Here is a 72,089-nt window from a genome sequence, read left to right as displayed (position 1 = left end):
GGGTCTTCAGAACAAGATGACAGTTTCACTGGAACTCATGGTGAAAGCTGCTGCAGTTTGCAAAAGGGATCGGGAAACTGAGACTTTGAACAATTAGCATCAAGGTATAAATTCATTGTCAGCCATGTGTGAAGTTCTGAAATCTCTGCCAGAAGCATCTTGCAATCCATCCAGCCTCATTCTGGGATTATTGCAAACATCCAAATGTAAAACAGCCTTTGCTTAGAGCTTTCCTAAGCAGATTTCTGGTTTTGGAGTAATCTGGTAATAAGGTGGTAACGAATCTGGATTGATTGGTTTAGGTGTAAAATTCTGCTTTGATTGCTAATCTTCACTTATGGTGCCAATACTGGCTTTAAGGCATGTGGTGAAGTTTGCTTTGCGGGATGGCTGCAGCCTTTGCGACTTGATGCATTGACTTAATTCGGTTCTGCCTGAGTTCTCTTTCTTGGTTGACCACACAATGACTTTTATAGCGTACTCAATCTGCCCTGCCGTTCCAATTACTATACTTAATTGCCATTTAAGCTAAAGCTACTGCAAATGACCTGGCATGTTAATGTTCTCTCTTGGAGAGTAATTACTGCTGGAGAGCAAAAGTGTACCTGCTCATGGATCAGTGATAGAAAAAGTATGTTTTGGTATAGCAACACAAACTCCCAAACTTCTGCATGGATTTTTTTTTTCAAGACATGGTCCTAATAATGAGAAAGAAAGAAAGAAAGAAAGAAAGAAAGAAAGAAAGAAAGAAAGAAAGAAAGAAAGAAAGAAAGAAAGAAAAGTCAGAGGAAGAAAGAAAGTAAGGGAGGAAGAAAGGAAAGAAGATAAATGGAAGGAAGGATAGATGAATGGAAAGAAGGAAGGAAGGAAGGAAGGAAGGAAGGAAGGAAGGAAAGGAAGGGAAATGGAAGGAAGGAAGGGAAATGGAAAGAAGGAAGGAAGGAATAAAGGGGAAGGAAGGAACATAAACGGAAGGAAGGAAGAATAGATGGATGGAAAGAAGGAAGGAAGGAAGGAAGGAAGGAAGGAAGGAAGGAAGGAAGGAAGGAAGGAAAGAAAGGGAAATGGGAGGAAGGAAGGAAAAAAGGAAAGAAAATGGAAAGAAGGAAGGGAAATGGAAGAAAGGAAGGAAGAAGGAAAGAAAGGAAGGAAGGAAGATAAATGAAAGGAAGGAAGGATGGATGGATGGAAAGAAGGAAAGAAGGAAGGAATAAAAGGAAGGGAAATGGAAGGAAGGAAAGAAAGGAAGGAAGGAAGAATAGATGGATGAAAAGAAGGAAGGAAGGAAAGGAAGGGAAATGGAAGGAAGGAAGGAAAGAAGGGAGGAAAGAAGGAAGGAAAGAAGGAAGGAAGGAAGGAAAATGGAAGGAAGGAAGAAAGAAAGATAGAAGGAAAAAAAAACCTTAGTTTAGCAGAGAATTTTATTGGAAACTGGCTTTACAAAAACTGGAAACAGGGCAGTAGAGTGTGGAAGAGATTTTCCTGAAAAATGTATTGCTGGAGGGTTTTTTAGCCCATGCTTTAATATGATACTTAAAAAGAGCTGTTAAAACAATTGGAAAGCAAATATGCTTATAACACTTTGATGGGATTCTGACTCATGATGCTGAGATTTCAGGAGCCTATATTTCATATCTATTATTAAAAGTTATGAATGGGATCTTCAAAACATGGTTGCAGTTTGTTCTCATCTGCTAAGAAAAGTTGCTCCATTTCAGCACTGAAGAGAGCTGGGGACAAGAAGTTGTAGGGCTATTCAATACTGAAGTCTCTTAATAGAGGGTGGGGGAAATGAGCTTCAGGATAGCAAATGTAATTTGAAAAGCAGGAATGAGCAGTTGATAAAAGATTCCATCCATTCAGTTTTGCAGCCTAATATATTGCAGGTTTAAAGTCTGACCATTTGAGGGAGTTTATTAAGGGAAGGGATGTCAAAGAAATCAAGATGGCAACCTTGGTAGAAGTCTTGTTCCTTCTTAAACACATTTGCTCTCTCCCTCCATGGGTCCATAAGTACCAGGCAGTAGCCAATACAGGGAGAAGAAGATAGATGGAGATACACCATTTGGCTCCTCGCTCTATAACCTCATTTGGTAACACTCTTATATTTCTGGATCACGAAGAATGATTTAGGGCAAGATGAACATGAATTTGATGTAGCTTATTATGATATGACAACTGAGCTTTCAAGGATTTTTCAACAAAACCTAGTTTAAAAATCTTGGTTTCATCCTCAAGATAGTACTTGATTTCCAACCATTCATTTAACAACCATTTGACGTTACTATGGCATTTAAAAAACCTGAGTTTACAAGCAGTCCTCACACTTATGATAATCGCAGCATGCCCACAACAATATGATCAAAAGACCTGGTCGAAGACCTGGTTCTGCCAGCGGACCTGGGGAACCCAGAGCAGGATGGAGCTCATTAAATGGCTTGTGTGATGTGTTGTTGCCAGGGTGGGGTGGGTTGGGGTGGGGGGGCTATTATATTATTTTATTAATGTATTGTTTGATTATTTTCTTCTATTCATTTTCTTTTTTTTACGTATGATGTTTTATACTTGTGTAAGCCTCCTTGAGTCAACGTGTGTGAAGAGGCGGCAATATAAAACTTCTAAATCAGGGGTGTCAAATTCAATTTCATTGAGGGCCGCATCAGGGTTATAACACAAACATAACAACTGCAGTGATTCACTTCCTACCTGTGAGAAAAAGAGGTCATAAAAGAGGCATGACTCACTTAACAACTTTTGCTTTGCCACAGAAAATTTTGCTTCCATTTGTGGTTGTAAGTCAAGGGCACTGATGCACTGTGCGGTATGTGTACTCAGCCACTTCCTGAGGGAAATGATACTTAAAATCATGATTTTATTAGAAATGTTAAATCTCAACATATAATATCATGTACATTCTATGATGCCATTTTTCTGAAGAGAATCATATGGGTGAAAACAGTCTTAATTCCTGTATTTTAACAATAAAAAAGATTGACAGAATCTAAATGTTATTGTTAAACTATGATACTTTAAGAGCATTGATAGGAAAGTGTATGAACCAGAGAGGCATAGATACCCTGGATGCATTATTGGCTGCTTGTCATTTTTTGAAATGACAGATGAAGGAGGGGGAAAAATCCTTCCATAATTCAGGATTTATTTATGAATTTCAAATAACGAGCCAGTATTCAATTCTTCATCAGTTTATCACACATTTAAATAAATAAATGAAAACATTATACATATTCATGTAGAAATGGTCTCTGTCAAATCAGAGGTTGTCAAATAAGCATTAATCAATGCGCTGAAACTAACTGGTGTTCTTTATAATTTTGATTTGCTTTGACTTTTTTTTTTAGAGTGGTTTAAGTAGAATTGGCTTTCTAATCGCCTGCATAATGTATTTGCTCTGTGCTAAAAACAGAAGGGGACGATTTAAAGCAGGATCATATGAGTTGCCTCTTCAAGGGAAGGAAATCTCTGAACAATCAGGCTGAATGGCTTGTGATCAAACGCTGCTCTTCTGCTTGATCGGGTTCTAGTTTCAGTTCATACCTACCACATACACAGAAACACAGACAGACACCCATACATCATTATCATCATTGTAGCCATTGTCTATCCACTGCAGGATGAAGCCCTCTTCTGCATGTTTCCAACCATTACAGTTCTGAACTTTCTTTTGCTACAATGGTTGCTGATGTCGTCAATCCATCTTGTTGTAGGTCTCTTTCGTGGATGCTTTTTAACAAGTGGGATCCATTCTATGACTGCCTTGGTCCACCTACCATCAGTTCTTCTTGCTATATGACCAACCCATTTCCATTTCCAAATAGATATAAATATAGATATAGACATAGATGATATATGGATAGACAGACAGACAGACAGACAGACAGACGAGGATACAAACACACACACACACACACAATTTTATTTTATTTTATCTTTTTAATTTATTTTTAAAATTTATATGCTAATCATTTCACTTACAACTCTGGGGACCTTGTTGTTGTTGTTAGTTGTGAAGTTGTGTCTGACCCATTGTGACCTCATGGACAATGTTCCTCCAGGCCTTCCAGCCCTTTACCATCCTCTGGAGTCCATTTAAGCTCACATGGACTGCTTCAGTGACTCCATCCAGCCACCTCATTCTCTGTCGTCCCTTCTTCTTTTGCCCTCAATCTTTCCCAGCATTAGGCTCCTCTCCAGTGAGTCCTTCCTTCTCATTAGGTGGCCAAAGTATTTGAGTTTCATCTTCAGGATCTGGCCTTCTAAAGAGCAGTCAAGGTTGATCTCTTCTAGGACTGACCAGTTTGACTATCTTGCAGTCCAAGGGACTCGCAGGAGTCTTCTCCAGCACCAGAGTTCAAAGGCCTCAATTCGTTGGTGCTCAGACTTTCTTATGCTCCAGCTTTCACAGACATACATTGCAATTGGGAAAACCATAACCTTGACTATACACACTTTTGTTGGCAGAGTAATTGGAGGCTTTACAGCATCATTAAAACAGAAATAGAAATACAAAAAACCTAATTAAGCTAGAACCAATGCATACATGGGGTGGATGTAGGATTGTCTTCTTAGTCCACTCACCATCTTGAGAGTGAACTGCTCCTGTTAAGGCCTTTCTGGAAGACCAACAGAAAGAGACAGATCTCATGTCAAGTGGCACAATGTTCCAGAGGATGGGAGCCACAGCAGAGAAGACTCTTCTTCTGGATCTCACCAGCCAAAGTTCCTTAGCTGATGGGGTCCACCACATGCAGATCTCATGTCAAGTGGCACAATGTTCCAGAGGATGGGAGCCATAGCAGAGAAGGCTCTTCTTCTGGATCTCACCAGCCAAAGTTCCTTAACTGATGGGGTCCACCACATACCCCTTTTTCTGAAGCAAGTGTGTTATGTATATATGTCACAGTGTCATGTACATAAACAGTGGCAGGCTTTCGGTCACATGGTCATGAAACCATCTTCATAGATAGATAGATCGATAGATAGATGATAGATAGATAGATATAGACATAGACATAGACATAGACATAGACATAGACATAGACACATACACATACACATACACATACACATACACACATATATATTTGTGGAACATTGTGCCTCTGGAACATTGTGCCACTTGACATGAGATCTGCATGTGGCTTTTCACGGGTGTAGGTATGCTGGTTTTGTTGTATTCGGGTCTTTTCCCGTGTAAGATTGAGATTGTCTTTGCAACGTTTTGGCAAGATCTCACCTGCCATCTTCAAGCTTGGGTTTAAAATGGGAACGGAGCTGCCGTCTTGGTGGGAGGGGATGGGGTGCTGGCTTTGTTTCAGTAAGTGGAATGATTGGTTGTGTGGTTGTATCATGATTGGTAGATTGGTGCTGATTGGTGCTGGCTGTGTGTGCATTGTTGTTCTGTATTGTAACGGCTTGGGTGGTGGGTGGTGTTCGTTTGTTGGCTAGGGCTGGTTTCCAGATGTTTGGTGATACCTCCCACCTACCAAACATCTGGAAACCAGCCCTAGCCAACAAATGAACACCACCCACCACCCAAGCTGTTACAATACAAAACAACAATGCACACACAGCCAGCACCAATCAGCACCAATCTACCAATCATGATACAACCACACAACCAATCATTCCACTTACTGAAACAAAGCCAGCACCCCATCCCCTCCCACCAAGATTTACAGAAAGACGGCAGCTCCGTTCCCATTTTAAGCCCAAGCTTGAAGATGGCAGGTGAGATCTTGCCGAAACGTTGCAAAGACAATCTCAATCTTACACGGGAAAATAGATAGATAGATAGATAGATAGATAGATAGATAGATAGATAGATAGATATAGATAGATATATGATATATGATATATATATATATATATATATATATATATATATATATATATATATATATATATATATATATATATATATATATATATATATATATATATATATATGCTGGTTTTGTTGTATTCGGGTCTTTTCCCGTGTAAGGTTGAGATTGTCTTTGCAACATTTCGGCTGTGTGTGCATTGTTGTTTTGTATTTTAACGGCTTGGGTGGTGGGTGGTGTTCGTTTTTTGGCTAGGGCTGGTTTCCAGATGTTTGGTAGGCGGGAGGTATCATCACGTTTGTTCAGGTGAGATCCTGCCGAAACGTTGCAAAGACCATCTCAACCTTACACGGGAAAAGACCCGAATACAACAAAACCAGCATACCTATACCCGTGAAAATCTACGAAAACAAATATATATATGATATAGATATAGATATAGATGTAGATGTAGATGTAGATGTAGATATAGATATAGATATAGATATAGATATAGATATAGATATAGATATAGATATAGATATAGATATAGATATAGATATAGATATAGATATAGATATAGATGATATAGATATAGATATAGATATAGATATAGATATAGATATAGATATAGATATAGATATAGATATAGATATAGATATAGATATAGATATAGATATAGATATTTGCAGGGGTGGGGGGCTCCCCTGTGGATGTCTCTACCTTTCTTACGCCATTTCACTCAGAGTGATTTCCTTCCATTTTTCAAACTCCTTTTTTTGAACAGAAAACTAAAATGCTAAGACCAGAGAAAGATTACCTAGATCAATTAAGATTATGTTGAGACAGTAGTGAGCTTAAATGTTTGTAAGGCCAATAAAGACAGATCAATTTGGAAAACAATACAGTCCACATTTTCCAGGGAGGCAACTACTGTGTTATTGAATTAGGCAAGCTCACAAGGGAATATTTACAGCAGCCCTAGCCACAAGAAACCTGTGCACCCCCTGGCTTAAATGGCAATGCATTTCTTGCAAAGTGCTGCTTAAAGAACAGTTCCTTTTGCTGTTCACAGCCAATCTTCCCCCAACACTCCCCAAGAGCAATGAGGGAAAAGGGAAAGAAAATGTTACCAAGGAGAATGTGGCACAGAAGCAAAATCACAAATTGTAACCAGCATTAAAACCTAATGTGTGGCTTGGTTCTTGCTTTGGAAGTCGGAAATTCTGGAAGGGGAAATAGAGAACAAGCAAAGGCTGAGCCATGGAAATAATGAAACCAACAGCAGAAGAACAGCTTTGGCTTATGGTCATCTGAAGTACTCCAGAGACTTGAACCAGCAGTGTATGTGGCATGAGTTTGCATTCACTCAGTGCAAGAGTACAAAGCTACACTTGGCAGCAGAATACAGATGGGCAGCCTAAATTCCAAATGCTATTCCTTTACAACTTGCAATGGCTGTTATAAATAAGCCATTGAAGGGTCAGGGCACTAGCTTTAACTATAATGCTATGCTGTTCGATACAGCCTCAGAATACTAACATAAAGATATTGTTAGACCTGTATATCAATAGTATCTGTGATAATCACTATCTGGACACAGGGTCAATGCTGACACCATCAGAGTAGTACCTCAGGAGCAAATTGCAAAGTTATTTATATTTTAAAAGCTTTTTTAATGCCTCCTAAATTAATATCCTCATGCTATAATAGCTACCCTGCAAATTCTAGGTTTGTGGTGGTCTTCGGAGCATTTATTTCTGAAATCCTGCCTTTCGTAGAGCTGTTAATTATTCACAGAAATATAAAAGCTGCTAGGAGTTGGAGTGGGAGAAGAAAAAGTCTCCTTTAAAGAAAATGATCGTCATGCGACTGACACTCTTGCCACAAAGAGTGTTGGCAAAAGTTCTGCTTCATCTGTCTGTCTATCCTAGACAAATGAACACCGATACATAAAATGGATTTGTTATATTTGGCTTTAGAACTTAATTTGAGTCAAAGTCTCTTCCTCAAGCCTAGAGCTGAGATGGCAAGAGAAGCATGAAGCATTTTAAATCCAAACAAAGCAGTGCTTAAAAAGTGGTGATTAAAGCAAATAGGAGGATTAAAACGAATAAACTTGCTCATTTGTGTGGCAGATTGGGGCAGCCTATATAATTATGAAATGAATTTCTTAAATAGAATCAAATCCAAATGATGTTGGGTGCATGCAAAATTTCTCATTTCAGAGACCCACAAAGCATTTCTCTTATGCAACAATTTCAGCCATGTAAAAATGGAAATCCTATACTCAATTACTGTCGCTGATAATATATTCATAGAACTCAATGGTATTTTTTTAAGTAGGCAAGGCTAGGAGGAGACCATCAATGTCTTTTGCTTTTCCTTGGACTGCCCAACCTTGCTTTACATTTCTCTTTGAGTTGGGGCAAATGCAGACACCACGTTATATTTCCTAGTAATTCTAAGTGAAAGCTTACATTCCTGTTTTGTAATTGATTTTTTAGCATCTTTGGATACCATCAAGCATGATATTCTCTGGATGGTTGAGGAGATTAAAAGTGGGAGATGTGTGCTATAGTGGTTTTCCTCCTTTCTCCAGGACTGGTTCCAGTTAGTGTAGAAGGGAGAGAATAGATCCAGCTCTTGGCTTTATGTTGTGTTGGGGGGTTCTTCTCTCTTTCTGCTTCTATTGAACATCTTCATGAGGAGTATACTGATAATATCTAATTGTATGTCTCTGTTTCAAGTTGGCCAAGTGATACAATTAGGGCTATCCCTCAGTGGGTAGAGCTTGTTGAAGTCTGGATGTTGGAATTTTGGTTCAGTGCTAGCTACATTGACTGGCTGTGGACTTTGAGGCCTCCCTAAAGTGAGACTGTCAGGCCTGCAGCCATATTCCTTTTGGATCTTTGGCCTGATACACTTTTTATTGTTCTACTATGTCATTTCTATTGTGGAAAAATGGGAGGCGAGATGCTACAGAGTTAAATGCTATGTAGCCAAAATAACATTCCTTTCTAGAAAGCCAAGGTCATCCTCTGCACCTCTGCACCTGACCGGAACTGAGTGTATGGAACTGCTAACATGGCAGTGGAAGATTGGACCATGTGATGGACTTGTGGGTGTGGGGGCAAGATCTTGAACTTTCAACTGGGTGGGGAAAACCAGGAAGCTTTCAGATTCGGGTTTTCCCAGATGTGCCAACATGGCTCTCTTAATAAATTGGAACTTTGAGCAATACTTTGCCTTGGACTCTGATTTAATTTTGGATGCTATTTGGAACCCTTTCCATCTTTAACTTTGAATTGGTTAAGCTCACCCAACTAAAATTGGTATATAATTTTGGGGTTCTCTTGAATTTACAGACTCTGGTTGAACAGCAGGTGGCATCCTTGACTAAATCCATTGTACAAGTTCATCTTATGTACCAATTGTGCCTATTTATCAATGGGAGGCCTTCCTCAAGATCACTAACACCTTAATCACTTCCTGTTTAGATTACTGCAAATGGTGTGTATAAGGCAAGATCTCTTTATTGGCATGGTAGATTGGCATAGTCCAAATGCTGATATCCTTCCATAAGGCTTTAAAAGACTTGATTTTAGGGCTGGGACATTAGGAAAACCTAGTTGTCTTATTGTGTATCTGTTATTTAATTTGCAACATGGAAGGAATGTTAGATCAGGGGTCCCCAACCTTTTGGCTCTCAGGGACCACTAAATTCATAATTTTAAATCCCACAGACCACTAATATGATCTGCCTAATGATTAAATGGGTGGAAGTGACTAGGTGGTCATGTGACTGAGTGAGCGTGTCCAGCTCAATATCACCCATGTTGAGGGGTGCCTTGCTGGCCTCTACTCTCCCCTCCCCTCCCAACCACTCCCCGCCTGCCTGCCTGGAGCCCAACAGGAAGCAGTTGTTGGAGCTAAGCAGCCACCATGAGAAAGAGTTGGCAAAATAGTTAGCTCAGTTTAAATTGGATCTGACCGAGAAAGAGGCTCAGCAGAAGCACCTGAGAACTATGAGCATAGGCTTTCCAAGCAGAGGGAAGACCTGCAGGAGTGCAAGGCCAGGTACTGGCGCCTGGAGGCTCATTGGGCTGAGATGGTCAGACAGTTCCAGGCCATGATACAGTCCAAATGGAACAAGGTCCTTTGGCTCTTTGTCCAGCCTTCGCCCAAAGCCCTGCACTAGAAGGCTGAAGAAGACCACAAGTCAGAGTTTCTGCCCCCCTCCGACCCACACAAAAATACCCTGAAGGAGGAGACTCCCTGCAGCAACACAAGCATTCATTGCATGTATCCTGCCTAGGGGGCGTAGTTTGAGGACCCCTGATTTAGTGTAATATTAAAAATGCAAACAATTTTCTGCGGACCACCAAAATTTTCTCGTGGACCACCAGTTGGTGACCACTGTGTTAGGTTGTATTTAATTGTACAATTACAATCACAATTCTTAAATTATATATTAAAAGATAATTGGCTCATGTGAAATTTAACTCATTGCATATGGATGGAAACTGGCATCCATGTATAAAAGCAAGCAGATCAGCCGCTTTTCTATTGCATTAAACGTAGAGGCATCATGTTAAGATACAAAAATCCAGACAAACAACTAATTGGCAGTAAAGAAATACACAAAACATAAATCCAGTTCTATGCACACATGTCATTTTTGATCTTTGAAGTTCAGATAGTAAAGCTTTGATTAAACTGGAAGAGCTTCTTTATGCAAGGAAGCTCCATCTGTTTATTTTGCCTTTCTACAGCACACCTACTATAAACATGCAAAATAGGTTGTTGAGTTAGCATCTTCTGTATTAAATACATTCATAAATTCTTGAAGACATTAAAATGTTGTATAAATTAGGATTGATTGTTATCTACAGATGACTATATATTTGCTGCACTTGTAACTAAAACACCTCTGTTATATTAGCACAAAGCTATACTTTCAAATTTCCAGTCTAACTTTAGATTTTTTTGTGAAGAAGTCCATGCTCTAAATTTATTACTTCTACTGAGCACTCTTTTTCATAATTTTATGACAAATCTTTTTTAAAACCATGAATTTCTTTAATGAGAAGTCAGTATATTATCTATATTACCCAGAAATATTGTACAGTGTGAAACTGTACAGTGTCTGCAAAGCATGTGATAATAACTCATACAAGCCTATTCCTGAGCAGAATCAATCAACACTTTTTGAACCAGATAATTAAAAAAAAACCTGGAGAAATTGATCACTTTTTTAATGTGGTTAGCAGCTGACTCGTTAAAAGAGACAATTGCAATATGTTACCATCCATCAATATTATTAAGAGGTGTGATAGCTTTAACCTACTGAGACACTTCCATATTTTTTTAACATGCATCCTTAGTGTATATCAGTGGACTGCATGCACTTCTTGGTTAGTGAGATTTCATTTTTTTTATTTGATTGGGTAATTAATTGATTGATATTTTGCTTTTCCTGCAAGAGCTCATGGGGCTTTAAATTGGGATGTTGCTTCTTTTTATCTTTACAAGAGAAACCTAATAAGGTATCTTGGACTGAGCCAAATCATTGGTGCAAAGAAACCCAATGAAGATAGACTAAGAATCATAATCAACAATACCTATTATACTACCCTGGCATATAGGGATGCCGAAAAAATAGAAGAGTGCAAACGTGATTGCACAATTGTATATGCATACAATGTTTATGTACATACAAAAGGGATAGGAATTTATGCTGTTATCTTGGCTTCTTATACCCATCTCCCTCTAGGACAGGGGTGTCAAACTCAAGGCCCTGGGGCCACATCTGGCCTGTGGGGTACTTAGATCTGACCTGCAATGCTGCCCTAGAAACAGCAAAGGACCGGTTCGTAGTGCCTCTGCCAGTAAAAATAGAGTTTTCACTGGCAGAGGGTTGCAGGAAGCCATCACAGCCAAAAATAGAACTTAGTAGCCCGATTTCACTGGCAGACTGCTTAGTCTACCACAGGCGTCCTTGACATGAGTGACATTGAACTGGCTACAATTATCCTGGCCACACCCCCTCTTCCCCCCTAGGCCAAACACAACCCTGATGTGGCCCTCAATTAAATTGAGTTGACAACCTTGCTCTAGGACTGTGATGGTGAACCACAGGTGACACACAGAGCCCTCTCTGAAAGCATGCGAGCCATCACCCCAGCTCAGCTCCACCACACATCTGCGTGTGCCTCCCACTGGCCAACTGATTTTCGGGTCTCTGCTGTGCATGCAGGAGATGCGTGCGCATGAGCTGGGGGGGAGGCAGGGGGAGTGAAGAGGATGGACCATTTTGGGTCCCAGGAGGCTTCAGGGAGGCCTGCTAGGCCCAAAACAGGGCATAGGGGGATTGCATGTGCGTGGGGAGCACAGGGGAGTGTGGTGGACATGTGTCTGTGTGCATGCGCAAGCACAGGGAGGCAGGATGCACAGGGTGCATTATGCCTTATGGGTGTGGGCACTCACAAGCATGCTGTCACACGTCCACATGCCTTTGGGACGTAAGGAAAAAAAGGTTAGCCATCACTGCTCTAGGACATCTCTGCTGGAATATGGGCAACCGGAGGTTGGTTTACAGGAAAGGGATTATATTATTTCCAGATTTGTGACAGCAGAATGCTATGCTTTGGTGAAATTTGTTTTTTTTCCCAGTTATACAGGGTTGTAAAAAGATGAGTTAAACTGAGTTGCTAACTAACTCTACTGTCCAAAATATAGAACATCTGGACCCTTGAGATTAACCAGGCCCCATCCTCTCAATTATCCAGGAAGAGCTCGCTCTTTTCCTAAATACTGGGATAAGATGAATTTGGAGCTTGAAGACAGTTGAGATTGGCTGCATTGGAAGACAAAGTTTGCAGCACTAGGTTTTGGCTCTTCTTGTTTTATGGCATTTTGCTTTTGGACCACAAAAAATGGCAAACATTGTAGATAAATTAATGAAATGAAAGCAAGGAGGGAAATGGAGAGGTTGCTGTTTGATGAAACTATGAAAAAGGAGGGCGATAATAATCTGAATGAAAATGGTGTGATCTTGTACAGAAGAATTGATGAGTACCAGTAGTAATAGCACTTAGACTTATTAACACTTCCTTCTGCTCTATAGCCCTTTCTAAGCTGTTTACAGTGTCAGCATATTGCTCCCTCATTTTACTGACCTCGGAAGGATGGAAGACTGAGTCAACCTTGAGCTAGTAAGGATCGAACTCCTGGCAGTGAGCAGAGTTAACCTGCAATACTGCTTTCTAAGTACTGCGCCACCACTGTTCAATGCAGGGAAATGAAAGTATAGATTTAATTATGAGCTAAAGGTTGATATCTATGTCGGAAGTATAAATTTGTGTTACTTAGATTGTTAGAATATAGGAACCCATAGGTTGATGTTAGTTATACTCGAGACATTACATTCAAGTGAAAGACAATAATGGAACAGCTGGAGCTGTGTTTTCAGAGGGGGGGGGAGCACAACATTTTTAATCTGATTGCGGCACAATAGAGATGGATAATTTTAGCCCTGTCATTTTGAAGGTCTAAATACCCATTTCTCTGCTTAAGTTTGATTAAAGCTTTATCTGGACTGAGAGACAATATTGCCAGGCATGAGAGGTCACAATATACCGGATAAGAATCAATTCATTTCCTTAGGGAAGAGGAAAACTTCCTCAATAGAGTGTGGTGAACCAGAGAATAACCCAAAGGATTTGTTTCAGGCAAAACCTTAAATGAGAATGTCTCAGGCAGACCCCAAGGGAAATGCAACCAAAGTCTCTCTAGCCAAACAAGGACATTTAAACTTGAGCAAGGAGACAAACTATGGCTTTCAGAAACATAGACTGAACAGTTTTTATAAAGTCAGGGCATCATTATTAACACAATGTTGTGCTCTGTGGGATACTAGATTGTTGAGTATGAAATTGTTTATCAGAATTCTGCCTGAGATACAGGAGATGGGAATGTGAAAAATTTGGGACATGCAAGTGGTTTTGTGTAGGTGTAGCCTAGATTTATCTTCAGGAAGATATGTGGAAATGTATAAATCTAAGAAGGAAATCTATTGATCTGAAGGTTGGTTGGTGAATGTCATAAAAGTGGTATATGGCAAAAGTAAAACAAGTGAGGGAATCAATAGAATGCTTATGGAATGGTTCAATCTTGAGCAGAGAGTAAGAAAATAATGTAAGATGTCTCCTTGTTTTGTTAAGTATTTGTGGAAAACTTTGTAAGAAATATGGGCAGCAACATTGTAAATTTGTTGGTTAGAGATGTGAATTATAAATGAACTTTAGTATGCAGATGATACTATATTGCTGGCTAAGAACCCAAAGAGCTTCCAACAAACTTTATATAGATTACACAATTAAATAAGTATTTCAAAGACCAAGATACTTCTATTTCCTAAGAAATACAGACTGAACAATTTCAAGTCACACATCTATTGCAAAATAAAGAATGGATGAATGTATATGTTAAGATAGAATAAAGTAGAATCCTGGAGATGAAACTCAAATACTTTGGCCACCTAATGAGAAGGAAGGACTTACTGGAGAAGAGCCTAATGCTGGGAAAGATGGAGGGCAAAAGAAGGAGACGACGGAGAATGAAGTGGCTGGATGGTGTCACCAAAGTAGTGGGCATGTGCTTAAATGGACTCCAGAGGATGATAGAGGACAGGAAGTCCTGGAGGAATGTTGTCCATGGGGTCATGATGGGTGGGACACGACTTCGCAACTAACAACAACAAAGAATTTTTAATAACATTGGGAAAATGACATGAGGGTGTGCAAATGGTAGAAATGTAAAATTAATCACACATTGTTAAAGTTACACATTATAAATGAATCAAATAAATAATACTACATTGATGGCTAAGAACCTAAAGAACTTCTAATGAACTTTATATATATTACATGATACAAGAAGTGAGTATTTACAATTTAGTATTTCAAAGAACAAGATACTTTTATTTCATAAGAATTATAGATTGAACAATTGCAAGTTACACATATATTTTTCATTAAAAATGTATGAATTTATATGCTAAGGTAGAATTTTATTAATAATGTTGGGAAAATGAGATGAGGGTGTGCAAATGCTGGCAGAAATGTAATGAATAGTACGTGATTTTGTCTCAAGAATAGATGTTTGTTGAGAGTGGAAATGACATGTTTATCTGAGGATTATTTTTTTATTGAAGTAAGAGTTGAGGATGTCTGGTGAAATATAGATAGGTTTGAATTTGCTTATGAAGCATGTGTATAAAGGCAAGTAGATATGAAATCAGAAATAAATGGTTGCTGAATTAATGTCACTTGAATACAGAAGTGAGTAATCAGCACATTGAATAAAGTTTTAAAAAATTGAAGAAGAGTGAATGAATTGAGAAAAAGGGAAAGTCAGGGTTGGATGGGGCTGATGAGATCTTTTGAAAGAGGCAGGTAAGAATTTTGAAGAAAAAGCTATGTATGAAGGATGGTTTGCAAGGATGCAGAATTATGGAGACAGAAAATGAATGATATTGGTGTAATTTAGATTTGGCTACATTTGCTCATCTCATGTTTTTAATTTCCTTGGCTTATTATGTCTAAGCCTTTCTATGCTTACCACAGGTGGGAATAAAATTACACGTGAATCATTTTACATACTAGAACAGAGTCTATTACAGTAAAGTTTTGAATTAAAAAAATTATATAGGTGGAGAAAGATTTAAAGCACTGACAATTCAAATGAATAAAATTAATGATCAAAATTCTATCCTAAATACTTTTCATTTAGGATTTGTCCTTAGAAAATAAATTCTCATCTTCAGAAATACATTTTATGAGGTTGTTCTAGGGAAGAAAAATGCTTTCCGTTTGAGATTTCCGTATTTCTCAAAGACTAACAAATTTCATATTTACAGGGATATAAATGAAAAGAAGCCTAGGAGTGAATCAAACAAAACATAAAGTATTTCAAATAGTAAAAATGATATTTTTTGAAAAATAACATCCCAAATTTTTGATTTTGCACTGCATTGCAAAAATATATATAAATCCCATATTAGCTTCATGTTTGGCTAGTTTATGCTTCCTTAAAAGCTTTTTTCTTACTTTGGCAACTAAGTAGACTTTTCTCATAGCTGCTCTTTACTTAAAGGAATAGTGAAAAAGGAAATAACTTCATTCTTCTTTTGCTATTTTGTTTTGAGACTTATTTGTCAGTACAATGTTTAGTTTTCAATACTACATACAGTATATTATGGTCACTGTTCTTCAGTTTCTTTTCTGATTATTGAAGTTCATCCCACTCATTGTAGCAGATTACTTTACCAAGGGTTGTCTCCCTGAGAAACTAATCGTAACATCAGAATAAGTTATGGCAGAATGCAAACGCTAAAGAACATAATATGATTTGTCCACTTGGAGTATCTGCTCCAATTGTGTCGAGAACTTGATGAACCAATAGATTTATAATAATGTATTACAATAATGTATCTTTTTACATACACTGAGAACATATGCACCAAAGACAATTTCCTTGTTCATCCAATCACTTGGCCAATAAAGAATTTCTTTCTTTCTTTCTTTCTTTCTTTCTTTCTTTCTTTCTTTCTTTCTTTCTTTCTTTCTTTCTTTCTTTCTTTCTTTCTTTCCATCTGTCTGTCTGTCTATCTATCTATCTATCTATCTATCTATCTATCTATCTATCTATCTATCTATCTATCTATCTATCTATCATCAAAATATTGTGTATTTTTTTTTTATATAGAACCTCATTTTGTAATCATACCTGGTGCAGGGGACTTTAATAGAGTCTAACTCCAATAGTACTGTCACCCCATCCAAAAATCCTACCCTGACCTGATTTAAGTCACTGCACAGTATGCACCACTCTGCTTTATGACATAGATAAGTCACATCATGTCCATGCAATTGGTTAGGGCAACATCAGTCACAAATGTTCCTTCTGTTCTGTCTGTCACAATTGAAAATGAATGAACTCAAATCTTCCTATGATCTAGGCTAAACAGTGTTCTGAATCTGTACTGAATCTGTACTGAAAGTAACTACAAATGTTTTTTTTTCATTATATTTATATATAGAAATATGCAAACATCTGAAGAAATAAAGTATAATGTAATTATTGCACATTATTCACCATATGATAAAACTTTATTAAGCATATACAAAACATTGCTCAATTTAGAGAATATTACAGTAGAACCTCAGGTCCCAAGTGGCTCAGACCGTGAACAATTTGGGTGCCGACTGAAAAATCCACTAAATGTTTCACTCAGGTCATAAACACATCCTGGGTGATAAATAAACACAGCTGCAACAATTTTCTCTGCTGTGGCGATTTCCCCTTCTGCACCATTTTTTTTTTGTCTGTGTGCATGCAAAGTAAGTCTTGCTTCTAGTTATGACCAAATCGGGTGCCGACTAAAGTCCTGGAACAGATTATGTTTGGCACCCAAGGTCCCACTGTATTATATTCTCTACTATTGTATAAAATTAACAACATGCAGTATAATATACTATTAAATATTAATGTAGCATATTATTTAATAATGGATGACATTTGGTGCTTTTGTACTAGATTATATTTTATATTAAATTATGTTATAGTCATTTATACATAAATTTTATTTTTCAGTATGATTATCTGTAAGGATCTTTAATGAACCGAGTGGTTTTGATCCCCCCAAAAAAATTCTATCGAAAAATGGTGACATGAACTAAAATTGCCTTCACGTTTGAATTATTTTTAAAACACTATGTTATATAAAGGCACATATTAGTTGTAACCTAAAGACCTACAGTGATAAGGGGCAGCATTAGGGAGGATGCTCAGGCAAAAATGTGAGTCAAGGATAGTGTGATATTCAGCTGGTTCACACCAGTTTGAGTGGACTAATTGTGGTGACCTGTGGGTGGGGGTGGCCCTCACCCACCTGCCCCAGCACTATGCCATCCTATCTAGCCACGTTTTCTAAGCCGCACGGGCTCACATTTTCGGTTATGCAGCAAACCAATGGTAAAATTATGTGAAACCCATTTCTGGTCAGGGAAGGTGCATAGCAGAATGGTGCATAGCAGAATGGTGCAGGGCAGAAAGGATGTGTGGGATTGAACAGTGCTATCTCATGGGTTGGAGAAAGTCCAAGGGGAGATACAGTTCTATGTGGGGGGGGGAGTGTGCAAGAGGTGGTGTTGTACAGATCACAGAAGTTTCACAGAGGGTGTCATGGATCAAGGAGTGTATGGGGAGGCAATGTAGGATGAGAAGATTGTGTAGGAGTTCCTTCCTCCCTATTCCTCCCTCTCCACCTCCTGCCCTTACATAAACAGAGAAACAAAAAAACTTCCTTCCTTCCTTCCTACTTCGTCCAAGAGTTTTCTTCTCATTCTGTTTGAGAGGTCTCCTAGCTTATGACCTTTGACTGTTTATTAATTTCTATATGCTACTTTTTATTCAAACATTCAAGAGGAAAGTGCAGACTTTGAACTTAAGAACCTACTCGCATTTTCATATAGTTGCTTTTAAAAAATAGTTAAGAGAGAAACCTGCAGGCTCTCATGCATCATGTATTAAGGTGCTGAGAAATAATCCTTGACTATTAAGTTCTGGAAATGACTCTGCAGGTAAAAATAGTCCAACCATTTCATAAATCCCCTGACTCATTGAGTTTACATATAAAAAAGAACTCATTATCAATGGTGGTGAAAAGCACCGAGAAGTCCAAAAGAATAAGCAAGGTCACACGTTTCCTGTTCTAATACCAGAAATATCCACAACTAAACTGATATAGACACTTTAGCCCTGGAGGGTCAAATGGATTAAGGAGTAATTTTAAATCTCCAAGAACTGATTATATTTCATTTAGGTTTTGCAGAGGTAAAATTAAAATTATTAAATCCTGTTCCAATGATTCTTCAAGTATAAGAACACCACAAGATTTTATCCATAATACTCATTTAGGATTACTAACATTCAATTATGATATCTATGAGCAAGTAGATCAAAGGCCAGAAAGAAATTTTAATTTCCTCAAAAGACTAAGCAATCACCTGTAACCACCATTTTTCTGCAAACAAAGGAACAGTGGAATTTTAAGAGTTCTTCCATCGACTGCCAAAAAAACCAGATTACTCCCTAAAGGAGGCAAAATGTCAAAAATTTCACTCTTTTGGCCATAATTTTTTGCTGAATTCCAGCCATGCAGAGAGCCAAGTAAATAGTCTTAATTGATCACTAACAGTAAGATATTCAGGTCTTTTCATCCCGTTGTTGCTGAAGGCTTTTATTCTCAATATTACCATATCTTTCTTAGTCAATAGCTCCCTCTTTAGCTTTTCGGCAGAGAATGACATTAATTTTATCCAGTGAAAATATATTTAACAGATTGATACGACAAGGAACTAATTGATCCATTTTGTAGGAGAACATGTTTGAACAAGTTACATTTTAACTTCAACTTTTACCCTGGTTTTGCTGTAACAAACTTAGCTCGGAATTTTGGGAAGTTATCCATAATTTGCTATGTGATTTTATTTCGTGTAGGCTGTTCATGACAAAGCATCACCTCTTTGATCTACGTGATTATATGTCAAAAGTGAAATAATTTAAATTGGAGAAGATCACATCTGAGATATTGTATAGATATCTTGTAAAACATTCCTAGAAATGCATTACAATTCAGGAGGGCTAATATTTATAATAATGAACTGTAGAAAAGTAACACCCAAAGTATGGTAGGAGAAGTTTATTAGATATGAAAAAATATATAAAATTCAGGGTCACAATTTTCATCTTTTAATCAGTAGAGTTTCTATTAGACTAAATGGGTAAAACAGCATTACTATACAATCAATACTTCAATTTAAACATTTAGATGGAGGTGCATTAAACAAATTGCTTAGTGTGTACTAGTTGGTACATATGGCCATGCAAGGGTTTAAAGGTCAACTTTACTTTGGTGAGCTTCTTTAATTATTTTGAGGCTTTGTCAATTGCTACAAGACACGATATTAAGCAGAAATATTAAAGCAGATTTCAACAATCTTCATATCCATGAAACTCATGAACTATTAAGAAAATGTTATATTTTATATGAGTTTTGTTAGATTCCTTGGCTTTACTTTCTGTTGTAAGTGTGTTGGGCTGAAAGTAGTGTGAAATAAACTCCAACTTTATTAAGATGAATAGTTGGATAGTTATAAAATACCAATGAACAGTAAAACTATTTTGATGCAAAAAAATCCCCTCTGCATCAGGGGTAAAATTCAGCAGGTTATGATAGGTTCTGGAGAAGCGGTAGCATAAATTTTGAGTAGTTCAGAGAACCAGTAAATACCACCTCTGGCTGGCCCCAGAATGGGATGGGAATGGAGATTTTGCTATATATATATATATATATATATATATATATATATATATATATATATATATATATATATATATGTGTGTGTGTGTGTGTGTGTGTGTGTGTGTGTGTGTGTGTGTGTGTGTGTGTTGTATTTGTGCTGATAAATAAATAAAGGGAGACTAGTATAGATCTATTTCAAGCTGTTTAGCTCTCATCAGCTAGCCATACCCTTACTGGGATTTGAACCTGGGCTGTATTACATATTAGGCAGGAGTCTTAGCCACTAAGCCACAGGCTCTCCTCCTTATCAGCTGAGCCAGGGAAATAGGTATGTATTTGTGTTACAACCCCTGGTATGCCCAAATATGGGAGGGAGCTCACCACTCCCCCTAACCATATAAGGAGGAGAGCCTGTGGCTTAGTGGCTAAGACTCCTGCCTAATATGTAATATAGCCCAGGTTCAAATCCCAGTAAGGATATGGCTAGCTGATGAGAGCTAAATAGAAATTGAATTGAAATAGATCTATACTAGTCTCCCTTTATTTATTTATCAGCACAAATACAACACAAACATAGCAAAGGCAACATTAAAAATAAAAATATGGTTTTCTGCCTGGATGGTCCTCTGTAATGAGCCGAAGGACAGAAAGGATACCAGGGATTGTAACACAAATACATACCTATTTCCCTGGCTCAGCTGATAAGCTGATATATGTGTGTGTGTGTGTGTGTGTGTGTGTGTGTATATATACATACATATACATACATACATATTGTGACACAGCATCATAACATAACAACCAAAGAAACTAAAAGGTTGCTGATGTAAAGAGTTGCTGATGAACTGATTAAATGGTACAAACACAGTGTGTGTGTGTGTGTGTGTGTGTGAGTGCGTGTGCGTGCGTGTAATGCTTGTGTTAAATAGTTCTGTAGTATTGGATATATCAGTTGAGCAGTGAAGACGCTTGCCCCACACTCAGGAGGCTGAGGGTTCAATCCAAGGCAGTGACAGATGTTTCTCTATCAAGGCACAAATACTCTGCTGCAAACTCCACATAGGCATCAGGAAGGGCATCTAGTTAGTAAATGCTCAGCTCCATTCAGTCACCCCAACTCCACCCAAATAAAAGGCCTGTAATTCTGTTCCTTTTAGGATCTTTGGCCTGCCACATATTTTAAAAAAAATGCTTATGCTGTTTCATTGGTATAGTAGTTGGGAGGGGGGAATAGAAAGGAGTAGGATTGTGGAATGTATTGTTATGGATTTTCTTAGAAGCTCAAGGTCGTCTTTTGTCTCCGCACCTCGACACCTGGCCGGAAGCAGAGGGGTGTACATGCCAGCGTGGAAGATGAAGATTGGATCATGTGATGAATTATGGGGTGTGGGGATAGATGATGAACTTTTAACTGGGTGAACCCACAGGATGTACATTAGAGTTGAAATTTCACAGCATAATGCCAAAATGTATGTCTTATTAAATTGGAGTTTTAAGGATAACTTTGCCTTGGACAATGATTTAATTCTGCATGATATTTGGAACGCTGACATTGGGATTACAAGGTTGTAAAAAGGAAAAAAAAGAGTATATCACTTGTTTTAAGATATCATGACACTTTTACACTTAGATAAATTTGGAAATTGTTTGTATAATTTTATTTTAAAAACTTTTTTTGCAAGAAGGTCTTAAATTCCATCAGGCCTAAGGACATATTTTTAAATGAACATTTGCAATTTGAGCTTCAAAATCTATTCACGTGACTGTAACATTCTAAAGGGTAGTCAAGTTGCAGAAGTGGGAAAATCAACTTGGAAGAAGATAAAAGGGAGAAAATATATTTAGAGATAGGAACTGTATAGACAGAGTGAAAGTCTTGAAATTTTGCTAGCTTAATGTCAGGAGAAATAAAATTTGGGTTCAGTGCCAAACTCCCAAAACAGGATCCAGATGTAGAAAGAAAAGAATATTTAGACCAATATCTGGAAGGAAGAATAAGTTTTAATGTGTTTATTCATTAATATATAGGCCCATCTCTCCATCTATTTGATTCTCAAAATGGCTAACAGAGGAAAAAAGATGCAAACTACTTAACAGCGTAAAACTGGTTTAAAAACTAGCTAAAAATTCAAATAAAGTTAAAATTTCAGTGAAATAAGTTTTTATTTGTGGCTTCTGATGTTTCTGAATGTTCCAGAGAAGAATATTCACTGAAGTCTTCTGCACACTTTTTTCTCATGGTATCCTGTCACCAGGGAATTATTTACCTCCATTATTAGAGTTTTTATTTGTTTTTGCCAAGTCAATGTCAAAATAAATGAGAGTATATAGAGGAGTCACATTTACAAAAGTAAACGTTCTGGATAATTTATTAACAGGTTCACTTTGTGGTTTTGAATTAAAAAATAATCAAATACAGAAGTGTGCACTTTGAACGGTGCTTCCTTTATGGGTAGAATTTGGGACAATTCCCATTTCACAAGAGTGCTTCCTTTTTACTTGAGTTTGGGAGTGCTGTAAGGTGAAGGTACTGTACAGCTTGGAAAATGACATATGGACTGTAAATAATTTTATGGAGAATAAAAGTTGAATGTCAGACATCATGAAGTATTAATGTCCTTGGAAACCTTTCAGACTAAGGAGAACTTATTTCAGCAGTGGTGTCATCTGTATTGATGTACTGGTAGTCCTCAATTTATGACCACAATTGAGTCCAAAATTTCTGCTGTTAAGTGAGACATTTGTTAAATGCATTTTGCCTTATTTTATGATCTTTCTTGCCACAGTTGTTAAGTGAATCACTGCAGTTGGTAAGTTAGTAACCCAGTTGTTAACCGAATCTGGCTTCCCCTTGACTTTGCTTGTCATAATATTGCAAAAGGGATGACCTTGGGACACAGCTATTGTCAAAAGTATGGACTGTGGGAAGAAATATCCATCTGGTTCAGTTCCAAGATGGGAGAAAGACACTGGAAACATGGAAGCTGACTAGAAAGATGGTTTAATGATGAACCAGAACCAGATGGGTTTGTGGTTCTGGTGCAGCTGACAAAATGGAGTTGACATTGGGGGGGGTACGTTCTTTTGGGCTTTGCACTTGAGCTTCCTGTTCCTGTACAAGAACATGTATTATATTGTCTGTTGTCAGATTTTTATGGGGTCATGTAGGGGTTATTTAAGGGTCATAGCTGGCTCTATAGGCAAAAGAGGAAATGCAAATCTAGGTGTTTGTCTAAGATAATCTGGTCAGCCTCTGCCTTATTATTTATCTGAGCTCCCAGGTGAAATGTCGACTACTCTGGGATGGTGCAATGAAGTGACTTGTGTTCTGAAAGGGTGTTGGGCAATTCCTTTTGTGGTTTAATGGCTTTCATCCTGTTTTGGATCTTGAGTGAGGGAGCTGCTTCTAATCCTACCATTCTGCCTTTGTTCAGACTTTCTTGCAGGGGGTTTCAAAATATCCTGTCTTGAATGGATTACCAAATCTGAATTTCTAAAAGGTGCCTCTTCAATTTCTGCTTGGGGGAAGGGAAAGTGGGGCTGCTTCCTGCCTCTAAAATCATGTTTCTCCACTTCTCATCTGCCTATTTCATTCTTCTAGGAAGGGTAGGTGCTGATGTTCTATAGGTCCAATTGCCAAGCATCTGAATTTTGATCCGGGGGATGCTACAAAGGTTGCAATTGTGAAAAATGCTCATAAATCACTTCTTTTCAGTGCTGTTGTAACTTTGAACAGTCAGTAAGTGAACTGTTGTAAATTGAGGATTACGTGTATATGATTCTATTGATTCTTGCAGTAAAATGAAAGAGCCAATTTACACCGTCAAAAAAAAAAAGAATTTCACTAGGTACACTTGGATAAAACCAGTTTTTATTACCTGAAAGACCTTTCAAGGGTACAAATATTTTATTCAAATTGGAAGGCAGCTAACCAAACTAATGAATGCAGTAGCACAAAGTGGGGATTAAAATGGGATGTCTAAAGTAAAGTCCAAATGATTCTAAACTCATTCATACAATTTGGGGACTGATAGTATGCCAATAAGTATTGATTACATCTGTGGTAGATTGTAAAACTCTGCACCTGCCTCTCAAACTGTACTATATTGAACTGGAAAGGTCTGCTAGATATTACAGCTCATTTTGCTAACACAATCCTTGTCAGATAAATCAAGATGCTTAACATGTCCTCATCAACCAGATGGATTTCGAATTCTTTCACAGGTAACTGTGAACTTTGCACTACCAATAAATAAACAAATATTCAAGGAACATCACTGCTGACAATCCTTTGTCTCCATCTGCTTTCCAGCTCAGCCAGTGATTAATTGGTCGGGCTCAGCAATCCGACTTTTCAGTCAGGGAATGCCACATACAATCCATTGTCACATCAACAATTCAGTTGGGGTTTGCTATGCCAAGATGAAATGGTGAGAGAAATCGGATGGGTAAGCACACAAGCATGCAAGTGCTCTGACCTCAGAAGTAGGCACCAGCTTTCAATAATTGGGAGGGAAAAACCATAGTTATTTATTTAAAAGTTTGATTTATATAGCTGCTCATTTCAAAAACACAGCTCCTTGAAAGGTAGCTTTCAACAGATAGAATGTTTCTGGGGTGTGGTGGTGTTTATATTAAACAAACTGCTTCAACTGTCTTCATCTGAGCCCCTTTCCTTTCTTCTCCTCCCCTCTCCTCTCCTCCCCTCCCCCCCTTCCCTCTCCTCTCCCCTCCCCTTCCCTTTTTCCCTTCCCTTTTTCCCTTCCCTTTTTCCCTTTCCCAAATTACTGCCAGTTTCTCCATTTACTTTGCTTGTGGGAAGCTTGCAGAGAGAAAATCAGTGGAGAAGCAAGCAAGAAATTGCAAACCCAACTCCAGCAAGCAGGTAAGTGTTTGCTGCTGGATGGTGGATGCTGCAAGGGGGTGCCCAAGTGGTGGACAGGAATGGTATGTAATTGTGTACGAAATTTGCTGCATCAGTTAGGAACGGTGCATGGGAGTCAAGAGATTGTAAAACTGGCTGGGAAACTGTCACAAAATGTTGAAAATGGAAACTATATGACTACAGCACCAGCATAGCTGCAATCAGTAGCACTCGAGCAGCTTCAACCCTCCAAATTTCATTCTGTTGGGAGTCATGGGTACTGGATTTTGGATGCATTCAGCTATTAGCCCATTTGTGGTACCTTGGTTCACAAATCACTGTCCTATGATTTGCACCATTGCACCATTTCACCCAGGTAAGGTTATGTCAACAGGAGTTTTTGAACTGTACAGATTGTTCCTTGTATTCCAGTTGCTTTTCTCTTGAATTAGAAATATCCAAAACACATTCCTGTCAGGCTTGCAGCCATCTTTTCTTTTGGATCTTTGGCCTGCCACGTGTTCTATTATTCTACTATGCATTTTCTATTGTGGGAAACTGGGAAGGGGGAATGTATGGAGTTAGGTGATATGTAGCCATAACAAAATTCTTTCTAGAAAGTCAAGGTCATCCTTTGTCTTTGCACCTCTGCACCTGATTGGAACTGGATGACTGGAACTGCCAGCATGGCAGTGGAAGATTGGACCATGTGATGGATTTGTGGGTATGGGAGCAAGATCTTGAACTTTCAACTGGGTGGGAAAACTGGGAAGCTTTCATATTCGGGTTTCCCCAGATGTGCCAACATGGCTCTCTTAATAAATTGGAACTTTGAACAATACTTTGCCTCAGACTCTGATTTACTTTTGGATGCTAGTTGGAACCCTGACAATTCCTTTCCCCACACAAGATGCACCAACCAAATGAATACTTTTTAAAAATTCTATAAATGTGGCATTTTGAATTTTCATCATTTGAACTCTTATTTATTTATTTTATTTATTTAATTAGCGCTTCTAGACCGCCCCCTCTCCCAAAAGGGACTCGGGGCGGTGTACAGTCCATATCAAAAACATCATAAATAAAATTTAAACAATTAAAATTATTAAATGGATAAATACATAAATAAGAGGAGGATAAAAATAGACAGAACTGTAATTGCTAAGTAAATAATTTAAAATATACAGAATTTAAAACCCCAGTGCCCTATAAAATTAAGTCCCCTAGAAAACCAGTAGGAAATATATATGCCAGGAGGTAGACGTTAAAAGTTATGCCAGGCCAGCCAGTCGGAACAGGTGTGTCTTCAGTTTCTGCCGGAAGGAGCGGAAGTCAGTGGTGGTTCTAATGTCGGGGGGGAGGTCATTCCAGAGGGTTGGGCCCATCACAGAGAAGGCCCTATTCCTTGGTGTCGCCCGCTGGCATTGCCTAGTGGACGGCACCAGGAGAAGCCCCTCCCTGTGAGAGCGAATTGGCCGCAGGGATGTGTGTGGGAGGATGTATTGTAAAATACATCAGGATTTATTTATTTATTTGCAGGTTAGGAGAGCACACAAAACATAGTTTAAGAGAAAAGAGGGCTGTGGGGAAATTTACCAGATTATCAAGTTAGTCTTCTGCTAATGGAGTAAAGAGATGTAAAAACAGAGCTTTGGTAGCTGGAACTGAGCAAACAAAGCGATATTCTCATCCCTGAGAATAGATAGCACAATCAGGCCATCTGTCAATGACAAAACTAGCCACTTGCTGCTTTTCTCATTGGCTATGTCAACTAGTTTCTATGGCATATTCCAAGAGCAAAAATGACTGCTAAAGAGGCAAATAAGAACATCACAATAAATTATCAGCATTAAATCACTAGTGGCTGGGTCATGATAACTTTAGAAGCTTGAAGTCTACCAAACTATAGTGAGGAAATGTGTGTATCTTTCTGTTACTGTTCATCAGGTTTCATGTCCACAGAATGAACATTTAAACATCTGGAGGTCATTCAATTTTATTGAACCTTTTCACAAATAAGAGGAAATAATCTGTTGATTTTTGATGGCAGCTAGAAAGATTTAATGATATGTGAGAAAGTGAAAGACCTTGAGTGATGGGGTGAAGCTTTTCAGGCTGCAAAGGAAACAGAGAGAGATTTGTACTTTAAAAGTTGCAAAATTGATAGCCTTCCCAGGTAGACCAGACAGGAAACATGCTTGGATTGGTCAAATCTATTTTGTTTTAAGGTTATATTAACAAAATCTTGCAAGCCTGAAACTAGAAATCTCCCACCATCTCCTTTATATTATAGCATAAGAACATAACATGGTGATGGTGGGGTTGCTTCTGAGCCTCTTTTTCCACACATTATCCAGCTATGGACTATTCATTCATTCATTCATTCAATCAATCAATCAATTTCTATATAGCATTCATTCATTGATTGATTCATCTTCCATATAGCTGCCCATCTCAGTCAATGACTCCAGGTGGCTTACAATTAAAAAATACATTATAATTAAAATACTAAAAACATTTCAAAATAATGAAAAACAGTAAAAATATTCAGATTATTTCTTTATTATGGCCTCTCTATGTCCTTTCTTGTTTGATTTTTCCCTAGGCAGCATTTCTCTCAAGGTCTTTCTCACATACAATTTCTGCAACTTTGCATTTGAGCTGTGCAAAGTTTGCATCTGAAGGCCAGGGGCTGAATATAGCATCACTTTTCAACTTATTAAAGTGTCTGTTCCATTTCTGAGATTGCACAGCTGCTCTTTTGGGTTTCTGAATCAAGTTTCAGTTTTTGACTACCAAGCCTATTCACACTGATGAACCAGGAATGAAACCAGAAGTGGGAAATGGGATGAACCAGACCATTTTCTAAACCACTGAATGCAGGACTTAAACACTGAATTTCATGATGGGGAATCTTAGTTCATTAACTCACATTGAAGGAATCTACTTAGATGTTCCTTCTAAATTTCTGTGCATTATGTCCTAATAATTATAAATATATTTTTAATTAAGTTTTTTTTTATTTTTCCATTTTCATAACATATAATCACATGTATACTATTACATAGCCAACATCATATTGTATTATTAAATGTTTACATCAATTCACCTTACCATCAACTCACAAAAACAATTATTGGCTCTTCTGCTCTCCATACACCATATTTGTACCTTAGCCATCACTTTCTTCTCCCTCTCTCCTCCCCCTCCCTACCTACTTTCTTCCCTCTGTCATCCTTCTCTTCTCTACTTCCCCTTCCTTTCTTCTCCTCCTCTCTCCCCTTTCCACTCCTCCTTCCTCTCCTCCTGTCCCCCCACCCTCTCTCTTATCATTCTCTTCTTCCCTTACTCTCTCTCCTCTTCACACACTTCATCTCGTTTACTTGGTGTATTTCAGCTTCTGCGTAAGCTCCATTTTATGTTGATGGTATTTATAATTCCTTTTCAGTACACATATTTAAATGTGACATATCTTCCTCTTTCCCTTTAAAAAAAAAGGAACAAAAAGTATACATATATAGTCATTGTGCTTTTAAACTCCCCCCCCCCCCAGCCTATTTTTGGCAGATTTGTAGACCTGGTTACAATTCCCAGCTATTCTCATCATTATATTTATATAATTATACATCCTTACACGTCCCCAATTTGTGATTCTGTCTTTAACTCTCAATAGTTTCCCATTGTAAGCATATTTACTTCTACTTCAAAGTTCCTGTAAGAATTTTTTCTTTTGGAAATCAAGCAGATAATTAATTGTAGAGCTATTATGTTGATTTCATCAACCAAAATGTGGAGGGTTTATATAGTATTGAGATATCTATTGTGTATTTTGGCCCTTCAAAATTATTTTAAAATTTAAACGAACTGCTAATTTTCAAAGTATTTATTATGTGCTAATGAATCACCTAAAATCTTAAGTGGTATTTAATGAACTGTACTACCTTAAAGAAGTGGATACCTAAATAATTGAAACTCTAGTGTAGGCATCTTTCCATTGAGATTCAATGCTGAGATGTCTCTATATCAGTGTTTCTCAATCTTAGAAAATTTAAGATGGGTGGACTTCAACTCCCAGAAGTCCATCCATCTTAACGATGCCAAGGGTGATAAACCTGGTGAATTTATAACCAAGCAGTATCCAAAATAACATGCTTAACCATATCAATAATAAATTGTACTACCTAACAACCTTAACTTTATCAGTGTTCAGTTTTGCTAGTCTGAAGTTAACTTTGTAGCTTAGCCTGAAGGATAACACTAGGCCCGTGATGGTGAACCTATGGCACACATGCCACAGGTGGCACATAGAACCCTCTTTGCAGGCACGCAAGTTGTAGCTCAGCTCAGCTCCACCATGCACGTGCATGCGCCTCCTGCCAGCCAGATGATTTTTGAGTGTCTGCTGTGCATGCAGGAGACATGTGCATGCATGGGGATGTGTTGGGGGAGCATGAGTGGTCCCCCCCACAGCCCATTTCTGGTCCCAGGAGGTTGCAGGAAGGCTTATTAGCCCCAAAATAGGGTGCAGGGTGCTCACGTGCGTGTGCAATGGGGACACAGAGGGGTCATGCACAGGGAAGTGTGCAGGGGTCATGTGTGTATACGCCAGTGACGTGCAGTCAGGTGAGGCAAGTGAGGCACAGCCTCACCACTCTCATCATGAAAAAAAAGTAAAAGGAAAAAGCTGAGCTAGTTACTGCCTCATCGTGGATGACTCTGCTTAACTGTTAAAAAAAGCTGGAAAAGGTACGTGTGGGTTGGAGGGAGGGGGAGTAATTCAAACTTCATCCTCCTAGTGCTGTGCAGGGCTTTGGGCAAAGGCTGGAGGGAAGGACCCTGGCTCGCTTGTGCTCTCCCTCCCCAAGAGTAGTTTGATTGCAGGCAGAGCCACATTGTGGGGCCAGAGTGTGTGCTACAGCATGGCTCTTTGCCTGGCTTCCTGCCTCCTCCTGTGGTCTCCTCACTGGTGCTCTCCCTCCCCAAGTGTAGTGACTTCCTCCCCAGGCCCCCATTCATTTCTCTCTCTCACACACACAGCTGGATAAAACTATATAAAAATCTAGCCCAGCTTCACTGATTACAAGTTTGAAAAGGCAACGTGGCTCCGCCTGCAATCAAACTACACTTGGGGAGGGAGAGCACAAGCGAGCACTGAGGAGACCACAGGAGGAGGCAGGAAGCCAGGCAAAGAGCCATGCTGTAGTACACACACTTCCCCCCAGCCTCTTTCTTTTGGAAGGCTCAGATCGGCTCCCCACCGGCTTCTCTGCCTCTCCTCTCACCCCAGCCTGCCAGCAGGAGGTGGTGGATGGGCTTTATTGTGTTCCAGGCATTTCCCACCCAGACAGCAGGGTGCATTTGCAATGGTGGAGGTGTTTGGGAAAGGCAGCAGGGGAATGGGGGGGATGGCAGAGGAGCTGCTTTCAAGCCACTGGAAAAGATATCCAATCCAACTTTTGTGCGTGGGGGGGTTTGTTTGAGAGTGAGTGAGTGAGAGGGAAGTGGTAGGAGAGATAGTCCAATCCAACTTCTGTGTGTGTGTGTGTGTGTGTGTGTTTGAGAGAGGGGGAGGAAGGGAGAGAGGGAGGAAGGAGGGGAAGGAGAAGAAAAAGAAAAAGAAAGAAGGAGCAAAGGAGAAAAACAAATGCTGTCGCTTTAAATTGGAACTGAGCATGCCTGGCTGTGGAATTCTGGGAGTTGAAGTCCACAAGTCTAAAAATATTTGAAACCCAGCACTGTGTCAGTGCCTCACCAGTCATAAACCTCACCGCACGTCACTGGTATACGCAAGGGGTCGGGTGCATTGCCTTAGGGTGTGGGCACATGCATGTACTGTCAAACATGCACATGATTTCGGCACGTGAGGAGAAAACGGTTAGCCATCACTGTACAAGGCTGTTAGGATATATTCAAAATATTGATTCAGATTAATTCAGTATTCCAGTTAAAAAATGTTGTGTGAACATAGCGTAGAAGAAATTTTTGTTACAGCTTATTTACCTGTCAGGCTTCATGCAGAAAGATACTTGATTTAAAACTTTGAGGGCAGGGATTCCAGGACATGGCCTTTGATTTTTTTTATAAAATTTATAAAGATATATGAAAAGCCATTATTAGAGCAGACATCCACAAACTGCAAATTGACAGCATCCCAAGGCTCAACTCTTACATATATTTCAACCATGTCTACTCACAAAGGAAGGACAGCCACTCATCTCTCTGTAAAGAAGTGGCACTTTATACCTGTCTGTTGTTATGGTTATGGACAATACTGTTTAGAGTGCTCCCGTATTTGAGCAATTACCTGGGTTCACTATTGCCACTGAATTCAAATCACAGCCTGTTCTTTCAATTTTAACTCCTTCACAGAGCAGAGCCAATAACGAATCAGCAACTTACTTCTTTCTCTTTATAAAAAGATTGCACATTTTTATTGCTTATTGTTGATGCTGTGTCTTTGAAATGATTGTAGCCCTCTTGGAGAGCTCTGATAGAGGAATTGAATATTAAATAAGAATTGATAAATGAAATCCTTTTTAGGATTGCTGCTGCCATTACAAGACTCTTCAGAGGCTTTTCCATAAGATTCTTTTTGTTATCTTTCCCATAACAAAATTTCTGGAAAAAACATAATTTTTTCCATCTTCCTCTTGACCACTGGGAGGTTTGTAAACTGGAACAAGTGACTGGAACAAATTTCATGAATTCAGATCAATACATAATACTTCATTCTTATTATGATCTCTCCTTGGTTATTTGCTCAATTTTTCTGCATTATATTGTCAGAAACAATTTAGAAGTCCCTCTCTCTCTCTCTTCATTTACATCTTAAGTAATTTATTAAATATGGGTTCTGGTAAGTATTCTGTCAAATTCATCAGTTGCTGAGCTATAAATTAAGTCATTGAAAAAGACAGGGAAACCTTTAATATTTTTGAAGAGCTCTGGCATTGTCTCCTGAGAATGTCAGACACTGCAAACTAAATCTCTCAAATGTTCAGACAGAATATAACTTTATTATGGTCATAGATCAGCAATAGACATTACTGTTTACAATATATTAAAAAATAGTACTGACATTAATAGTGATAATAACATCTCTGTTAAAAAAATACATGTTCTCAAACAATTAGGGTCACTCCCTAGTTTACATGAGTGGAAAGCCAATAAGTACTTGCGTAAATATAATTTTCCAAAAATTGTTAGATATCTCCCAAAAAATTGGGGGAACTGGGTATGTCTAGTTTAATGAAAAGAAGGACTAGGTGTGACATAATAGTAGTGTTCCGATATCTCAGGGGTTGCCACAAAGAAGAGAGAGTCAAACTATTCTCCAAAGCACCTGAGGGCAGGACAAGAAACAATGGGAGGAAACTAATCAAGGAGAGAAGGAACTTAGAACTAAGGAGAAATTTCCTGACAGTTAGAACAATTAATCAGTGGAACAACTTGCCTCCAGAATTTGTGAATGTTCCAACATTGGAAGTCTTTAAGAAGATGTTGGATAATCATTTGTTTGTTTCAAGTGGTGTAGGGTTTCCTGCCTAAGCAGGGGGTTGGAGTAGAAGATCTCCAAGGTCCTTTCCAACTCTTATTCTATTATAATCGGCACAAGTTGATATCTATAATTCTGTAACTGTTTTTTTTTTCCTTGTGAACATTGCAGCAAAACATAATTTTGCCACTGTACACGTGGTAGCCAGGTTTGAATCCTGGTGGAGAAAGCCTACATAAACATTGTCTGCCCTCCCTGGCAATCTCTCTAATAAGGGGAGAATATACAGTGACCTATAAACTCTGTATAACTCACAGTACAATAAAACATGTGAGGTATCTTTGACTTCTCCTTTACCACATATACACCTGTTCTGCTATTGGTGTTCTCATATACCTGCTGATGTTCAGACGAATTCAGTCAGTTTGGCACCAAAGCCTATTAAAGGGATTTCCCAAACATCATCATCATCATCTCATTTAAAGAATGTCTTCACTCCTGTCATTTTCAGAAAAGGTCACCTGATGCTGGAAGCAGTTTTTTTCCCCGTGAATTCATTAAATCTTTAAAGGTCTACTCAGGTACAAATTTTCCATTTTTCTTGATGACAGATTATTATCACCACATTTTTGCTTTCTTTCCTGGTCCATTTCTACTGTCTGAAGTAACAGGAAAACTTGGGGGGGGGGAAATGTTATGGTCTATGAGTAAGAGATTTTTGTTAAAAGAATGGCTGATTTTTTATTGTAATGCAGGGGTGTCAAACTCAAGGCCTGGGGGGGAGGTGGATCCAGCCTGGGGGGTGCTTAGATCTGGCCCATAGGGTTGCCCTGGAAATAGCAAAGGACTGGTCCACAGTGGCTCTGCCAGTGAAAACCAAGCTCCTTTTGGCTGGCAGAAGGTTGCAGGAGGCTGTCACAGCCGAAAACGGAGCTCATTTTCTCTGGCAGAGCACTTGGGCCACCACAGACACCCCTGACACAAGTGATGTCAAGCTGGCCATGTCCACAATGGCCAAGTCCCCCCCCCCAAGGTCAAACACAACCCTGATGCGGCCATCAATAGAATCAAGTTTTACACCCTGGTTCTAATCAGGGGTGAAATTCACTTACCTTTGCTACAGGTTCGGTAGCAATGTCAGCGTGCATGAGCCGAGTGTCAAAAATGGACATGATGATGTCCAGGCGGTGGGCAGAGCCTGCTACCAAGTGCCTGCAAAGGTAAGTGAACTGCGAGGGGGGGGGGAATCCGCTGTGCCATGCGATTTCGATTAGCTGTAAAGCAGGAAATCTGGCTTTTTAGCTAATATAAATCGTGTGTCACAGCTGATTGTTGGAAAAATGATCATCACCAGTTTGGGTGAACCAATAGCATTTTTGTTATCGATTCGGGCGAAGCATTTCATCCCTGGTTCTAATGTATAATGCCTTATATATCATAAGCTTACAAAGTTAAAAATAGTAGCACCACAGTAGACTCAATGTTTTGAAATTTGTTTTTTTGACCTTCAGGTAATTAACCTGCAAATGGACAAATTTTCCAGCCATTGATTTTTAGTGTATAACTATAAGCTCTTTTTTTTTGGTAAGGATTGTTGAGAACAATATCTATTATTCAGGATACCAAAAAAAAAAAAGAATTTTCTTTGCCTTTGAAGAAATGGTTTCTGACACTGGTTGTTACAATAAAAATTAGCCCCACAAGTTATCAGATTTATTAGTGATGCCTCCTATCCATTGGACTTCGATTTAAAGGTACAGGCGATTTGTTTCTGTGTATTTCTGAAAGAGAGGTCTGCTTTTTCTAGTCTTTTGAAGGGGATGACCAGGCTGAGCCCAAGGGTGGGGTCAAATCAATTTGGAGTTGCTACCTGGACCTAAGTTCAGCCCCCTGTGAATTCCATTGACTCTTACATAGCACCAATTTGCCTTTGTCATTAGTAGATCAGATTTTTGTGTATAGGTAGCATGAAATAAACATGTAGTACGTTTGAAATCTATCCCAGATCCTGGTTTGTTGCACCTGACAGTTCTTCATGGATCGAGAAAAAAATACATATAAATATACATCATTTTCTAAATGAAAACACATTTATTTTCCATATTTTCTACTTATAATAAATGCAGACTGAAGTTGCATGCAATAGATTATTCTTAAAGTAAATTGTTGTTTTTGCTATGATTAGTCACAGTCACCCAGATGTTTAGACTGGATTTGGTTTTTATAGCCATCTATTGAAGTATTATTACTATTATTGAACTAATGATTATTTAATTCATATTAGGATAGCCTTGTGTTGTGATTTAGAACCCTCAACCTTTCCAGCTTGGTGGCCTGGCCCAGAGCAGGGGTCCATGTGAGTGGCAGGTGAACATGTGCGCACACAGTTGCGTTTGTGTGAGTGGAGCTTCACATGTGAGTGCAAGCACTCTTTGCTACATGCAAAGTTCCATTTGCATGACCGTAGGGCGTCACTTACACAAAGTGGAGCTTTAAGCTCATGCATGCGCTTGCCTGCTGCTTGCGCAAGTGGAGCTTCATGTACATGCACTTGCCCATTTCTCCTACAGATTTCAAACAGGTTGTGGCCTGGTTGTGGGCCATGGCCCAGGGGTTGGGGAGCCCTGATTTAGAAGACTGCTCTCTATCTGAAGGGCTATAACATACATTATACATGCAAACATGCATAATTAGAAGGGAGACTTGAAGTTCTCCCTAGATATTAATTAGTGACAGTAAGCTATTCAGATGTTAGAACTCATCCATTTTCACTCTTAAACACTAAGGTGAAACTTTCTCTTTCAAAACTGGAAGATCTTTTCTAAATCCTCTTTTATGGTACCATACAGGTAGGCAGCATAATTTCTTCAGGTCAATGTTTCTCTAGGTTTCAGATCTTTTGACATAAATAGAATCTCTCCTTAGAAACCGTGTTCATCAAATATATCCAAGATTGTCTCCTAGTCATGCCTGGAGCTGTTTTCAACAGGAGTAACAGATTTACCAATCCTACCTGTCCTCTTTTCTGAACTCGCTAGCACTATTCACTCAACACAGAGGAGCTTTGGAAACAGATAAAAGCCAACAAATCACTTCTTTTGATTGGGACAAGCCAAATTATTATCAGGCTGAAGCTTTCTGGAGCAGGAAATTGTTCTGTTTTGGGCTTAGCTTTCGACACCATGTCTGGGAAAATATAGAAAACACCTGTGATAGTAAAAAGCTATTCCTTATTGCCTTTGATAAACAAGAAAAGAGAAAGTCAGCAGGCATCCACATTGAAAGGCAATGACTAAAGCAAAAAAAAAAAACCATGCAACAGTGTCAATTAGTGAAGCAATTTGATTGACAAAATGATGGCTCTGCCTACATTCCTGAAAGATTATGATGAAGACATAATGGTTTGATGATTTGGGGTTTTTTTTAATAATCTGTTTTTCTACTCAAATGAGTATTCAAAGTGGATGACAATGATAGAAATGTGAAATGGAAAAATATAGAAAGTCTAAGCTAAAATGAACAAACAATTAAAGGACAAGCAAAAGTGATGCCAATTTGGAGGTCTTCCAAGGAGAGTCTGAGAACTTGATGCAACTCTTGGTATTCCATGGCTTGGGAATGATGCAGGAAAAAATCCATCTTCTGCATACTTAGTGAGTAAGCTTTTGACAAACTGGTCATCATCAGAAGGCTCCTCCAGGTGTGTTTTAATGCTTAGGAAAGGATACCTCTCAGGTAGTCATATATTGAACTTAGAGTTGTAAAGTTTAGTCACAGTAAAAGTTGGCAGCCAATATACTGTACATATTTCCATGTAGGCAGCACTTGACTCCTGTAGTTTGCATATGGAAATAACATATGGAAATAGCTTGATGGCTTTTATTTACGCCAACTGCAACTTTTTTCATGGGTAGCACCACATTTTTCATGGGTAGTACCACATAAAATATATGATAATAGTAAAGTGTCCAACTGATTTAAGAATACCAATAGAAGAGAATGTGTGTAGCTCACGGTTGAACTGTAGAGTCTTTGGTGTTCTTTGAGCTTGGTTGTAAAAGAACTCCATAATTCAAGAATAATCATGAATGTAGTTATTAACAGCTTCCAGCTTTGAATCTAGTATCTGTGGATCTCCTGTTTAAGAAGATTACAACTGCCATCCAGAACAGGTTGAACTTTGAACTCCAAATCTGGTTTCCTAGTTATCAACAGAATCTCCATCTTCCCTCAATTTAATTTCAGCTTGCTTTTACTCAACTGCACCCTCCTGAGACTAGGTAACCTTGGGGGGGACGGGACGGATGGTAGGTAGACATTAAAAAAAATAGATGGCAAGGGGTAATCCAATCCTAAAATCCAAATGACCACTGCTTCACACAGATCATGTTTTAGATGATAAGGATATCCCAGTCAGAATTGTATAAGTGTTGTTTGATTACTAGGATATTAGCATTCTAAACCACAATTATTTATTTGGTCAACAGCCATTCATTTGCAGCAGCAATGCAGACTTTGCATTGTTGCTTTATAAAAATTAAGATGCCAGTGGTGATTTTAGTTAATGAACTGACTCAGTAGCTGCAGCTGAGACCCAATTTTTATTTAAAGGGAGAGCAGGGTTTGCTTGTTTGTTTAATATATCCAGCCTTTCCCTCCCAAACTCCAAAAGGCTTATGAACAAACAAAAACAGCAGCAGAAGCAACAGCCTTATTGATAAAATGAGTTCCAAGCAATGCCCACAATTAAGAATAGTCTTGAAAACAACATCCCATGGAGTTTGAACAAGAAATTACAATTCATAAATTAATCAGCAATCATTTCAAAAATAATCTATAAGCAAAGATTTTCAAAGGTATGTGGAATACAGGCAAAGAGGTTTTTTTTATTCAAACTTTTAACTTCATGGACTATTGACTTGTTCTTAGAATTCAATGAGACCCACATCCCTTGATCTTAAAGCTATATTTAATTTGCATTCCAGTCCATCCAATCTACTCATTTCCATTCTCCGTTTCTCTTCTATTATATGTACTGGAAGGCAATTACATCAACTTATCACAATGTGTTCATTTATCAATGTTCCTATCACCATCACAAGTTCTTACTAATGTCTGAAGATTACAATACTTGTGTCATAATTATTCTTATCTTGAATATGTAGTCCTTCCCTAGAATACTGGATTAACTGAACTATAATTATTAAATAGAAGGAAGGGTGTGGCAGGATGCCAATGACTGGTGTCAATTATTAATATTGTTAACACAAGCCATAATCATGTCTCAGAGCGAAGAATCTTTATAATCATAGACAACCATGTGTTAAATGACGGTTACTTTCTGTTGGAGAAATCAGAAGTCCACTGAAATTATGTCATGCAAAATGCTGCCTAAGAAGCAAAATAACTGCCCAAAGTGTCTAATGAAACAAACTATTAGACATATATTTATTCGGGGATGACCTTTTTCTAAAAGCAGCAAGGAGACCAGATTCAATAACATGGTGAATCTGGCTTGTTGACAGCTATAATCAAAATAAGTCGACCTTTGTGAGCACAGTGGAATTATAGGCTTTTGAAAAATTTCAGTAAGAAAACAAAAAAGCAAGTCAAAAGGTACAGAAGCTTTGCCTCACAGAGAACAGCTGCCATGAATTTAATTGTGCCTATACTTTTCCAGTCTGTCCTTTCTTGTTTCTTGTGGGCTACTCTAAATTTGGGAGGATGAATGTGACCAAATAGACAATTATTATATATAATATAAAATTAGCATATACAGTAGGATTATTTAGCTAATAACAAGAAAGCAACCATATATCAGTGTTATAAATCGATTCCCTCTTGAGTCTACGTCGAAAGAAGCTGGAGGGAAGATTTTTAAAATCACAGAGTTAAACCAATACTTTTGTTAGATTGATCTGTTAAATCTGATGAAAGGACATTGGCGCACATCAAAATTTCCAGTTTAGTTTACTGGTGTATTTCCATTGGCAGCACAACCAGACTGCAGCATGCTATCTTAGCGCAACTGATGTGCTCAGCTAAGAAAGTAAAAGTAACAATCCCACTTTTATTGAGCAAGCATAAACTAAGGACAAATTGTATTGCAAGGTGATTTCCAGATCATTGTTCTTTTAGTCAGTGCATTTGCTTTCTGCTTGTTCAGGTATGGAACAGCATTATGAGAATTAAGAACACTGAATGGCTACAATAATTAATGATTTTGTGAAAATGTTGTTTGAATAAGTTCATATTGTTGCTATTTAAGCTTCGTGTCTGTCTCCAACAATGTTATGTCAACAATCTTACCCAGTGGTGGGATTCAAATAGTTTAAGAACCCAGGGTCAGGTTGGCTGTCATGGGAGGTGGGGCCCAGCCTGACACTGGGTGAACCAGTGGTTAAATTAACCCTCCCCCCCTCCCCGTGCTATGAAAGTGGATCCTGGGTGCTGTGCTGCCCTGCAATGGAGAAATGGGCAATGCAGTGGCCGGCATGAGGAAATGAGGAAGAGCAGGGAAAAGAGGGAAAACGTCCTTCTCCTTCCCTCATGCCAGCCGCTCCATTGCCCATTTCTTAATTGCAGTGCAGCACCCAGAAGCCACTTTGGTAGCGGGCTGGGGGGGGGGTACTTTAACAATTGGTTCACCTGAACCGATGTGAACCTGCTGAATCCCACCACTGATCTTACCCCATGGCATCTGAGAGGACATTTCTGATATCTTACAGAATTGTAATGAGGACTTGCAAAATGCAGCTAATCCTCAACTTAAAACGATTTGTTTAGTGGCAGTTTGAATTTAGAACAGCATGGAAAAAAGTGATTTATGACCATTTATGATTAAAATTCAGATGCTTGGCAAACTGGCATGTATTTATGATGGTTGCAGTGTTCTGGAGTCACCCTTTTGCAACCTCTGACAAGCAAAGTCAATGAGGAAGCCAGATTCACTTAACAAGTTTGTTACTAACTTAACTGCAGTGATTCATTTAACAGCTGTGGCAAGAAAAGTTGTAAACTGGGGCAAACTCACTTAACAACTGTCTTGCTTAGCATTGGAAATTTTGGTCTCAGTTATGATCATAAATCAAGAAATACCTGCATTAAGAACTAAAAGCAAGAGCAATATGAATCCATACACATGTTCTTTTAGTGGTTGCCTTTAGATTCTGTTTCCGTATATAAAATTTTCACCATGTTTCAAACTCTTTAAGAAATGAACTGCTCATTTGATGCCCAGGGGAGACATAATAGCAGTGCTCAATATTTGAGGGGCTGCCACAGAGAGGAGAGGGTCAAGCTATTTTCCAAAGCACCTGAAGGCCAGACAAGGAATAATGGATGGAAATTGAACAAGGAGAGATTTAACCTAGGAACTCTCTTTCAGTGAGAACAAACAATAGAACAGCTTGCCTTCGTAAGTTGTGGGAGCTTCATCCCTGGAGGCTTTCAAGAAGAGTCTGGACTGCCATCTGTCAAAAATGTGCAGGACCTACTTGGGCAGGGGGGTTCGACTAGATGACCTACAAGGTCCTTTCCAACTTTGTTAATCTTTTAATCTGTATCTATTATGATAGAATCTAACTGTCTTCAGTATTGGATCTTGTGTCCTTTGAGTGTATATTCTTTCTTTTACCTCAGAGACAGTGCACTTTGGTTCTGATATTTTGTAGATCTTTGGGATAGGTGAAAATTAGTTTAAATGGGGGAGAACAAAGATGGCCATCTTGTAGCAATAGAACGATTTCTGAATATTCAGCATTGAATGAACATGTAGGTACAAAACATTCAGAATTACTCCAGCCTAAAGCCATTAATAATACAACCCAAAAGGTATCTATGAAATAAATAGGAAAAAATGTATTTCTGAAAGATTTATTTGAAATATTGGTGATGAAATACATCCAGTTTCTCAATTCTGGCTTAGTTTTGGTGATAGCTTTGTGAAACTGGTCCTTAGCTACAGATAGAAAAAAACTGAAATAAATCAAACTTTTTGTAGATAAACCCTTTTCCATTTTTCTTTTTCTTTAGGTATTATGGGAAAGCAAAAAACAAAGAAGGATTGAGCTTCATATCATTCACACATGCAGAACCAACCAAAGGGAAAGTAATAATCATATCCATGCAATTAAGTTGTCAAGTGTCTGACTAGTGAACCCAAAAAATTGAATTTCCAAAAGTAAAATTTTATTGGATACATCATTTTGGTATTGAAGAATCAAAGCTAGCTCTGGTTTTCCTGTGCACATGCTTTCCTAGTTAAACAATGGCTTCCCTTTCTCCCCACCCCTGGGTGATCATGTTGTCCAATTATGAGATGTCCTTTTGTTATGGAAACAGTCCACCTCCTTCTCAAGTACCTGGAGTGATGACCTTGATGGTTTCCAGGCTCTCATGATCTGTGCACAATTTCTCAGCATTCCATTCCACTCTTCCTTCTCCTGAGTTTATTGGCAAGTTGAGTAGCGATAGGCTTTGAAAGAAGCAAAGCGGTTCAATCTTGACCTAAGTGGTAATAGTTTTATGTCAACAAATATGGAATAAGCCCGCACAACTTGTATAACTGATGTACTGAATATTGAGAGAATGGATGATAGACATGAATGGAATTTCTTTGGATGCATATCAAGACATTTGTAGAAACCAGGATACATGGAACCAGAATTAACTTGATAGCAGTTCATTGTCTAAAGTTAGCTTTTAACTTCCTTTTCCAATTGGTGGATTAATTATCCATATAGTATTGACAGTTTTTTTCCAACTGTGGCAACTTAGCATGCAAAATTATCAGGAGTTATATTTATAGTTTTGAGAATTTAGGAGTGAGATATTCTAGGACTGTGATGCCAAACCTATGGCAGGCATGCCAGAGGTGGTACGCACAGCCCTCTCTGTGGGCATGTGCGCCATCGCCAGCTGCTGTTCTGTTTTCCAGCACATGCATGCATGCTAGCCAGCTGGTCTTCATGCATGCCGGAGCACCGGAAACCAACGGTCCAGCTTGCCAGTGCACGTGTGCATGCTGGCCACCTGGTCTTTGGGTTTCTGATGCTCTGGCACACACGCACAAATGCACACATGTTCCAGTTTGGGCACTCATTGCCGAAAAGGTTCGCCATCACTGTTCTAGAATGCAGAAGATATATTTTTTTAGACAGTGTCATCAAATTCTTATTATGGAAATTTCAGCCATGGTGATTCACAGCATCCACAAAGGTTTGCTTTTTTTCATTGTAACACCCTTTGTAGAGGATGTCACTGACTCATCAAAATCCACTGAAAGGAGTAGAAGTTGTAACCTTTGCTTCTCCACTTCTTTGCATTGGTAAGCATTTTCAATAATAAGATTCCTGGTATTAAGTAACTGATGAACTTTTAACTCTTAAGAAAGCAGCCGATTTAAAATAATCAAATAATAGAGCTACACATTTCATTTTTAATCAAGAGCTGGATTGAAGCTTAGAGACTAGCTGAAGGTCAGGAAAAGCAATATTGCTGCACTGTATGAAGTGTCAGAATTTAGATGTGAATGTCTGGCAAGTGACTTGCGCAAGACAACATTCTCCTTCTTACCACAGTTTATTTGTTTCATCACTATAAGAGGCTATACTACACTCTAGAGGTAGATTTCAAAGAACGCTTTCACACAAGAGGCATGATTTAGGAATGATAAGAATTATTATAGAGCTTCAGTTTCAAGGAACAGTCCCACATTTATTTATTTGCATATTCAATTTATATGTCACCCATGCTACTGTCCAAAGCGACTTTGGGCAGTTTACAATAAGTGCACAAATATAAAAAGGTTAAAATTAACAAAGATTAGGAACCAGTGTGGAGGTGGGATTTCCTTCCTTACTCCACCAGCCATCTCCAGAATAAATTGCCCCAATCAGTGCCCTAAGCCAATCAGCAGAATGGGGTTTTGAACTTCTTCTGGAAGGCCAAGAGGGTGAGGTCAGAAATCCCCTGCCTGTATTGTGTTTATTCCCTAAAATAAGGAATCTGTAAGATCTCCTGACATTTGGAATCATAGTTTGGAGGGCTTGCTTCATTTTGTTAGAATCACCACATAACTCACCTTCTTCTTCCATACATTGCTTCTAGTCTTTTTTATTTTTTATTTATTTTTGAATAGATACAAACAAGCAAGACACAACAAACACCATGAAAACATATTCCATTACAAATTATAAAAAGTGTGTCAATTGTTTACAAAGAACCTTCGTGCATCCCTTCCACAGACATCACCGATAATCCATATCAAATTATATATTTTACATCAAATATATTTATATATATTACTATCATCACACCTCATCCTTCATCCCTTTATTTAACATCCCTTTATAACAAATATTCCAAAATTCAAAGCAAAACCACATAATGGCATTCCATTGTCAATATCATCCAACAACATTCTATCTTTGTGAAATGTTCTAAATAAAAATTAATTATGTTTGATAACAAACTTTCTAAACCTCCTTTCTTAATCACTGTTTACAATTTATATTCAATTTCAATATTATAGGCTTTCATACATAACTCAGTTTCAAAACTTCGTTTCATGGTCACCATTTAAAATTTATACCAAATTTCCCCTTGTCAAACCAATATATATGCATACATTATATCATTATCAATTATTTATCTAACTATATCCATGATCAACCCATTTCAATATTATAGGCTTTCATACATAACAAAATTTCTAAACTGCGTTTCATGGTCACTTTTAAAAATTTAAAAATTTATACCAAATTTTCTTTTGTCAAGCCAATACATACATACATACAGGGACGTGCGGTCAGGGGAGGCAGAGCCTCACCTCTCATCATGAAATAATAATAATAAATTATAATATATATTTCCTCCCATCCCTTTTACATGGTTCCCGCTCAGCTTCGGTAAGGAGAAGAGCTTTTGGGGAGTGAAGAGGAAGAGGGGGGAGGAGGAGGAGGTGCACGCGTGGGGCGGTGCCAGCTGGGCAACCGGCAGAGGCAGGAGGGTTCTTGGAAGCGCCAAGCGCCTCCGCTGTACTTTGCACGCTCCTCGCGACTGCAATAGATGTCCAGAAGTGGCAAGGGCTGTTGGGCTGGAAGCCCAAACCCCATTAGCCACAAAAGCCACTTCTGGATGTATATTGCAGTCGTGAGGAGCACGCGAAGTCCAGCAGAGGCAGGAAGGTTCTCGTCGTTCCCCAGTTGCTTTCGTGGCTTCGTCATCAAGACGAAGTCCGGGAGTGCCGACATTTCTGCCTCCATTGGACTTCGTCTTGATGATGTCGCTGCAGCTCCTGGGATGGACAGAGGTAGCCAGAGTGGCGCCGAGGCAGTCCGGCAGGCGAGCGAATGAGGATCAGGCTGCCTGATCCTCCATCGCTCGCTCACTCACTCTTTCGTCTGCACGGACCGCCTCGGTGCCGCTCTGGAGGTCCGGCCACGCCCAGCCGCTGTGGCGACGTCATCAAGATGAAGTGGCTTGGAGGAGAAGTGCTTTTCAGAGCTTTTCTGTGCGTCTGGCATTTAGGTAGATAGCTGGATGTCCTAAACACCAGACGCTCAGAAAAGCACTGAAAAGCAGCTGCTGTTGGGGACTGTGGAGCGCGAGCCGGCGGAGCGCACCCAGGAAGGCGGGGAATGGGATCACATGTGCTGGAGGCTGAGGCAGCCTCAGCCTCCAGCACACGTGGTCCCATTCCCCGCCTTCCTTATGACGTCACCAGCCTCACCAGCCATAAACCTCACCGCACGTCACTGCATACATACATATATCATTATCAATTATGTATCTAGCTATATCCATTATCACTTCATTTTTAACATAATGCTCTAATTTTAACTATTTAGTTAGTATTTTGTTAATAGTTTTCATATCTCAATCTGTGTCTTTCCAGTAGTAGTACAATCTTATTTCTTTTGCCTTATGTAGGATTAATCTTCTGGTTATTTCCTTAATCAACTTTGTGTGGACTTCTCTTCGCACCTTGTTGCTTGTTGCATGTCTTATAAATTCTCGAAACTCTCCATCAGCTTCTTTAATCAGCTTATCTTTGGTTATCAGTAGTGCTCTTGTCAAAGTTCCTCTCCTTAAATCCATCAATTCTTCTTTTTTTTCTCCTTCTATACCTTGAAATCTGGGGTAGGGCTCCTTTCCATCTCTCTTCCCTTTCCATGTTCCATTCTTTCCATTTCCAACCACGCTCAGATCACTGTCAATATCCACAGTTATCTTGTCTCTTTGTTCATTTTTTCCTTGGGTTTTTGAGACTAACCTCCACTTTTTTCATTAGCTGGCTATCTTCAATTTCATCAAATTTTGCTATATTACCATCTATATTTTCCAATTTCTTCTCAATTCTCTCTGACGTTTCTAATAACTTTTGAATTTCAAACATAATCTGTTGTAATGTTATGGTTTCTTCTTGGTATTGTGCCATTGTCCAATTTATAAACACTGCCACTCTAGTTGGAAAACAAAGCTTTGTTTTTCACTTCTCTCTCGCTGCCAGAGACATCCAAAGGGCACCTACATAAACAACCCATCTTATCTCTTTGCAATCTAAACCTTTGAAGTGCAAGGTCAAAATGATCAGAGAAAAGAGAGAGAAAATATTACCAGAACTCAGCCTCCAACCTCCAAGTGGCAGTGTGACTTCTTTTCCTTCTGATGTTACTGCTCTCTTTATATTCCTTTTATATCCTCTTTATATTCCAAGCTTAAAAGAAACAAGGCTCTTAAATGGAACAAAATAAAAAGAAAAAAAATCCATCCAAGCCAGTATTGTGAAAGTAAAAAAAAAGATTTAATCCATAGGTAAAAAAAGTAGTAGAAGAAAAGCCAATACTTTCACTTTAAAAAGTAAGAAGTGTTTGCAAAACTTCCATCCATAGAGGATGATTAAAAAAAGGATAACACATTGTCCAAAATAGCTTAAATTCACTGCTTCTTTTCTTTTCTTTACAAGTTTAATTTGGTTTTAATCTTTTTTGGGCAGTCTCTTTTGTAAAAATAAAATTTCCTCACCAGATGGAGACACTTTCTCTTTCCACTTTCCTCTGGTTGCGGAGTTGTCCTGACTTCAGCAGCTTGGGGCTGCGCTTCTATCTCCGGCTAGAAGAGATTCTCTTGGATCAATCAGGGAACTTGCAATGTCCCTGAGATCAGCAAGACATACTCTTCCCTGTCACCGTCTCTTCGGGATGATTTATGTCCAGATGGACCACCCAGTGGTAAAAATATCGGCTGCGATCTCGGAGCTCTGAGAATACATGTCCGTATCGTCGCGACATCAGCTCCTTCTCCACTTCTAGTCTTTTTTGTTACCATATATGCTAATAGTATTCAGAAAAAAAAATCATTTTTCCCCAGTAGTGATTCAATCTGATGATAGAATCTTCTTTTAATATTCCTTTCCAAGAATAAGAGAATCTCAGTTAAATTATCATGGGTCATATATGGTAGTTTTCTACTGATTAGTCAGAGATAATCAAGAGTTGTGTGGGAACATCTTGCCTTTCTTTCAGCCACCTTTTTGATAATAATCCTCATGTTCTGGAACAACCATGACTTTTTACCCTTTAGGAAAATCCTGAGGAAAGCTCTAATCAGCTATCTCTTTCCATTTGGCTTTTCCCTGCCCCCGGATGAATAGTATAATGTGTGTGTGTGTGCGCACGCGTGCACGCATGCACACACACGCACACACATTATAGCACCCCCTGTTATTTCCAAAAATAAAGTATAACGAGACTTCAGTTTAACAAGCCATTTGGTGAAAGGGTGCAATTTTTAGGCTAATTAAACCCAAATTTATCTAATTGATATGATTTGTGTAATTATGTTACTGATGTTTTCACATCATTTGCTTTTTTTGTATAACTATGTGACATTTTAAATTAATTTGCATTGATTTACATCATTTTCATGGTTATATACCTGTGCAATCAATTCACACAAGGAGTTGCACAATTAAGCAAATATCACCAGTGATATCAATGATGTAAATTACATGAATTATACAGACTGCTTAAGAAACAGTTGATTCCTTGGGGACAAAGTCTGTAGTAAAAATTGTATCTGAGGCACACTAAATATAAATTCTAAGAATTGCATTTGTACTGTAATCTCAAAAAGTCATGGAAAAAATAATAATAATGAAATAATAATACTATTTTTTCCTGTTCCTTTTATTCTATTTCTTTTCACTCATTAGTTTTCCCTTTTCTTTTTCTTTTCAAATCAAAATTGGTATTGCTTTTATACTATTGAAATCTCACTTAATACAAATTAAGCATGTTAGTGAATAAATATAATAATTATGTATAACTTAACTGAGAGTCAATGGAGATTCTCAATCATCCAGGTCATGGTATCCCAAAGACATTTTCCCCAAAGGCAACTGGACTTTCTTGTTTTTTTTTTCTACTTTGAAAACATTTCACTTCTTATCCAAGAAGCTTTCTCACTTCTTTTTGAATGAGAAGCAAAACATTTTCAAAAGAAAAAAAAAGCTGCTTTTTGGATAATCACTTTGGGACAGCTTAACCGAGCAGATTTAGCTAGAAACTTTCAAGCATAACCAATAACAATTGACTTTTTCAGAAAACATTTGAGAAATCACAAAAGAGATTTGGGCACAGCATTAATATGTACATTCATTTCTACAATTCCCCCCCCCCCACACACACACACCATTTGTGTCTATGTGTATGCCAGTGTACTGTTTTGTTTTTGAAGCAAATAGTGAAGTCCAAACTCGGGAAGTACTGTGCCAATTAAGGGTATATTTGAGATGGATTTCTGATTACTTTTATTGCTGTCTGTTGTTTTACTTTGGAGACTGAATGTCCAAAGAGTGTCCATTTGATCTGTGAAATATAATAGGGGCACTTAAAGATAACAATAGTTGATCTTCTGAGCCTTTTTGAAACGGGCCTTTCTGTATATAAAAAAAGTGCTTCGCTAATAGATTGAACTAATGCAACGATACCAAAGAGTATACTTACTTTACTTCCATTGTCATTATAACTTAATCCACTTTGTCTTTTTTATGTATGTCATCTCTTGTGTTCTGGTTCCATATATCAAGATGGGAAGACTCTAGAACAAATGGACAGTCCATGCCCTGCAAACCACCTTAGTCCCACTCCCAACCTGATCCCAAAATTACCCTCCTGAAGTGTAATGGCAAAATGCATAAAATTCCATGATGTTTTTTTTTTCAGAGAGTAAGTCATCTGTGTACCAAGTCTGGTTGAAATTGCTTGAGGCATTCCAGAATTATGCTAGAACACACACAAATACACACACAGCCATTTTATAGATAGATAGATAAATCAAGTTGAAATGAGACCATGATGTTTCTCTGATATTTTTCATTCCCATCCCGATCCCACTCTAGTATATTTTTTTTCAATTGAGATTTGAGTGGAGGGAAGTATAAAAGTGGGTAAAAAACAATGGGTATCTCAAGGTTTCCCTTAAGGTCCCCAAACTTCAACTTTTGATGGTGGTGTCATTATATCATCCATTAGCCTCTTGTGGTTCATTGAAAGATTGGATACCTTCCTTGCAGTCAATGCAAACTTATATCTGCAGAAAATTACTCAGAAATCAGAAAACTACTGAGATTCATAAGGTAATGAAGATGGTTCTTTACAGTAACACTACCACTCGTTTGTAAAATGCAAAGTTAGCAAACAGTTCAAACATTTTTTACAAATACATTTTTCTATTTAAAGTATTATTTTAGCTATAACCTCTATACTTTTGAATTTGAATTATTAAACTGAGGATATTGCAATGTATTTTCCCTCTGTGCTGCTCTTTTCTGCATTCTATTCCAGAATAATCATTATAGATAAGCAAACGTACCAGAAAACTTTATTGCTGAGACAGTTTCATTTTTTCCAGAGAAACAAGCAGATGAAAATATAGTATTTTTTAAAATTATTTTTACGTAAACTGAAAAGAACAAGTATGTTGTTAAGCATCCATCTGTTTCTCTACTGCTGCAAATAAAATGCATGATTTTTTCTTGCAACTTGCAATCTTGATTCAATTAATTATATGTATTCAACCACACATAATGGGTTTTTATTCAGCAACAGAATTTGGAATTCATTCAAATTTTACTACTATTTAAAAGAGAGAGAAAAATCATGTAATTACAATAAGCTTTGGAAGTAGAAAATAAAGGCAGCTGGCAGTTTAGGCAGAAAACTCAATCTCAATATATCAAGTGTGGCAAAATTAAACACTCAGCATTTAGGTAGCCATACTTAATGGTTAATATTGTCTAATCAACTATAAAATTGGACAATTTCATAAATGTTCTATTTTATAAAGGTCAAACTAAAGATTTGAACAGAAAATCAAGACCCCTAAATGGCAACAAGTATATTAATTTTAATATTTTTACCATATTTTCACCATGAAAGAGTACTGATTCCCCATTTCTTTATGACTTCTAAGATAATAGTTGTTTTTAATATATACCATGCAACTGTTAATGTTTTTATTGAATTATTCTTCATGTGTCATAGCTACATCTCTTAGGCAATCTGTGCTGCTGAGATCCAATTCATGTATACCTGAAAATAGAACATTCACCAGTGGGAATCACAATCATAATCATTTACACAGTTTCAAGATTATTATTATTATTATTATTATTATTATTTGTTCTTGTGTTTATCATTTTAATGATCCCGTAATCCCTTTATTTGGGGTGGAGTTAGGGTGATAAAATAAAGCTGAGCATTTACTGGCTGGATGCCTTTCCTGACACCTATGCGGAGTTCATAGCAACTATTTTCTCTTTGTGCCCTGACAGAAAAAATCTGTTGCTGCCTAGGACTGAATTCTCAACCTTCTAAGTGGAGCATCTTCACCTGTAGGCCATCACACCTCTCTTGTTGTGTTTATTATTTGGCCCTCTGCAAAGGTAAACTAATTCATAGCTCACCCCAAGTAAAATAATATAAATTCTAATTTTCTTTCCAAACAATTAGCTTTAAAGTGACTGTCCTGTTTGTATACTGAAAACTAACTGAGCATATATGTATGCTGTTATATAAGATTGCTCAGAAATATATGATCATTTTTTTTCTCCAGATCCCTGGTTAAATAATAGTAATAATAATAAAAGCAGCTTTACTTGGAACAGCTTACATCCTGAAACAATATCTTAAACACTATCAGACAACATTCTGGGATAGGGACAACATCCCTATCCCAGAATCTTGGTTATGACATGAGAGGTGGACAAAAATGCAAATCCAGTCTAAACATCTGGCTGGCTCTATGACCAACCACTTCCAAAAATCGTTCTCAAGAAACCTTCAGGAACTAATCCAAGTAGTTGCCAGAAGTCAACATTTACTCAAAGATACCATAAGAAAATAAAAATATAAATTTGGTTAATTTTTATATAGGCTTTTTTACATCTGTAAACAAAACTGGAAATTGTATGGCCTCCAGACTTGTGAACACAGTCTTCATCAGTCTTCAATCAATTCTTCAATCTTCCTCTTATATGAAGAAACCTTTTTATTCCACACTTAATTAAAAGTCTGAAAATTGAGGAAGCAAAAAAACACACACCTTAAGTTGAATAAATTATTCTAAGCTGATGTATAACCCACTCTATATAAACTTAAATTAAATGGAAGAAGATTTGTTTGGTATCTTCCCATTCTCTGTAAAAATTTCACATTGCCTCTACATAATCATATCCTGAGATACTAGACATTCTGAGAAATATAACCTGATATACCCCTTTTACAGATAATCCTTGGTGCTCTCTAAACTTGCTTGTTTTCTTGCTACATTTCATTACCCAAACTAAGTAACATCATCAATGCATCACCAATCCATAGCTATTATCTAGTTCCAGTAATGAAATATCTGCAACAACCTCCACCACAAAAAAAAAACATTCAGAGAGCACCAAGGACCCCTTACTCCAGCCCTGAGTTACAAATATTCTCCTTTGTTAGATAATCAGCTATAAAGTCAGAATGTACATTGATGAGTTGAACATGACAAAAAATCCACATGTGAAGGCTTGAAGATAAGTGTCAACACCACTTTAACTGAAGATGTTTCTAAGCAATCTTGAATACTCTATCAGTAGAATAAAATCTACAGTGATGTCTTTTAAATGCAAGCTATTGTTATTTTAATGCTTTTATTTTTTGTATTAATCTAGCATAACACAGGGAGTAAAATTTAGTAGAGGCAATACTATTCTCTTTTAATTATAATCTTTTGTTCCTTTTGGTTCCCTCTGTATCCAATCTTCAAAGTCCCATCTGATCATTTCTTTAAAAAAAGAATCAAAACAGCAGCATTTCTCCACAAGAAGGATTCTTGTAATTAATTTAAAATCTTATTTTAAATCTATCTGACCTTTTGCAACTTTTTTTTTAAAAAAAGAAGTATATTCTAATCACCCTTTTGCTATTTATTTTTTAAAAAGATTTATTTTAGGTCCTTAAACTTGTATTTAAAATTTCTTTTTCAAAGGATTGAAGGAGACTTCCCTGTTGCTATGAAAATGCGTTGATCCAAGGGTTCCTAAGAGTAAAAGTATTAGAAAAGGAAATATACAAATTCAATATCCTTCCAAAGGTGCTGACTGTGGTTTGGGCAAATATAGTGTTCCCTTTGTTGGAGGAAGTGGGAAAAAGACATTGGAAACATGGAGGGTGCTTGGAAAGATGGTTTAATGGTGGACAGGATCACATGGCTTGAGCTCCTGAGCAGAATCACATGGCTTGAGTTCCTGAGCAGAAAAGGGCAGAGATGCTGAGAGTCCCTGGGTTTTATGCCCTCTCTGGGACCTCACCTCTCTGTTTCCTGTTCCTGTGTAAGAAATGTATTTTGATTGGTTGTCAGACTCTCAGGGGGTGAGGGGTAGGGTCTTAGCTAACTTTGTCCTGAGACCCAAGTTTGTTTGCCTTGCTGGCTGATATAATCTTCCCAGGTGCCATGTGATGAGATGGGTAAAGGGTTAATCCTACTTTTGTTATGTAGAATAGACTGGCTCAGGCCTTAATGGCCTATTGACAAAGGTGGCCGGGAAGGGGGGGGCAGAGTTTCTGCCACTCTGAGTTTCTACTTCTCTTTTTAGGAGAAATATTCTGCCTTTTTAATATTTCCTAAAATATTTCATTTTCTAAGAGAGGAGTGGGTTTTATCTCCCTACATCTTATCTCCCAAAGTTCTAAACTCATCAGAGACTGTTCTTGTGGATTCCTTTTGAAGAGCAACCATCGGGGGGACCTATGGGTAATCATAAGTCCTCACCTTTTCCCAGAAGGAATCCCCCCAAAATTGTCAATTTACCGGCTTCTCTTTCTGCTGTGGTCATCAGATCAACACTATCTTCATTTTGCTTTCTTCCCCAGAAGTTGCAAATTAGTGTGTCTTTTGAGAGAACTTTTTTTTTATTGTTCCAATTGCTTTGGGAAAATAATTGTTAATGGCAATTTTGGTCTCAGTACTGATTATATTGGCTCAAACCAAATAATAAGCTTTGGCCCAAATATTTACCGGTTTTAACAGGCAGCAAGATTATAAATGTCATACTATCAACGTCAGCCTGATTTTCTTTGGCCTGCCACTGTGTTATGACTACCCAGCTGCTTTTTGAGTTCAACAGTCCAACACAATGATGTGCATGCCATTTTTTGCTCTGCTGATTAGCACCTCTCTGCCTGTACTTGTTTTATGTAGCACTTGCTTTCTGTTCTAAAAAGTCCTAGAGCATTATAAGCCTCTTAGCAACTCCCAGCATGCCAGCAGTTCTGTTACCTATCTAAAATGAGATAATTAATAATGAAGTGAAATTTCAGATTAGGAATCCTAATTGCTATCACATATTTTTTTTCCTGTTTTGTTTTTATGTTGGAGTAGGACACATTCTGTGTAGATTCAGCATTGTTTCTTTTTATGCATAAGCCATCTGATGGCCAGTTTGCAGATTGCTGTGCTGTTTTTTCAAGTCTACTCTTAACAGCTTTAAAAGAGCTACAGAGGAAATATTTTCTTTAAAAAAATATCCCATGCTACCTTTGATGGTCTTCTATGAAACTATGTAGGGTTAAGGTCCCCTAAATGATCAGTCATCCCTCTTTTTATTCATTCTATGAAAGCATGTAGCTGCTGCAGGATTTTTGATTTTTTTACCATTTTTGCCATTTTTAAATCCAATCTTGAGTCTCAAAGCAGTTTGAAACAAATTGGTTTGCCTCAAAATTTTGAAGTGCAAGATTGAATTGAATGAAACCAACTCTGAATATTGAATTCCCAATTTAAATCAGTTTAGGACTGATTCAGAGAGACCTAGTATTTATTCCTATGATACAAAAGGCTTTGAACTTGATTTTCAAAGGGAATGTGTTCACTCTGGAGTTGGAATTTTAAAAAAACACACACTACATTATTTATTCATATTGCAAAAGCAACAATCAATTCATTAAACCCAGACTGATGCTTGTTCTACCTATGTAAGTTTAAATTAAATAAACATGTTTATAAAAAGTAACTATTACTATTAATATTAGTCTTCTCATCATTCCTATCACCCATCTCCTCCCACTTATGACTGCAAGGCTGCAACTTTGTTGCTTGTATCATTAAAATTTATATTGATATTGTTTCCTGATTGCTTATTTGTACCCTATGACTATCATTAAGGGTTGTACCTTATGATTCTTGACAAATGTATATTGTATTTTTATGTACACTGAGAATATGTGCACCAAAGACAAATTCCTTGCGTGTCCAATCACACTTGGCCAATAAAGAATTCTATTCTATTCCATTCTATTCTATTCTATATGAAAAGAAGAAAATATTTGTAGCTTAGAATACAAATGTAACTTTAGAGTCCTTGGTACTCTCTGTGCTTGGCTGTTTTCTTGAAAACATTTCAGGGGTAGCAGTGATGGTATTACCTAGTTGGATAATAGAATAGAAGGGAAGAGTTGGAAGGGACCTTGGATATTTTTAGTCCAACCCCTGCTTAGGCAGGAAACCCTGTACCAGCAATGGCGAACCTTTTTTGGCTCGTGTGCCATATGTGGGGGAAGCGCAGGGGGGGTCATGCATGGGTGTGCCACACCCATAATGCAATGTGCGATCCGCCAGCATGCATGCACACATGACAGGTGCCCCCCCCCATTTTTGAATGCTTTTTTTGCCCTCCCCAGGCTCCAGAGGCTTTATAGGAGCCTGGGAAGGGCGAAAACAGCCTCCCAGACCCCCCATGGAGGCCCACCGGAGACTTCAGGAGCTTCCTGAAGGCTCTGGAGGACAAAAAATGACCCTACGAGCAAACCGGTGACTTATGGTTTGCTCGTAGGGTCATTTGTTGCCCTCCAGAGGCTTCAGGGAAGCTCCTGAAGCCTCTGGAGGGCCTCTGGGGAGATTGGGGGAGGCTGTTTTCACCCTCCCCAGGCTCCTATAAAGCCTCTGGAAACTGGGGAGGGTGAAAAATGGCTTTAAAAAAGGCTGAACTCAGCTTGCCAGCACGCGCATGGGCACTGGCCAGCTGACAGGGCAACGCTTCACGTGCCCTGACAAATGGCTCCGCGTGACACTTGTGGCACGCGTGCCATAGGTTCACCATCCCGGCCCTATACCATTTCAGACAAATGGTTATCCAATCTCTTAAATAAAACATCTACATGAAAGCAACTAAGCTCAGAGAGCATCAAAGACTCCAATATAAGTTATATTGGTTTATTTATCATTTAGAAACTATGTTAAGAGGGCCCAACTCCTTGATAGATGAACAGTCGCAGTGTGTGTCAAAGGAGAGGAGAGAGCATAGGATGCCCTATTTAAAAGATTTAAATAATATAAAAATATTTAAATAATAAAAATGGTGTCTTAGTGACTGCTGTTACTAGAATACCACGTCTCCTTCATTGTGTATTTTCTCCATGTTTCCAATGGACAACAAATAATACTTACAGTGAATATAAAGGAAACCAACAACATTACAGTGAAAAAGTTCATTATTGAGTGTATGCAAGCATCGAGAATGATTTTTTTCTGGAGATTTTGGAATGAACAAAACTTATGATGACTTAATAGGAAGTGACGTGCACTGTACACTCATTAGAAAAAAGACCATGGGATTTGTTAGTGCTCATGTCTAGACATCAGCTGAGAAATCAGTAACTCATCAGATGTTTCTAAATGACATCTCCCACTGTTACTCACTACGGTGTTTGAACATATTGGATCACAGTTTAAGGTTGATCCATTCAGTGTGAAAGGCCACTGATTCCCAAGATCTTAACTCAGCAATTCTGTTCAGATTTGCCCATAAGATTTAATCAGCCACTCACTGGTTTTTTTTTTTTTGGCTTTATTTATTGGGAATTTTACAGACAATGTTCTTCATTTGTCATTGTCTTGTGTTTTATTATCATTTGATTTTAACTTTGAAAATTATCTATTTTATAGAATAAGTTAAGAGTGTTAAAATGGAATTACTGCATAATTCCTTTTTTATTAATAAAGCTAAGAACTTGTCTTTCTGGAACCACACTAAGAATAATGAAAAATAATCATCTGAATTAGCTAGCCAAATTCAAATTCCAACAAGAAGGAAAGGGGGAAGGGAGGGAGGGAGGGAAAGAAGGAAGGAAGGAAGAAAGGAAGATACAAATTCATTCTGAATGATTCGAGGGTTTTTATTAGGAAAACTCCATTCAAATAGTTCACAAATACGTTTAATCAAAGTTGGCTATAGTGTGATTATTTTTTAAAAAAATCAATCCCCCCATTTCCAAATTCCAGAATATTGATATCTACACTTTATGATGGATTGCCTCATCTATTACATGTGCTGCTTAATTTTGGCAGGGAAATGTAATAATCATAAGACTACAGCAATAATGAGGTTTTGATATTCATAGCCAATTAAAGTATGTCTCTGCATTTTAGCTCTATCCAATGGAAGATTTACCATTCTATGAAGCAATATATGCCCTTTTTTGGATTTTCTAAAAATTTGGGTATCATTTGCTACTGAATGTTTCTATAGACTAATGATAAATAATGATAAATAAAGGAAGTCAGAGAGAGCAAAATATACCAAAGTTTCTTATTTGCTTCACTTGCTTCATAAATAAAGTCAGCCAACATATAATATATCTATGAAAAAAAGGAATTACTACCTGACAGAGCCATGGTGGCATAGTGGTTAGAATGCTGTACTGCAGGCTAACTCACTGCCCACTCCAGGAATTTGATTCTGAACAGTTCAAGGTTGACTTGGCCTTCCAACCTTCGAGGTCAGTAAAATGAGGACCCAGATTGTTAGGGGCAATATGCTGACTCTGTGAGCCACTTACAGAGGATTGTAAAGCACTGTAAAGTGATATACGTATAAGTCTAAGTGCTATTGCTATTATTACATTCAATAATTGCTTCCAGCATTTTTAGCTGCATGGACAGCAACCAAACATTTCATATAATTGGTAATCAGTCAACATATAACTTTATTAGTCTGTTTTTCCAGTGCTGTTTCAATTCAGTAACCTTTGAAAATTTTCAAGTATGAATGGCTACCATTGCCTTCTCTACTTTTGATCGTTAATATAAGGTTTTTATTGTTTTAGTATTTGGTTTCTACTAGATTAGAGGTGGTATTCATCAGGTTCTGACCAGTTTTGCAGAACCGTTAGCGTAAATTTTGAGTAGTTCAGAAAACTGGTAAATACCACCTCTGACTGGCTCTGCCCCCATCTATTCTCTGCCTCCTGAGTCCCAGCTGATCAGGAGGAAATGGGGATTTTGCAGTAATCTTCCTCTGGAGTGGGGAGGGAATGGAGATTTTACAGTATCTTTCCCCTGCCACACCTATCAAGCCATGCTCACCAAGCCACGCCCACAGAACCACTAGTAAACTTTTTTGAATCCCACCACTGTACTAGATATAACAACATGAGCATAAGCCAAAGGTTTCTGCTTTAGACTTATTAGTTTACAGAACATCTAGATGTCTGAATGATCATGTAAGCATTTTGGGGAAATCCGGTAATGAGCACCAGTAAGCTATATCTTCCACTCTGATTTTCTCTCGTGTAGCCTTTTTACCTACTGCTTTTCCGATGACAGAATTGCTTGAGAGTAGAATGTCAATCCACCCTCAACTTATTCTGCAAAAGAATCATTAAACCATCTCAGGCTACCTAAAATTCAAATTTGAATGCATTGTTTCATTCCTTGTTCAGTTAAAAAGCCATTCCAGATGGGATACCTGAATGGTTTATTCATGGCATCAATTTTTTGCCAGCAAATTCCATCCATAAAGAAAAACAGAGATACCTGTTAATAAGGTTTCTTACTAATGTGCCATATAGATACATACATACACATACACATACACATGCACATGCATAAATTGATAAGTGTTGAAGCTAAATACATACATATGTATGTGTGTGTGTGTGTGTGTGTGTGTATGTATGTATGTATGTATGTGTAAGATTTGAGAATATGCTGAGACCCATAGAAGTTTGAGAATACATCCAAGTCACAATGAGCCAAACATGAGACTTAAACGGAAGATTGAATAACCATCAGTGTTTAATCTTTGATCAAAGTTTAAAGACATGATGGTCAGTTGTTCCCAACATACCCCAAGGAGATGCAGGGAAGAACTACCCTTCAGAGAAGGTGTTGCTCCTTTTTATACAGTTAGAGACATCATAGAATAACATCCTGGTTTTACAATACTCCTCACTAGCCTTATCAGCATTATCTCTTTCCCAGTGACGTGCAGTGAGGTTTATGGCTGGTGAGAAACTGACATAGAGGTGGGTTTCAAATATTTTTAGACTTGTGGACTTCAACTCCCAGAATTCCACAGCCAGGCATGCTCAGTTCCGATTTAAAATGACATCATTTGTTTCTCCCTCCTTTCCTTCCCCTGTCTACACACACACACACACACACACACACACACACACACACACAAGTTGGATTGGACTATCTCTCCTACCCCCTTCCCTCTCTCACTCACTCACTCTCAAACACACACACACACACACACAAGACACAAAAGTTGGATTAGATATCTTTTCCAGTGGCTTGAAAGCAGCTCCTCTGCCACCCCCCACCCCATTCCCCTGCTGCCTTCCCCAAACACCCCCACCATTGCAAATGCAGCCTGCTATCTGGGTGGGAAATGCCTGGAATGCAATAAAGCCCACCCACTCACCTACTGCTGGCAGGCTGGGGTGAGAGGAGAGGCAGAGAAGCCGGAGGGGAGCTGATCCGAGCCTTCCAAAAGAAAGAGGCTGGGGGAAAGTGTGTGTGCTACAGCATGGCTGTTTGCTTGGCTTCCGTGAATGACTCTGCTTAACTGTTAAAAAAAAGCCTCTAAAAAAGCGCCCTCTATTATGAGGCAGGAGAACTGCGTGCCTCAACTATGTCAGGAATTTTTAGGCTTTTAACCCTTGCTTAACTCTGCTCGAGTGATCATAAAACGCCTAAAGTCAGACTAGATGAGGATGCAGTTCTCCTGCCTCATAGTAGAGGGTGCTTTTTAGAGGCTTTTTTTAAACAGTTAAGCAGAGTCATCCACCGTGAGGCAGCAACTAGCTCAGCCTTTTCCTTTTACATTTTTTTTCTTTTCATGATGAGAGCGGTAAGGCTGTGCCTCACTTGCCTCACCTGACTGCATGTCACTGCTCTTTCCTCTGTTCCCAGGATTGGTCATTTGGCCCCCTGTTGTGAAGGGCACAGATCAAAGGTGAGATATGTTCTTAGGCAGAAGGGGGACATATCAAAGGTGTCAGTTTTACAGCTCTTTACAGCTCCATTCCGGGATAAGTTCTATGCCCATAGATTGCAGATTGATAAGAGTTCAAATGGCAAGGATCACAGGTTTTGACATTTGCCAGGTATTCTACAGACCCTAATAACAGCGTCACAGGAAGTAAGTTGCAGGGAACAAAAGACACTTACAGCATGCAAGCATATATGTTACAAATACAAGACATAATATATGTGTGTTACAGAAAACAATGTTTCTACTAAAACCAACAAGTTTGTATCCTTATTACTATTTCCCTTCATATGTATTTAGCTTCAACATTTTTGTGTAAACATTCAGAAGCAAAAAGTTTGTGTAAACAGTCTGGTACAGCCCAGTACCACAAGAAGACATGTCAAAGGATAATGCAGCAGGCAAATCTACCAACTACATTTTGGATAACCACCATCAAATCAAAATTCTACACAATATCATTGCTCAAACTTGAAACTGCACAGTCATTTCTTAAGCTGGTTTCAATTCTGGACAGTATCAAGTTAGTATTGGTGTATGGAAGTGCCTTGCCTCTCGGATTGGAGATCAGTGATGTCCCAGGGTTTTAGATATGGATCTTTAATCTTTTTCAAACATACATTAGAAGGGTTCTAAGGGTTTCAGACAGATGGCTATCCAACATCTTCTTAAACACTGGAAGTCTTTAAGAAGATGTTGGATAGCCATCTGTCTGAAATGGTATAGGGTTTCCTGCCTAGGCAGGGGGTTGGAGTAGAAGACCTCTGAGGTCCCTTCCAACTCTACTATTGTATTGTATTGTATTGTAAGGTCATCTGACATTTCTTTTGAATAGCATCTAATGGCTCTAGAATTAAGTTCATTGTGATGAGCAGAACTAAAGTCTATGAGACTATTCCTACATTCTAGTCCAGTGATTCCCAAAGTGTGCGCCGCGGCTCCCTGGGGAGCCGCGCTATCGTCATAAGAGCGCCGCGAAGCCGGGCGCCCGCTTCCCTCCCTCCTCTCGGGCTTTGGAGGGAAGCTTCTGCAAAAGCCCGGGCATGACAAGTCTCCCAGGCTGAAATTTGCCGTGCTGTACGCGCGCGCCTGTTTTCCACGGTGTGGAGCAGCGGCGAGATTCTGGGCGGCGAGCGATGATTCCGGGGGGCATCAGTGGGGGGGCAGGGTCCCCCTCGCGTTCCTCATCTTCCCGGATGGCCCCTGGAATCATCGCTCGCTGCGCAGAATCTCGCCGCTGCTCCACGCCGTGGAAAACAGGCGCGTGCGCACAGCTCGGCAAATTAAAGCCTGGGAGACTTGTTGCCACTCACCTTTGCAGAAGCTTCCCTCCGAAGCGTTCCGAGGGAGGGCTGTAAACTTCCCTCCGAAGTCTTGGGAAGTTCTGAGGAGCCCCCCAAGGCAAAACGCCGCTGCCAGGTAGCTAAAAGTACGTCTCTGATTCGTCTCTGATTCGTCTCTGTCAGTCTCTCTCTGATTCCCTCTCTCACTCCCTCTCTCTGTTCCTCTCTCTGTCTGTCTGTCTCACTCACACACACACACACTGTGGTGACCACAGTGTGTGTGTGTGTGAGTGAGACAGACAGACAGAGAGAGGAACAGAGAGAGGGAGTGAGGGAGGGAATCAGAGAGAGACAGACACACACACACACACACACACACACACACACAGAGGGGGAGGGAGGGAGAGAAAGATAGACAGACAGAGACACACACACAGAGTGAGTGATTAAGTGAATGAGTGAGAGACAGACACACCCACATACACAGAGTGACAGAGAGAGAGGAAGGGAGGGGAGAGAGACAGAGGGAGACACACACACACACACACACACACACACACAGAGAGAGAGAGAGAGAGACAGAGACAGAGACAGAGGGGGAGGGAGGGAGAGAAAGATAGACAGAGAGACACACACAGAGTGAGTGATTAAGTGAATGAGTGAGAGACAGACACACCCACACACAGAGTGACAGAGATGGGGGAAGGAGGAGAGAGAGACAGAGATACAGAGAGAGAGAGAGACAGATAGACACCCAGAGAAAATGACAGAGGGAGACAGAGAGGGAGGGAGGGAGAGAGAGACAAAGAGCCAGAGAGAGAGAGAGAAAGAAAAAGAAAAAAAGAAAGAAAGTGGGAGAGAGAGATGAAAGAAAGAAAGAAAAACAACATATGACCACAATTGAGCCCAAAATTTTGGTTGCTAAGCAAGAGCGGCTCTCCAAATAAATTTCAATCGTGGTTTTGGCGAGATTTGGCTCAGTTGAAAAAAAAGGTTGCCCACAACTGGGCTAGTGTGGTGGTTAAATTACTTTTCAAAAGCTATTTTTCTGATCCAAGATTTGAGAAGTTGTGCAGCGAACAACAAGCCCATCCATCCCATTAATAATTTTAAATCATTAAACGATGTTCAATAAATTGTGAATTTAAAGCTCGTGTTTAATTTATTTTTCAATTAACCTAACCTTAACGAACTAAAAAGTAGATTTCCAAATCCTTAAAAAGTCAAAAATTTAAAAAAATCGGATGTACCTATTAAGGGAGCCGCGGAAAAAATCTGAAGTGTTATGGGAGCCGCAAACCGAAAAAGATTGGGAACCTCTGTTCTAGTCTTTAATGAGCCTGAGCCTCATTTAAAAACAGAGAACATAAGTCACATTAAAATACAGAATAATTACGTTAGTTAGCAAGTTACAAAATCCATGTCATGTGTCCCTCACATTGCTGACCTGAATCACGCCTTATCATACAACTGGCCAGAAGTGGGTTGCTCTCAGTTCGGCCCGGATTGGGCGAATCGGTAGTAGCGGTAGCAGAGGCCCTGCCAGGACATGCCAGGACCTGCCAGGACAGGACCTGCCAGGACCTGCCAGGACATGTTGTGCATGCTCATGAACGAACCAGTAGTAAAAAAAATTGCAACCATTGCACCATTGCAACTGGCCCTCCTAACTGAGCTTTAAACTAAAGTGACTGAACTCAGGAAGACAATTCCTTTGTCTTGCTAGCACTGTTTTTCACTCAGATACTCAAGGGTGAACAAATATATAAGTGTGACTTGAATGCAGTTCTGATAACATTTGGCAGCCGGTGCTCCATTACGGTATTCAATCCCCTTTCCATCCTGTTTTAAGACAAAAATGGATATATTTTTATTCCTTTTGTGCAAACAGAAACCAAACCCAATTCTTATCTACTCTGTCATGGAAAGGACCATATTCCTGATGTCTGCCACATCATTTTAAAGTGTGTCAGGGGAAGAAAAGATCTTGCAGCGATCCTAACACAGCAGAACCCCCCCCCCAAAAAATGATTAGTTTTACAACCCATGCTTTTGACAGCTAAGTACTCAAAGTTGTCTCCATCAATTTAATTTCTTTCTGCATTCACTTGTTATTTTTTTTTAAAAAAAAATTCCCCAACCATTTATGAAGACCTTTACTAAATTTGGTTAGTTCACATATCAAACAAACAAGTTAAAATTCTCACCCATCCCTACATTTTTCTGTCAGACAATGCAAGAGATTCCGCTTACAGGGTATAACTGTCATAGCTTGTTAAAGGGAGAACAGTTTTCTGTCTTTCTTATTAATTATTTAAACTGAAAGGAGGCAATCAATGCTTATTAAGTGAGCAATTATCCACAGCGCTTATTCATTTAATATTTGTTCTCAAGGAATCACAAAAAAGCAACCCTGAATCACAGGTAGAACCTAGAAGCAAAATCCATATGCTTACGTAGGCTTTTGGTGGTTGCCATCTGAAGTTGAGAGAGCAATGCACTGACCCCTGACCAAATCTACAGTGTTTATTTTACGTATATGTAGGTCACAGTAACAGTGTGAAAAAGAGACAGGAGTCCTTGACTTACAGCTGTTCACTTAGTGATCGTTCAATGTTACAACGGCACTGAAAAAAAGTGACTTATGACCATTTTTCACACTTATGACCGTTGCTGCATGTCCACGGTCACATGATTTACATTTGGATGCTTGACAGCTGCTTCATATTTAGGATGGTTGCAGTGTCCCGGAGTCATGTGATCCCCTTTTGCAAACTTCTGACAAGCAAAGTCAACGGGGAAGCCAGATTCACTTAGCAACTGTGTTACTAATTTAACAATTCCCATGATTCACTTAACAATGATGGCAATAAAAGTTGTAAAATGGGGCAAAATTCACTTAACAAATTTCTCACTTAGCAACATAAATTTTCAGCTCAATTGTGGCCATAAGTTGAAGATTTCCTATGTTTCATAAATGGCAGATAGCATGGAGATCTAAAAGTATGATGCAGCCTTGGGATTACTGGCGGCCTAAACACACTCCTGCTGCTTTAATCTAGCCTTTTGAATTTTGTTTTTTACTTGGACGTAATCTGAAACCTGTTTTAATTCTGCTTATAATTTTGGGTAGGATAACTTCATACACAGCAATTTTTGCTTCTTTTGTCAAGCATTGATAAGTTGTAACCAATCACATTCAGCCTCAGGCATTTTACCAGTGTCGGTATGTCTTGAAATGTCTCCAGTCATTTTCACATCTTCATCTATTTGGTCTGGTTTTCCATCACTTTTTTTTACAACTTGTAATATCTCACTCCAATTTCCTCTGAAATGCAACAGCCATTGTATCTGAAAACACTATTTATCTAACAACAGAGACTTTGAGTGGCACACACAGTTTAAAACCCAACAATTGAAACAACTCATGATAACCCAGGTAAATGGCACCTTCAAAATCTTATAAACACATCAGCAATGAGGCTGGCCTGTGGGGAGACTATTGTGGAAATTCTATTGCTCATTGCATATCATCTTACATGTATCAACCATTCATCACAAATTGTTAAGGCTCTCAACCCACAACCTAGCATCATCAGCATGCAGAAATACTCACACTACTAACATAAACACAGGAATAATTTCCACATTTACAGTATCTATAAATACATTCAACCACCCAGAGGACATCATACTTACTTTATGCCCTGCTCATTGCTGAACTATTTGCTAAGATTTATAAGGCTTCATAATTACTGCTTTTGTTTTATTCAGCAACCAATCATCAACACCATACCCACACAAAACATTCCATAAGTACATCTTAATTTCTTCATTATATGCCTTCTCTGAATGAACAAATGTACAATAAACGTTCTCATGTTCCGCCTCCCTGCAGCAAGGGGCAGGAGTATGGAAGTCAAGCCTGATGAGGAAATGATCCGACCACGACAAGGGTTAAATAGAAATATCCCCCTAAATCTAGATCATTCATCCACTGCCCAGAGACAAAAATCAGGTCGAGCATGTGTACCCTATTATGTGTGGGGTCTTGAATTAACTGAGTTAGATCCATAGCCGTCATGGAAGCCATGAACTCCCGATCTGACTTGGATGTCTCACCAATGGAAGGCAGATTGAAATCCCTCAGGATCATAAACCTGGAGTATTCAACTGCTAATCCAGCTATCATATCCAGCAGCTCCAATGAAACGTAGCAGGGAGACAGGTATGTAACAAAAAGGCCCACCTGAAGTCCAAGGCCCCATTTCACAAAGAGGGACTCACACTCGCCTATCTGAGACACAGTGACCTCCTGAGGTCTGAAACTTTCCCTAATAACCACCCCCACCCGCCTTGCCCCTGCCCTGGGCTCTCGGCTGGTGAAACGCCCGGAAGCCTAGTGGGCATAGTTCACTAAAGGGAACACCCCCTCATGGCCCAACCAGGTCTTCGTAATACATGCCAGGTCCGATCTACCCTCTTCTATGAGGTCGTAAATGAGGGGAGCCTTATGTACCACGGATCTGGAGTTAAGTGACACCAGCCGGAGACCATGGTCCTGTAATCCCAAGCACCTGGGGATTCAAGAAGGACGATGAGGGTCAGAACATGCGATTGCTCTTAAACAGTTAACCCGCATCCCCCGAACATAATTTGGCCCTCGGCCCCCACCATATCTGCCTCTCCCACAAACAGTAGAGATGGTGAACCCCCCAATAGAATGGCTTAATGTCTCCCCCGGAATCCCAACCCTTCCCAGCACTCCTGACCAGCGCCCATTACTTAGCTCTACCTATGCTCTGGGAGACTCCCCCCCAAGTCTGTCTGAGCCATCCAAATCAACCCCCCCCCTTAAAATTTGATTTAAAAACCACTGTAAGAACCCCCTAAGAAGTCTCTTCTTTGCATGCCACCTCTCGGGATCCCAAGATCCATCAATAAGGAAGCGTCTTGATAGGCAAGAAGGCCATCCCCTGGAAATGGGGAGTTCCCGAAGGGAGTAAAGTTCTGTTGCAGTATAGCATAGAGGAGAGTGTGGCATCAACCAAATGGGATGGCATCACAGGGGGATGGAATAGGGAGATGACATGTCCACGGGGGCATGACATGGGGCATGACATGTCCAATGTGGGAATGCACTTCTCAGATATGTAGTTAGCTATTTGATTTCTAAAACTGTCTGCCTACAAGACCACTCTGGGCAGCTTAAAACAATAGAAACACAATATAGCAACAGAGATAAAAACCAAAGAAGGGAAAGATAAATCTCCAATTCTCTGTACATAGTCCTACCTGAAGAATGGATACGTTTATGACTATATTGTTGTCCCTGTCCACCAAATAAGAGGTACATGTGGTATATTGTCACATATGCAAATTTCTCTTAGCATGTCTTTTGTGAACTTGCCATACTTTACACTGTTCTCCAATGTGACAACATGCGGTAAATGATTGCAGCTTCATTACTGCCATTCACAAGATTATGAATGATCATCTACAGCAGTATGCCTTCATCAAACTTTTGTTTCTACTTTAAAATCCACATGAATAATTCACAATGCAAAAATGCTACCCTAGGAAAAGACAGTCTGTTTCATCAGTCTTCTTACAGTGTGGTGATCAAGGTACAACCTTTGTTGTTGTCATTGTTGCCATTTAAATATACAAAGCTGACAATAAGTTTGGTGATCAAGATACATTTCTTGTTGTTAAATATACAAAGACCACAACGTGCTATAACAGTTATGCAAAGGGGTTGCTCTTGCTTGCTTCACAGGGCAGGAGAGAGGGACAGGCTCAAAGTCATCCAGCTGGCTTTGTGGTAAGGCAGTGCTAGAATTCCCAGTCTCCTGCTTTCTAGCCTGATGCTTTAAATACTACACCAAACTGACTCTCCAGTATTAACTTAATAATTTCCAAAACATATTAGAAAAATGGCCACCTTGAGTACTGATATGTAAAGCAGGCTATAAATCAATCAAACATTTATTTCTGCAACAAAGGATTCAGACTTATCACTATTTAAGGGGCTTACCCAAGGATTGCTAAGTGCAGGATCTAAAACAACCTAACTGCATGGCTTTTTAAAAAGGTATTTGGAAGTTGCTTATATTGGATTAATGAGAGAAAGGAAGTGGCAAAGAAGGAAATGTAGCCAAATATTCCTTTAGAAAGACTGGGCTGGATTTAGAGGATGCAAAGTTTCAATACATAGCACGAAATAGACTTTACTTCATCAAATATCAAAAATCAGTGATAGCCATAACTGGGCTTTACACTTTTATCTGAGCCGGGATCAGGAACATAAAGCAATCTGCCAATGATTAGCACAATGCATTAGCAGTGCATTAAAATGTCCCAACAGCCTTTGTTTCCCTTACCATTTTCATTTGATCACTGATATATTTCTGAATAAGCATGCTGAAAATCGTAAGAGCATATATTCCACCTCTCTATTTATCTATTTATTCAGAGCGAGAGAGAGAAAATGAGCCTCACTTGGGAGTCATGTTGAAGAATACAATCTAAAGATGGTACACAGTTAATTAAAAATCAACAAAAATAACAACCTGGGAATCAGGTTGGCAAGAACTACACTTCCCAAACAGTAGAATCAAATGTGGAATTGTGGGCTACCTATCTATATTGATTAGATGGCACATTGAAGCTGTTCTGATGAATGTTTCCCTATGGAAAGAAAGGCATATGGCAGAAGCAAATCCTTCTGGAGGAAGTGATTATTACTAAGGAATACTAAGGGAATATTAATGAGAAAAGAGCAATATCAATTTACCTTAATAATAATTACAAATAATTTATTAAATGCACATGCAGATTAACATTCCAGCAACTCCAGGCAGCTCACCATTGTTAAAATATTTTAAAGCAAAAAAATAATACAGGAAACATAAAAACAACAAAAGATGAAGGATCGATGATGGCAGAGAGTATTAGAAAGGAAGAAAGGGACATCGGTTATCATTTCCAAAGAGTGGATAAAAAGCCAGCCCTTGAACACTCTTCTAGGGTCTCAATAGAGGGGAATTCAATTTTTTGGGGGGGGCGGGGGGGATTTCATTCCAGAGGGCAGGTACCTTTTTATGTTGCCTTCACTAATGTGTCAAGACAGTAGATAAGAATGACCTTTAGTTCAAATCTACAAGATTCCTTGATTAACTCATCTCTTTAATTACATTAGGTATTAGAACAGCATATAATTATTCTAAATTAATTAAGAATGGCCTTGGTCAACAGGTCTACCTACAAAAAGCTAGAGAAAATTTAATGTCACTAGCCGTTTACTGCTTCACGAATATATCCCAGCAAGCACTTACTTACAGTGATCATGGGTTCTTGACAGAGTGGACAAATGTCTTGCATTTTGGCAGGAATAGGGCTAAAAATGGCTTTGAGAGCACAAACAATAAGCTATATCACTATAAAATCTTCTATTTTAAAAGGACAGGGTGAGTTCACTGCCACCTTTAGAGCAAATTGTGACCAATTTCAGGAACCGCAGAGAAAGAGAGAGAGAGAGATTTAAACACTCAGCACTGCATTAAAGTATTAATAATGCATTTCGAAGATCAATGCATTACACTGAGCATGAATCTTTCATCATATATGGTTGAGCCTCTTTCAGAAGGAAAAGTTTGGAAGACAGACCCAAATGTCAATTCAACAGGCTTTAAGGTGACATTTTCATGGTATACTAATGATTATGGCAGCTCTTATAAAACTAAATATTCCATGATTCTTGCTAATCCAATCCCATTAGGAAGAGAAAGCAATAAAACGAAAGGACTGGCTAATTTCCTATAAGATGGAGCACCTTTTGAATGAAATATAATAAAAATGCAATAAATAAACACTTACAATCTCTTTCCATTAATTTAAACTAATGTTTATTTATAGCAAATCATCTTAAGTACTGCTAAGTTTATTTCTTTACAAGTTAGGTGTTAATTCATTTGATTATCCATTATTTCCTGGTTTAAAATGAAATTAATGGGCCCATATAAGCTGTAGAAAAATACATTTAGTACATTTGATCACTTAGCTAATTTGTAGCATGTTACTTCCTTTCTCATCCAAGAAAATAGTAACACAAAATCTGATAGAATGATCTATATATGAACACACCACACACACACACACACACACACACACACACACACACACTTTCCTTTCACATTCCATGGCCTTTAATCATGTAAAAAATTAATGTATAAATGTAAATAGCATGGTGTGTGTGTGTATGTGTAATGTTTTAGCAAGAGGAAAAAATATTATATATGTTTTATCAACAGGAAAAAAATGGAAAACAGAGAAAACAGGAAAACATACATCCAATAGTAACAACAACAACAAAAATGTGTATAAAAAATGACCCAAACATCAAATAAATAACATCAAATAACATCAAACATTAAACCTTTTTTTAAAAAATCCACCCTGGCTGGATGCTATAAAGAACTTTTCAAAAGGCTGATAAATTCTCCTCTCCTTGCATAATGGCACTACCAATAATTATTAGCTTTCTCATCCTTATTTAAGCAGAAAAATATCTTATGTAAATGAATATTTCAGATGAGAGCTCTATCAAATACAATACATATTACAATATGTATATATTTTATATTACAATAAAAATAACAGAATCAACCTAACATCTAATCATAATAAATAAAAAAATAAATAAAAGAAGGAAAATCTTGCAGTAGAACATAATTCAATTAATTTCTCACAAGTAGATGCATTAGGCTTTCATCATAGCCAGCTCTATATAATCGAAAAGAGAGCCTCTCTTGAGCTTATCTCAACCACTTGCTGTCAATATACTTTCCCAGTTCCTTACTTTCCTGCAGGGCAAGCAGAGAGAGAAATAATATATAAGCAAACAATTTATCAATATAGCCAGAAGCCAGAAGAAACAGAGGCAGAACTAAAGACCAGTCAGGAGGTGAGATTAAGCAATTGTCAGGTAGGTCAGAAGAGAACAAAATATAGAGTAGGAACCAAGGTTCAGAAAACAACTGAATGTTTTTCAGGCAAAACATGATTGGATAAGCAAGCATTCCTATACTTTTTGTGGAGGAATCGACAGGCATCCTGATTTCAGCAAAATGAGTCCAAGATTATGTAGATGCTTCAGGGTATCCCAGTGGTGGGATTCAATTTTTTTACTACAGGTTCTGTGGGCGTGGCTTGGTAGGTGTGGTGTGACTTGGTGGGCGTGGCATAGTGGGATACTGCAAAATCCCCTTTCCCTCCTGATCAGCTGAGACTCAGGAGGCAGAGAATAGATGGGGTGGGGCCAGCCAGAGGTGGTGTTACTGGTTCCCAAAAGTACTCAAAATTTCCACTACTGGTTCTCCAGAACTGGTCAGAACCTGCTGAATCCCACCTCTGGTGTATCCCGAGATATTTTGCTACATGTGGTAAGGTTATCATTTCTTTCCTAGCAGTTCTTGATATCATCTAACTCTCCATAAACTTATCTTAGGCAGAAAAGAGTAACATAGCAATAGTCAAGGTAGTAGTATCCATTTACGTCTTGCAGAGCGCCCTTTCCAACTGAGAAAGGAACACTGAGATGTTAAGATAAAATGCTAAGAGCCCTGGTGTTGCAGTGGTTAGAATCAGTGGTGGGATTTACTTACCTTCACTATTGGTTCACAAATGTCAACATGTTTGTGTGTGTGCTGGCTACCCTCGTACATGCCACTTTCTGCACATGTACAGAAGGTCGCACATTACATGGGGTGGGTGGGTGGCGCCTCCAGCAGCTGCCATTACCAATTTACCTGAACCAATAAAAACCAGCAGAATACCACCCCTGGTTAGAATGCAGTATTGCAGACTAACTATACCCACAGCCTGGAGTTTGATCCTGAAGGGCTCAAGACTGACTCATCCTTCCATCCTTCTGAGGTCAATGTTTCAAATGAGGATTTAGATTGTTGGGATCAATATACTGACATTGTAAAGCATAACATCCAGAGAATGCTGTAAAAGTGCCATGGGGTGATATATAAGTCTAAGTGCTATTGCTGTGGCTACTGAGATGTTCTCCATGTACCCTATTTCTGTTCCTGGGATTCTCTAAGGAGATGCATCTTACTGTCAGCTTTTTGGAAGAGCAAGGAAAGGGTGAAGGATTTGCTTCAATTACCTATGAGAGATGTATACTTTGTTATGGAGTTAAGTATAGAATTTCTCATTCATCCCTGTTTTCCTTTCAGGTTTTCAAGGATTGTAAAGAAACCATGAGTGGTTGAGTAGGGCAGAAGAACAGCAGATTCCTCTGTCATTTGCTGATGATATAGTTTCCATGTGTCTAGACCCCTGTGACGTAACCTTAGAAACACTGGAACATCTAGAAGAGAAAGAGGGAAAGAGAGTCATTTCACCTGAGGTTGAATTACCTTATCTAAGCTTGGATTTTCAGCAATGGGTTCTCTGCCCAGTTGCTGAGTGGGTTTGGCCATTGTTGGGGTGGTTTATTTGGCCACCTGCACCTTGGGGGAGGGGCATTTCCACCCTCCCCAGGCTCCGGAGGTTTTCCTCGAGCCTCTGGGAGGGCAAAAACTGCCTCCCCGGGCTCTGGAAGCCCCTGTTTTTCCCCTCCCCGAGCCTTCACGCTGGCCCTGCACTTACCTCACATCCAAAATGGGCCATGTGGAGACTCCTGGGAGGGGTGGGTTGGGAGGGGAAGGGCTGGGTTGGCGGGGCGAGCCAGGGGTAGGATTTGGAGGTTCTCCAAACTGGCCATAATGATAGTTACGTGTTCTCCCAAACCTAGGCAAACCAATAGCAGCCCGCCCGTGCATTTACCCAACCACAGGGACAATACTTCTCCATATAAAGCTTCTTATTTTAATATGGACAATACTTCCCTGTATAAATGGATTGATGCTACAAACCTTATGATACGTATGGTAATTTATCTTCTTGATATATCATTATACACCTATAAAATATACGAACACCTTTCTCTCTATGTATTATTTCTCCAATAACTGCAACTGTAAAATAATGTACTCTGAACTATTTTGTCCATATTGCTTTTCCTTTATTAAATTTGTGATACCTTTTCCCCTTGTTTTCCTGACTGAAATCACTATCTTCATTCCTCCCCCCACCCCCAATTTTATACTAGCAATAAGATTGATACTCTTTATAACTGTGTTTTGAATTGGGACATAAAAAGCAGAAATGGTCTACATAATAAATAAGATCATTTTTATGGATATGCAATCCCTGCAAGGGTTCTTTCCTCTTCATAAATAAAAATGTAAATGGAGGGACCCAAGGATGATATCTTCTCATTATTACCCCAGGCCACAGAATTTTTTTTTTTTTAGAAAAAACATACTTTTCACCAGGCACTTGCACAAAACTTTTCTCATATTCACTGAAGGAGATCTTTTTTTTTTAACCTGGATGTATTATTGTAAATAATTTTAACTTTAACAATGGATTATTTAAAGCAGCAGCACCATTTTTTCCTCTATGTTTGTGATAAAGCTGGACAAAAATTGTAGCTGCTTTAATGAATACCAGAAAATGCTGTGGAAAGTCTGAAGCATATTTTTAAAACACATGCAACCCTAATTATTATGAATTATATGTGACATGTCTGAAATAACAAGTATGCATTAATTATTTGTTTGGACAGGACAGAAATATCAGATGTAAAATTTCAGCAAATTCCTACTTGCATGTCTCCATCTGAAAGTCTGTAGAGATTCTCAGTCATCCAGGTCATGGTTGTCCTAGGGGTGAAATCAACTTACCTTTGCTACTGGTTTGCAAATGTGAGTGCATGCATGTGCAGGATCTTCCACGCATGCGCAGCATCAAAATGAGACAGGCTTGCAACCGAGCGCGCCTGCAAAGTTAAGTAGAACAGTGGGGTATTTCCGACGATCCGCTATGCCAGGCGATTTAGATTAGCTGGAAAGCAGAAAATCCAACTATTCCAGCTAATATAAATCACACATCACAGCTGATGGTCAGAAATACTGGTTCGCCTGGACAGATAGCATTTTTACTACCGTTTCAGGTGAACCGGTCCGAACTGCTAACATTTCACCCCTGGGTTGTCCCTAAGGTGCTTTTCAGTAGGCAACTAGACTTTCTTGTTTATTTTTCTTTTGAAGACATTTTGCTTCTCATCCAAGAAGCTTCTTCAGCTTTGACAGGATAGTGGGGAATGGAAGGACTTATATTCTTTGCAGACAGCTGGTCATTTGCATTCTTTTTAGAGGGTCATTGAAGCACTTGGAGGTTTATTTGTATCCTCAGATACAGTCTCCATTTGCTTACATTCAATTTATATCACTGTTTCTGCCAGTCAGATATGCCACTCTGTGATATAACTGTCGGGAATTTAATTAATCTGTCGATCAGTAATCACAGTCAAAA

The sequence above is a fragment of the Natrix helvetica genome, assembly GCF_964273705.1.
Source record: "Natrix helvetica genome assembly, chromosome: 1".
NCBI lineage: Eukaryota > Metazoa > Chordata > Lepidosauria > Squamata > Natricidae > Natrix > Natrix helvetica.
Note: the sequence above shows the minus strand (reverse complement) of the source record.